At 32.2% G+C, this 72,089-nt stretch overlaps 2 protein-coding genes, 1 long non-coding RNA gene and 1 other non-coding gene across 4 annotated transcripts; 2 read left to right on the top strand and 2 right to left on the bottom strand.

Annotated features, from left to right (window-relative positions):
• Positions 1 to 16,193: 16,193 nt before the first annotated feature.
• Positions 16,194 to 16,273, top strand: TRNAL-UAG (transfer RNA leucine (anticodon UAG)). Its single transcript has one exon. It is a non-coding gene; the product is annotated as a tRNA-Leu (tRNA).
• Positions 16,274 to 35,408: 19,135 nt separating this feature from the next.
• LOC128292619 (uncharacterized) lies at positions 35,409 to 36,817 on the bottom strand. The gene is made up of 2 exons (XR_008282599.1): positions 36,682 to 36,817; positions 35,409 to 35,763 (listed from the first exon to the last, which is right to left on the bottom strand). It is a non-coding gene; the product is annotated as an uncharacterized LOC128292619 (long non-coding RNA).
• Positions 36,818 to 55,129: 18,312 nt separating this feature from the next.
• On the top strand, positions 55,130 to 61,537 carry LOC108481002 (abscisic acid 8'-hydroxylase 2-like). The gene is made up of 8 exons (XM_017784160.2): positions 55,130 to 55,539; positions 55,646 to 55,964; positions 56,060 to 56,209; positions 56,299 to 56,553; positions 56,642 to 56,731; positions 56,815 to 57,000; positions 57,477 to 57,595; positions 58,054 to 61,537. The coding sequence occupies exons 1-8, from the start codon at positions 55,253 to 55,255 to the stop codon at positions 58,148 to 58,150; spliced, it is 1,503 nt and encodes a 500-aa protein (XP_017639649.1). The 5' UTR covers positions 55,130 to 55,252; the 3' UTR covers positions 58,151 to 61,537.
• Positions 61,218 to 62,016, bottom strand: LOC108482273 (uncharacterized). The gene has a single exon (XM_017785399.2). It carries the CDS (start codon positions 62,014 to 62,016, stop codon positions 61,366 to 61,368), a length of 651 nt encoding a protein of 216 aa, XP_017640888.1. The 3' UTR covers positions 61,218 to 61,365.
• Positions 62,017 to 72,089: the final 10,073 nt, after the last annotated feature.

The raw sequence follows: 72,089 nt of genomic DNA, 5'->3' as shown, positions 1-72,089 counted from the left end.
TTTATTAAAAGAAAAAGGGGTGAAAAGAACAAAGTTTTGTCCATATTTGTTCATCATAGCTGAAAGTTAGAGAAGAGAAAGGAGAGGAGAAAGCTCTTGAGTATTCGGTCATTAAGAGGAGGAAAATTGAAGGTAAGTTCTTGGTACCTTGCTTCTATTTTGAGGTTCATGAGTTCTTCTTGATTCTACCTTAACTCTTGAAGTATATTTTGATTTTTAGTTGTGTTGTGAGCATTTGGTCATGAATTAAAATGAAGGAAATGGTTGTTGTTTCATGTTCTTTTGATGAAAATGGAAGATAAGTGAAGTTGAGCCAAACAAATGAGCATGCATGTGCCTTAGATGTTAAAGGAAAAATCAGCTAACATGTTGTGCTTTAAAATGATGAAATGGAGATTATACTTAAGTAAAATCATAGATATGTGATGATTGATTGGTGATATACATGTTCAAATAACATGCATGCAAGGTATGTGTGAAAGAGTGATTTGGTAATAAATCTGCTTGGAACAGCAGCAGTAATGTGACTTTGGAAAATCACCATAAATTGTGGGAGAAGAATTAGAAGCTGAATAAATTATGTAATTAAAGCTTATTGAGTCTAGTTTCTAATGAAATAAACAAGAACATATTTCGAATTCTGTACAATGAGAAATTTGATTCGTAATGAAGGGTGGTCAGATTAGTCAAATAGTGAAACATGGGAAACTTTGAGAAAATTCTGGTATTGATTGGCTAAACCAAAAATTCTGAAAATTTTATGGATAGAAGATATATGAGTCTATTTTCATGGAAAATTAACGGAACTTAATTTGGAGTTTCGTAGCTTCAGTTATAAATGATTTAGTGACTGTTACTCAGGAAGACAGCTTGCAGTGAAATTATGATTATGTGGTAAACAGTAACAAAAATTTGTTAATGAGTTGCTTATTGATTTCTTATAAGCTTACTATGATCTGTAGGTGTGGTTGGCCGAATATTGTAAGGGCTTAATACGTAGTTTGTATTTGAATAGTTAGATTAACGTGTTAGTAATCCAATTGTAGGCGGTTCGTGTGTGGATCTCGTCAGCATATCGTCGCAAACAGGTGTGTAACTAACACCCTCTTTCTTAGTCTAGATCGGCAAAAGTCGAAAAGCCAAAATGCCGAAAACTGGTATTTTGTAGATTTGCGAAAAGCGAATGCTCGTGAGGTAAATCGATTAATGTTTTTGGTAAGCTGCAATGTTTTGACCGCAAAGTACATGATTTCGTGCCTCGATATTTTTGGGCTTAATACGCCAAAATTGGAATGATGGGCCAATCGGCCCAATTCGGTAAGAACCCTCGAGACGTGATTCATTAGTACGTGAAAGGTAGGAATATACATGAAAAACCCTAAAATAGATAAATTATTGAAATACCTTTAAAAGTGGAAAATTTACGTTTTACCCCTAGTAGATAAATTAGAAATACCCCTGGGTTAAATTGACCTAAATGCATGTTTGATTGTTGTTATTTATGCATGCCATGTTCTTATTATCGGTGCATGGATTGGGATATTGACGAGGAATCTTGAAAGTGGCTTGTCCACGTCTTGGAGGCTTTGCCTCAATTTATTGATAATCGAAAGCAAATTTGCATCTGTGGAGTGTTAAATTTGGGTGGGTTGAGCTATTCCCACATGGAGTGTATGGCTGGTACGGGTGGAGTGTAGTGGTTGGTGGGTTGAGTAGTCTCCCAAATGGGCTTGCATATGTTTCTTGATGTTGCATGTATTTTGAAATGGGCCTATGGGCCATATCATTATCTGAATAAGGGGCTAAGGCCCGGTTTATTGTAATTTGAAAAGGGCTCGCCCAAGACCACTACACTGAATGGGCTTAGGCCCAATAGGCTTGAGTGACTTGGGCTTTGAAGGGTTTTCCTTACACCGAGTTTCCCCAAACTCACCCTTTTATTTTCATCCACGCAGAAATCCCCAACCATAGTGGGCTTGGAGTCGTGAGGGAATTGGAGTGGCCACCCGCTCGAAAGTTTGATTTTCTTCCGTGAATGGACATCCTTTTAATTACGTTTGAGGTTTTGGGCTTTTAAATGTAATAAGGCCGCTTATTTATTTTGATGGTTTTAATATGTATTACTAAGATAGGTATTACTTATTTTAACTATTGAAACCGGATAGCTTTAGGCGCGTTTTCAAAAACAACAGTTGATTTCAAAATAACACGACAACAAGCAAAGCTTCCGCAATGAAAGTATTTTCCAAAATTAATCACTTTTCCTAAAATGACTTAATCAAATCGGTTTCTAGAAATATCCATGACGTTAAGGTGTGGCAATGGCAAGATGCATGTCAGGATTGGATCCGAAGGGAGCTTGGTACTTAGCGATCCGATGGACTCACCACCTCTTTTCCGGTTTCCTACGGTGCATGACTTCCATTCACTTTAACCCTTAATGAATTAATCTTTTGAACATTAAGTACGATTTTCGGACTTAGAATGGATTTTTTTTAACGTTTTGATGTGGCATCGGATCCGCCATAACTTCGAAAGGGTTTGGGGTGCTACATTTAGTGGTATCGAGCCCGTTACAACAACTCGGTGTGGAATGGGTTTACAAAACAAAGATTTTGAAAGCGAGAATTTTATAAAGAATGCGAAAAAACGATTTTCAAAATTTAGATCTTTAGAAGGTGGCATTCAATTTCCGGCTCAAGTCTGTAAGTATTCGAATTTTTCGAATATTTTCCTAAATTATCTGTCTCTTTGAAACCCTATTAGGATACTCTAGATAGGATGATCTGAAACCATAGGAAAATCGATAAGAGATCAAAGCGTAGCTAGACTTCGATTCTGCGAAAACAAACTCTCAACTCATCGTCGATTCATAAAACATCTGTAATAAACACTGGAATATTAATTGATGCATAAAATTCGTAATCAAGATAATACGATATGAGTACAAGAGGCCGTGGACGAGCCGAGTAAGTGCTCGAGCGAGATCTTCGTCTTCGAGACATATGCCTGCGGTGGATGCACTGGTACCACCGGCAATAGAGGTAGAGTCTTATGATCGCGTGTCGAGGATGATGCCTATCACGAGCAATGCTTCGTGTTCGGAAAGGGTTGTCGAGCAAGTTCGCAACGAAATTCGGGATCTATTTCGAACGACTTGAGCTAATGAGCGGAGATCTTTAGGGCGTGTCTAGTATAGCCCGAATGTGGCGGAATATTGGTTGGAGGCCACGAAGCGGATTATGGACGACTTAGATCGCTCCGAGGAGATTGTGAGTGGGGTATCTGTACTAAGTCCCTTGGGTCACTTTCGGTTAGGGTAGACAAAGCGTATAGGAATGTACCCTTAGAAACTCAAGGCAAGGTTTTTCCTAGAGATCGATGGAGTTACCATTCGAGAGTTTGACCTTATTCAGGAATGGATTGGCTTGTTAAGCATAAGGCGACTCTGGATTGTGCTGCTAAACGAATGGTGTTAAGAACTACAAAGGATGAGGATGTTATGGTGATAGGTGAGAGAAGGGATTATTTGTCCAATGTGGTGTCGGCATTAAGAGTCGAAAAGTGGATTCGGAAAGGTTGTGAGGCCTAATTAGTATTTGTAAGTCAGTCGGAAGAGGAGGGACTGACAGTGGATAAGGTTAGGACCGTAAAGGAGTTCCAAGATGTTTTTCCGGAGGAGCTTCCAGGATTGCCTCCGAATCGAGAAGTTGAGTTTGGAATAGACTTGTTGCCTGGAATGGCGCCCGTGTCCATCGCACTGTATAGGATGGCATCGAAGGAGTTAGTGGAGTTAAAGGCTCAAATTCAAGAGTTGTTGGATAGGGACTTTATTAGGCCAAGCGTGTCTCCATGGGGAGCACCGATGCTATTCGTGAAAAAGAATGATGGTACGATTCGGATGTGCATTGATTATCTCTAGTTGAACAAACTGACGATTAAGAATAAGTATCCACTGCCAAGGATTGACGATCTATTCGACCAGCTTAGATGAGCTTCTGTATTTTCCAAGATCGACCTTCGATCTAGATATCATCAGTTAAGGGTCAAGGAGGCAGATATCCAAAAGATGACATTCAGGACTCGATATGGTCATTATGAGTTTCGGTTATGCCATTTGACCGATTGAACGCTCCTGCAGCATTTATGGATCGATGAATCGTGTGTTCCAACCATTTTGGATCGGTTCAGTAGTCGTCTTTATTGATGATATCCTGGTATATTCGAAACTAAAATGAAACATGATGAGCATCTCCAGTATAGTCTTGTAAGTATTAAAGGAGAAGGAACTCTTTTGAAGTTCAACAAGTGTGAATTTTGGTTGAGGAGGTAACCTTCTTAGGACATGTGGTCTCTGCTGAGGGATTAAGGTGGACCCTCGAAAAATTGAAGCGATTTTGGAGTGGAAGGCGCCTAGGTCAGTGTCTGAAATGCGGAGTTTTCTAGGACTGGCAGGATATTACAAAAGGTTTGTGGAAGGTTTTTTCTGTGATGGCAGCACCTCTGACAAAACTCATAAGAAAAGGAGTTGAAGAAAGTTCTGACTGAAGCACCTGTGTTGATTCAGCCGAAGTCTGGGAATGATTTTACTGTGTACAGTGAAGCATCACACGTAGGTTTGGGCTGCGTGTTAATGCAAGAGGGTAAGGTGGTTGCATATGCATCACGATAGCTTAAGCCTCATGAGGGAATCTATTTGACTCATGATTTAGAGTTGGCAGCAGTGATATTTGCACTTAAGATTTGGAGACATTACTTGTACGGAGAAAGGTGTATTATATACACTGACCATAAGAGTCTTAAGTATTTGTTGACTCGAAGGAGCTGAACCTTAGGCAAAGGAGATGGATTGAGTTGCTTAAGGATTATGACTATTCGATCGAGTATCACCCAAGCAAGGCTAATGTGGTAGTCGATGCTCTAAGTTGTAGAGTCAGATTCGATCCGAGAGCAATGTTTGCTCGTCGAGTCTATATGATGATGGAAGTCATTGGTCGAGTTGCAAGTGAGGCCAACTTGGTGGATCAGATTAAGGAAAAAGCAGTTGAACGATGAGTCTTTGGTCGCTCATTTTCAACAAGTTAAGGAAGGGGAAAACTTCTGAGTTTGGGAGCCAGAAGAGACGATGCAACAGCAATACCCTCATCTGTTTGGATTAGGTAAATTTCGAGGACGAAATTTCTTTAAGGAGGGTAGAGTTGTAACGCCCCAATTTTCGAGAATTCTGTGAATGTTGGCAAAATTTCATGCTTTGATTTTGTCATTTGTGAGTGAAATTATGAAATAGGACCTATGTGAAAATGTTTGAAAATGCTATAGGCTAAATTGACGTGGCCAAATAAATAGGAGTGCAAAACAGGAGAATTTGCATGACAAACCTCCCATTTTACATGAAGTGGCTAGCCATCATGTTGTTGTAGACAATATGAGCACTTGATATCTATGATTTATGGTACAAATTGATACAAATTGATAATGGGTTAGGTAAATGTTCAATGACAATGGATTAGGTAAATATTCCATGATAATGGGTAAGGTAAATGTTCCATGATAATGGTTTAGGTAAATGTTCCATGATGGAATTTCATGTCTTTTGTATTAAAGAATTAAATGGATGAAATATGAAGTTTTATTAAAAGAAAAAGGGGTGAAAAGAACAAAGTTTTGTCCATATTTGTTCATCATAGCTGAAAGTTAGAGAAGAGAAAGGAGAGGAGAAAGCTCTTGAGTATTCGGTCATTAGGAGGAGGAAAATTGAAGGTAAGTTCTTGGTACCTTGCTTCTATTTTGAGGTTCATGAGTTCTTCTTGATTCTACCTTAACTCTTGAAGTATATTTTGATTTTTAGTTGTGTTGTGAGCATTTGGTCATGAATTAAAATGAAGGAAATGGTTGTTGTTTCATGTTCTTTTGATGAAAAATGGAAGATAAGTGAAGTTGAGCCAAACAAATGAGCATGCATGTGCCTTAGATGTTAAAGGAAAAATCAGCTAACATGTTGTGCTTTAAAATGATGAAATGGAGATTATACTTAAGTAAAATCATAGATATGTGATGATTGATTGGTGATATACATGTTCAAATAACATGCATGCAAGGTATGTGTGAAAGAGTGATTTGGTAATAAATCTGCTTGGAACAGCAGCAGTAACGTGACTTTGGAAAATCACCATAAATTGTGGGAGAAGAATTAGAAGCTGAATAAATTATGTAATTAAAGCTTATTGAGTCTAGTTTCTAATGAAATAAACAAGAACATATTTCGAATTCTGTACAATGAGAAATTTGATTCGTAATGAAGGGTGGTCAGATTAGTCAAACAGTGAAACATGGGAAACTTTGAGAAAATTCTGGTATTGATTGGCTAAACCAAAATTCTGAAAATTTTATGGATAGAAGATATATGAGTCTATTTTCAGGAAAATTAACGGAACTTAATTTGGAGTTTCGTAGCTCCAGTTATAAATGATTTAGTGACTATTACTCAGGAAGACAGCTTGCAGTGAAATTATGATTATGTGGTAAACATTAACAAAAATTTGTTAATGAGTTGCTTATTGATTTCTTATAAGCTTACTATGATCTGTAGGTGTGGTTGGCGAATATTGTAAGGGGTTAATCGTAGTTTGTATTTGAATAGTTAGATTAACGTGTTAGTAATCCAATTGTAGGCGGTTCGTGTGTGGATCTCGTCACAGATATCGTCGCAAAGCAGTGTATAACTAACACCTCTTTCTTAGTCTAGATCGGCAAAAGTCGAAAAGCCAAAATGCCGAAAACCGGTATTTTGTAGATTTGCGAGTGTGCGAATGCTCGTGAGGTAAATCGATTAATGTTTTTGGTAAGCTGCAATGTTTGGACTGCAAAGTACATGATTTTTGTGCCCTCGATATTTTTGGGCTTAATACGCCAAAATTGGAATGATGGGCCAACGGGCCCAATTCGGTAAGAACCCTCGGTACGTGATTCATTAGTACGTGAAAGGTAGGAATATACATGAAAAACCCTAAAATAGATAAATTATTGAAATACCTTTAAAAGTGGAAAATTTACGCTTTTACCCTAGTAGATAAATTACCAAATACCCCTAGGGTTAAATTGACCTAAATGCATGTTTGATTGTTGTTATTTATCGCATGCCATGTTCTTATTATCTGGTGCATGGGATGGGATATTGACGGAGGAAGTCTTGAAAGTGGCTTGTCCACGTCTTGGAGGCTTTGCCTCAATTATTGATAACCGAGACAAAGTGCATCTGTGGAGTGTTGGGTGGGTGGGTTGAGCTATTCCCCACATGGAGTGTATGGCTGGTACGGGTGGAGTGTAGTGGTTGGTGGGTTGAGTAGTCTCCCAAATGGGCTTGCATATGTTTACTAATGTTGCATGTATTTTGAAATGGGCCTATGGGCCATATCATTATCTGAATAAGGGCTAAGGCCCGGTTTATTGTAATTTGAAAAGGGCTCGCCCTGTACCTCATACTGAATGGGCTTAGGCCCAATAGGCTTGAGCTGACTTGGGCTTTGAAGGGTTTTCCTTACACATCGAGTTTCCCCAAACTCACCCTTTTATTTTCATCCACGCAGAAATCCCCAACCATAGTGGGCTTGGAGTCGTGAGGGAATTCGGAGTGGCCACCGTTCGAAAGTTTGATTTTCTTCGGTGAGTGGACATCCTTTTAATTACGTTTGAGGTTTTGGGCTTTTAAATGTAATAAGGCCGCTTATTTATTTTTGATGGTTTTAATATGTATTACTAAGATAGGTATTACTTATTTTAAGCTGTTGAAACTGGATAGCTTTAGGCGTTTTCAAAAACAACGATTGATTTCAAAATAACACGACAACAAGCAAAGCTTCCATAATGAAAGTATTTTCCAAAATTAATCACTTTTCCTAAAATGACTTAATCAAATCGGTTTCCTAGAAATATCCATGACGTTAAGGTGTGGCAATGGCGATATGCATGTCTAGGATTGGATCCGAAGGAGCTTGGTACTTAGCGATCCGATGGACTCACCACCTCTTTTCCGGTTTCCTACCGGTGCATGACTTCCATTCACTTTAACCCTTAATGAATTAATCTTTTGAACATTAAGTACGATTTTCTGGACTTAGAATAGATTTTTTTTTTGACGTTTTTGATGTGGCATGCCGGATCCGGCCATAACTTCTGGGCCGGGTTTGGGGTGCTACAGTTGTGGCATATATATAGGTGTATTGATGTATATAAGTTCTCAAGAGTTGAATATGGAGTTGATTATGTATATGTTTCAAAATGCATGTTTTGGCACTTGTGGTATCTAATTAAATGTGTGTGTTGTGATTCATATGCTTAAGGCACATATATGGCATGTTATTTGGCATGTTTCAAGATAGCTTGGTATAGATAAATGCTTGGTAAATGGTTTGAGATATGTGTGTGGTAATTGAAATGGCTAGTTGGGTAAATGAATGACTTATAATTAAATAGGTTGGAATGGTATGTTTTGTGCCAAATGGAAGTTTTATTAAATTTTTTGAACTGAATCATTAAATAGATTGTTTTGTTATGTGCTGGAAATGTTTTGAAACAAGTGAAATGTTAAATGATGCTTGGTTAGATGAATTGGTTTGGAAGCTTTGAAATAGGTACTAAAGGCATAAATTTTACCAAAAACAGAGTCCACGCCCGACGAATAATCTTCCTCGTCGCAACATTGACCGACAGTAAGTTACACCGCCACGTCGAATGGCCTGAGGTCACTATGTGACATACTATTTTGGAGAAGTCTAACGTGGCGGAAGTGACATCACAACGTCAGCCCTGAAGTTTTAAAACTTTGCAATTTGGTCCTATTTCATGCTCTGGTAAACAAAAGAGCTTTCGTAAGCTCAATTAAGATTCAGATTTGATTGTGTATCATAGTGTAAATATGTTTGTAATGGGCCAAATCCGCTTGGACCTAATAGGCCCAAGATACAAACAATCAAAACCCAAATTAAAGTCAAACATAACCCAATACTCATTAATAAAATTAAGCCCAAAATTTTACAAATAGACCCAAAAGAATACTAAACCCTAAGCCCAGAAAGCCCAAAACCTAAACCATGCTTGCAGCAAACCCTATCCCCATCTCTCCTCGCGTCGCAAGCAGCCAACAGCATGGCTCCCACCTCCGTACGCACCAGCTACCCCCGCCACGTCAAAGCCTCCGTACACCACCACGTCGCGTTGTACCTGCAAATCAAACAAAGAACAAACAGACAACAAAAAGAATGTATTTTTATTTCTTTTTAATTCGGCTATATAAAGCCATACAAACAAATTGTTTTGTTTTTTTTTTTTACTGAGGCATAATACGAGTAAAAATCAATATCAATCAAAAAATAGAAGCATTTGCAAAAGGTGATTTCTTTTTTTTTTCTGTTTTGCTATCGAATGGTTTCATGTAAATAGAAAATAGAAAAACAACAAGGGAAAGGGAGTATTTACCTGCGCCACATCAAAAAAGGAGAAGAAACTAGGCGTTTCTTTATTGCTCCGCCGGATTTGGCCGGGTTTTTCGAGGTTTTAGCGTCGGACCCTTGCTCTACACGAGAAGAAGTTTGAAAATGGGTCATTTTTTGGAGCTCCGGCCACCGTGTATGGTGGTAAATGAGCTGTGGCCCGGTAATCGGAGCTCGATCGGATCGGGGAGAGACCGAGAGAGGGAGAGAGTGTTTTGGGGAGGAGTTTTGAGTTTTTTTTTTTTAGAAGAAGAGAAATGAAATTTTTTTTTAACAAAATTAGCTTATAAAGGCCTACCAAACGGCGTCATTTTGGGCAGGCTATAATAGCCTTAAAACGGCGTCGTTTGGCCCTCTTGACCCTAGCTTTGATCCACTCCATAGGGAGGATCCACGCATTTTGCTAAAAGGGGATATTTATTCCCCTAGTCCCTCCGCTTTTTCTACCTTATTCAATCTAGTCCTATTTCATTTCTTATTTATTTTTAATATTGACCCCACAATTTATCGTGTTTCCATTTTAGTCCTTATATGAACGGCACCGTTTAGGAAAAGGGGTAAGGATCTGCGCATTCCTGTCTAAAATGGGTAATTTGCGTGGTCAGCCTTTCCCTTTTGCACCGCTGTTTGATTAGGCCCCTGTTCATCTCCTTTTTATTTTTTAAAATTTTTCCTAGGAATTTTGTGTCAATTTCATTTTAGTCTGCATTTAAACGCCTCGTTTCGGGATTTAGTTTATTTGCATTTTTAACCATCTTTGATTTACGCGCACTGTGTTTTAGTCCTTAATTATGTTTCAATGGTTTATTTTATTTATTAACTACCCTTTTAGTTTGTATTTATCTCAATTGAATTTGTTTATTTTAGTTTATGTAGTTATTTATTTCTTTTAATTTATTTGTTACTTAGTTTTTTTTAAAACTGTTTTAACATATATTTTTTATCGATTCTACATGTTTAGTATGTTATTTTTATACTTGCATTTGTATATATTTTTATTTTTCTTATTATATAGCTATTTATTTTAAAATCCTCTTTTATATTACTTTGTTTTAAAAATTCATATAATATTCCTTTAAATGCTCTCATACATTATTATTTTTATATATATTATTTATATTACACTATTTTTTATTTATGTATATTATTTATTTAAATTAATGTATATTATTTTGTACATTACTTACTTTAATTTTCTTCTTTTGATTTTTGTTTTAAAATCTATTTATACATTACTACTTAGTATATTATTTATTTCACTTATTTTATCTTTTGATCTATTTCAAACTTTCACGTTTATTACTTATTTTAAAATTATATATATAAGTTAATTTTAAATTATTGTATGTATTATAATTTCAAATGTTTTATTTTTGACATTATTAATTTCAAACTCATTTATCATTGTTTCAAAACTTGTTGCATTTTATTTGTGTTAATTGGCTTTATATTTCTTTTAAAATTTATTCTTTGATTCATAAGTCGTTGAATGTTAACGTTAGTATTTGCATAATGTATGATGTGAACTTATTGCTATTGGGTGTATCTTAATTTGCTCTTTTCTTATTTTCATACTATTGACATTCATTTGTATAGTATTTTATCCATGTATATTGTTCCATGTTTGTAATTTTACCTTTCATTTCCAAGTATCGCGTTGTAATTGAAATTTCCAACTTATTGGTCCAAAATTGGCCATTTCATTTTTACTTCAAACAAACCAAATAAATGCATTTTGAGTCGGTTCTATAATCACTTATTTGAAAAATTCTCGAAACAAGACAATATTTCGTGTTTGAAAATTCGAGAAATCGTGCCCTAACGTGCTGGGTTTCGATTTGCCGTTTGACCAAATAACCGAATATCCTTCTAAAATTTCAATGCATGAGTTTCGGAAATCATGAGATGATCTTGGTATCGAGGGTTTGAAATGTCGTATCCTAACGTGTTGGATATGATATTTTATTTCTTCGGAACAAGAGAATCTCAATATCCACTTCGAGTTATCTAAACATTCTTTAAAGATATTGTATTTTAAAATCTTTTCAAATTTTCGACATTAAGACATTAATTAATCAATAAGGTACCAATTTTGGGCGCTGCGAGGGTGCTAATCCTTCCTAGCACGTAATCGACTACTGAACCCGTTTTCTTGAATTTTGCAGGCCAAAATCAATATTTTAATAAAATAAAATGTTTTATAGGTGATCCGATCACACATAAACGAAAAGAATTGGTGGTGACTTCATATTTCTTTTTAAAGTCGATCCCCATTTTTCAAAATAAAAAAAATGGTTTCAACAATGTTTAGTATATAATTGTATATTTGAATGATTATGTTGTTGTATAATTTACTGTAGTTGCTCTAAAAACGACTGTAACTTCCCGTAGCTCGGTCTCAGCGATCGGGTCTGGCGAAGGGTGTTACACTTTTTGTCCTACTTGTTTCGAGGGAAGATTGATTGTAATTGATATAGTATGTTAACAAGTCTTGATTACTTAAATATTGTGGAGACTTGTATAGGTATTGTAACTGAACTGAGAGAACTTGTTCAGTGAGGAACGATTCTTATGAGTGTATTAAGTGAATAATCAAGTGTGTGACTTGGTTAATGTCCTAAGTTTTTAGGGGTGAAATATTATAGGAGAGTTGTCTAGATCTTAGGTACAAAAGTGACAAGTCTAATTTGGTGAGTGTTAAAAGTTGAAATCACTTGTATGAGGTGCTAAGATAGTGGATATTCTCTCTGGGCAATGCCCCACAGACGTAGGAAAACTGAATTGCGTAAACATATCATGTATTCTTTGGTTTTATGCCTTGTTCAGTTTTTATGCTTAAAGTAGTTGGCATTGGTCGTAGCATTGCTTCTGGCACTGATTGTTTTCTGGCTGCAAATATCAATTTTGGATTCAACAATATATATTTTTTTTTACTATAAATGATTTAAGCTATGTTTAGTACTTTATTTTAATAAAATGCAATTGTTAAGAAAGTAGTATTATATTTTTGGAGGTAAACTACAGTGGTAGTCATCCAACTATTAATAAGTTTTTTTTGTCACTTAATTATGGAAATTTACAGAATGATCATCTAACTATTCGAAATTTTTTTGTTTTTGGTCACCAACTGTTATATGGCTAACGAAAAGATAATGTGAAAGCTTTTAAAATTGGCATAACAACACATTTAGACCTCAACGTTTACACATCGTGTCAATTTAGCCTTATTTAAAAAAAAGCCTTTGATGTTTACACATTACCTAAATTTATCCTATTTTTACACAAAAATAAATTCAAAACACAATATGCAAATTAAAAATAAAAACATTTTTTTAAAATCTGTTATTAATTAAACTAGATAACCCTAAAAAGGTTTATTTTTTTTATACTGCAAATGTCTAAGAACTTGATATCACTCAATGACAATTAACTCATTTTTTGTTAGCTTGAGCCAAGTACCATTGATGAAACAAATAAAAACTTTAAAAATTTTGAAGTTGTTAGAGTTGAAATGGGGTTGAATTAACTAAGTTAGTACTTTTTATTTTCAAGGAATTTAATTGGCTATTTTTCAAAATTTGGGTTCTTTTGTTTTTTATTGTTGTTCTTCATTTTTTTTCCATTTAGTCAAACATAGGGGTTACGTCACACAAGATGAAGTGGCAACACTCTAATAGTTCTTATTTACTAGCATAATTCGTCGCTTGATGTCGACTTTGGTAATCAATAATGCAAGTCCATTCATGGCTCTTTTTGAACTCTCGAGTCCCCAAGCCATTTAGCTTATCCACTCTTTGGACTTAGCTAAGCTTATTGTGTCTCCAAGTCTAGAAGTTGGTTTCAAAGGTACTTTTATTTTCCTTTTAATATTGTGTTAATTGAACAAGTGACGAGACTTTTCGTGTTTATCGGAGACACTAATAATAACGACAATTATAATAAGAGCAACTTGGTTGAACCAACATTGAATGATTCAAGTACGTATCTAATATTATTAAAGAGTGAATAGGTGAAGGCCGAGTCATCTTACCTATTAGATTTCAACTTAATGGCATAGAACTGGAGTACCAAAAGAAAAGAATGAGAATATGAAAATTATGATCTTGGGGTTCTTGGTGTTTCAAATTTTTTGTATATTTTCAATCAAAATTAGTTGCTAATTTCCTAGAACTTTTTAGGTGAAAGCCCATAAAAAAAAAGGTAAAACTACAAACAAACAAAAAAAGGATCAAATTACACGATGTGTAAACATTGAAAGTTAAAACTTTTTGAATCAAGACTAAATTAACACATATATAAATGTTGAAAATTAAAGTTGCTATTATGCTAATTTTAAAAACTATCACGTCATCTTTCCATTAGCCATTTAGTCACTAGTGATCAAAAAAGAAAAAATCATAAATTGGATGATCAAAAAAGAAAGTTAGTAATAGTTGTGTGACAACAAGTGTAGATTACACTCTTTTATTATTATCAATATTTGGTACACATGGTAAAGTACTACTTAAAATATAGTAATTTTTAAATTATCTTTATCAAATAAAACTTATTTTTATTAAATTTAACATTTTTGAAGGATATTTTTATTAACAAACATGTAATTTAATCTATTTATATTTAAATAATATTTATTTATTTTAAATAAAATAAATATATTTATCCAAAATAAATATATGATTAATTTAAAATAAGCTTAAAGTATTTGATATGTCTTTTAATTAGAATGTAGATTAAAATTTCATGTAATAGTAATTAATTTAATTTAAAATTACATAATTTTTCTTATTTTTAGTTAGAAATATTGTATGAAAATATTGAAAATAATAAGAAAAATAGATAATTTTATCTTAAAAGTATATTTTAACTTTCCAATTACATAAAAGAAATTTTACTTTTTCAATTCTTACCTTTATTTAAGAAATCACACTCTCGTGTTTGAAGAAAAATAAATAAAAAGAAATTTACATTATCCCTATCCAAAATGAGAATCACTCTCCTACCAATTAAATTATCTAAAAGATTATCACTAATTTTTTTTTTCTTTTTGAATGAAAAGTTACTTCATAAACAACGCAAGACAAAGCCAACATAGAACGTTACATGATCGGTTTGGAGATGAAAAACATGTTCCAAACCAACACAACACTTGGGCGATCTTGAAGTCTTAAAAGGTGTAGTAGCTACTTCGAGTCTTGTGGGGGGCTAGAAATATGATCCAAAAGCTTGAGCAACCACCTTAACAACACCACATAGACAAACAACAAAAGGAAGATAAAGAGAAGAGAAAAAAAGAATCTAACGCTAGAAATTGAAAACATGTCCCAAACCAACACAACACTTGGGTGATCTCAAAGTATTAAAAGGTGCTGTAGCTACTCCAAAGAGAGTTTAAATTTGAGAAATGACCTCGACTCTTATGGTGGGTTAGGAATAGGATCCAAAGGCTTGAGCAGCTAGCTTAACAGCACCAAATAGACAAACAACAAAAGGAAGAAAAGAAGAGAACCTAAAACTAGAAATGGAAAACATGTCCCAAACCAACACAACACTTACACTTGGACGATCTCAAAGTCTTAAAATGTGTTGTAGTTGCTCCGAAGAGAGTTTAAATTTGGAGAATGATCACCTCGACTTTTGTGGTGGGCTAGGAATAGGATCCAAAGGCTTGAGCAAATAAACAAACAACAAAAGAAAGAATAGAGAAGAAAATAAAAGAACCTAAAGCTAGCTAGAAATGGAAAACATGCCTTAGATCAACACAATACTTGGGCGATTTCAAAGTCTTAAAAAGTGTCGTGGGTGCTCCGAAAATAGTTTAAATTTGGAAAATGATATTGATTCTTGTGGTGGGCTAGGAATAGGATCTAAAGACTTAGAACAATCAGCTTAACAACACCAAATAAACAACAACAAAAGCAAGAAAAGAGAAGAAAAGAAAAGAAAAGAAAAAAACCTAAGCCACTTCAAAACCCATAACCCTAATCGCTCCTCAAAATTAACATGTCTCTATGGACACTTTTTGGTGGCCATTGACTTGTTCCCAAACAATTCATTCATGACAAAAAATTTTGAGGTTTTATTCCTATTTACAATCATTAAATTAAACATTTTTGTGTGATAATGTATTTTTTTTATTACTTTAGTTAGAAATTTAAAGTAATAACTTTTTGTCTATAAAAATAAATCCCAAAGATAATTTTATTTTAAAATTTTAGAAATTTTAGAAAATGGATTATAATTAAGAAATTTTTATAAGAACTGATAAATAAGATTTTCTTTGAAGTGTAATAGTTTAAAACTTTAATAGTCCCTCATCATTTATGTGTTTTCTTTATACAAGTTGTTTAATTTATAGATTTTTAAATTAATATATATTTTTAAATTAATTTATTAAATGACTGAATCAATTTTTGTACGAGAACTTTATTTATTCCTTTTAAGGTGAATTTTTTTATCAAAGAAAACATTAGTAGCCTCCTTTTTATTATATATTTATTTGTCTTATTAACCTTTTAAACATAAAATAAAAATGAATAAATAAAAAAGACAAATATATTTATTTGTCTATATAAGAAAGCCCATCTACAGCGCAAAAGTACTTCTTGACAATTCAAAACGTTGCCCATTTTATAACCAAGTTTACTATATTCTCAAAGGTAGCATACGTTTTTTATATTTTTAAATTTTGCACACATTCAACATCTCGACAGTTTGGCCGAGTGGTCTAAGGCGCCAGATTTAGGCTCTGGTCCGAAAGGGCGTGGGTTCAAATCCCACAGCTGTCATGTTTTTATTTAAATTAAACTTTGCTGACATATTTTCCTTTTTAGTTTGGTTTTTTTATGAAATAAGTTATGAAAATATTTAGATCTAAAAGTTGTAATCTTTTTTCAAACTTAGAAGAATTTATTATTCTATTTAAAATAACGATTGTTTTACAAATTGTTAAAAAATTCTCTTAAATTGAAAACATTGAATTTTTTTAAATATGTTGATTTTCAAATTCCAAAAAAGATAACTTTTATGTGGCGAATCCTGATTGGTCAAAATTGTTTTGCTTAAGGGAACTAATTTTTGGGAGTCAAACAGGAACCACATTTGACCAAAAAAAATTTAAAATATTCAAGTTATCATTTTAACTCCATTTTAGCCAATCTATTTTATTCAATTCAGTCAAATTCCTTTAATATATTTTCCCAATCTAATCCAAGTTTGTTCAATTTGAATTCTAGGATGGAGTCTTGAGTTCCATATCAATCTTAAATGTTACAATTAATTGTCACACACAAAGAAAGACCACATTTGTTTCTTTTCATATTTTCATAATTAATTAGCTTTAGATTTGTTATTATTATCCCTAAAAAATGCGATTTCCTTTTAAACTCCCAAAATTTGGTTTTGGTAGGTAAAATGAATTGAAAAAGATGAATCCGAAAGTAGAATGGAAATGATGATGGCCAGACGAATGACGAATTTCCAAAGGTAAAGAAGTGAAATACGAATTTGCGAACAAGAAAAGAAGGACGATAACATCAACTCCTTAAAACTGAAGATCACTTCCTTCCAAGGTCAGAAAGATCTTGAGGCATATTTTGGATGGGAGAAAAGATAGAGATGATAAAAAAACTCTTATTTAAAAATATTTTAGAATCCAAAATAAATAAATAATAATAATATAAAACTTAATAGATAAAATATTTGCTCATATATAATTAAAATTAAGCTTTAAAATCAAATCTAATATAATTTAAACTCGTAATTTTTAATCAGAAATTCTGCTCAAGCAATCTTTATTAAAATAGTTCTAACTTGAGCTTTTAGACTTGAAATCAAATAATTTAAAGTGTATTTCAAAGCTAAAAGATAATTTTTTGAACTCTATGAAAATATCTCAACCTAAAAATACTTAAACCCCATCTAAACTTAAAAATTAACAGCTTCAATGAATTGCATCACCTCAATAATAAAGTCAAGATCCAACTATAATCCAAGGCTTTATTCAATCATTTATTAATGGGCAGTTTCAAGAATTGGAGAAGTTGGACTTCCGGGCTTTTGACTTCAAAGAGGAAATTAAGTGGATCAACTTGAACCTTTGTAAGTAAAGTTTATTACTCATCAAGGTCGATTAAGTGTTCATACAGTGTTTGAGTTGTCCTATGATTTTATGTAATTTCAACAACAAGAACATGGATGTTTTAGTCTCACTAGCATAATCAGCTGTGAGATAAGGGGTAATGATAAGCTTTAGTTTAATTTCTCTTTAATTTGTTTAAGAATAAATGTGCAATTGAAAGCCTGCACCTAGACACTGAAATTGGAAGATTCATGCCGTCCATTAGAAAGGATAATTATTGTAAATTATTAGTTTTTTTATTTATTTAGGTGATAAATAATGAGTAAATCAATTTCATTTAGAGGTAGAGTATTCAACTTAGTAGTTTTAGTTTTGAGGCTGTAAATAGACATACATATTGCCATTGTAAAGCACGAAGTATTCAAGTGAATGAAATACAATTTTTTTTTTTTTTTTACTTAATTGAAAGGTTCAATTTGTATTTACCTGAAAGCTTGTTTATTTATCAATTTTCCTAAAAGAGTTGTGGTATTTTCAATTTTTATTTCCATTGATCAAGTTTGCTCCATTCAAGTGATACAGAGAATTGATAGAAATTGTCTAGATTCGAGTCTGCTAATTAGATTTAAAGTATCATTCTTTTCACGTGTCTTTATTATTAATTTTTAATGTTAAAATTAGGAATATAATCTAAGGATTATTATTTTGGTATAAATAAATATTCAATTTCTTTTATAGAAAACAATTATTCAATTTAGATTATATTAATTTTAAAAATATTATGGAATATAAAATATAAATTTTAAATAATTTTAAGCATTTAAAATAAATTTATTAGAATTATACATTTTCACCTAAACAGCCTTCTGCAGAAGTTTTCTAACTTAATACTTAGGCTTAAAAACTCAGTTTGAAGATTAAAGTTAATGATTTGGTATTTACATATAGGCTCAGTTTGAAAAACGGTGCTAAACAAGCCTTAAGGAAAAGCATTTACAAATCCAATTCCACCTAACCAAAATTAGCCAAATTTAACCATGGGATATTTTAAGATATAAAATAATTTTTAATATTCTATCATATCCGACTCAAGTATATGATCTATAAATATAAGACTATATCCATCCATCTAAACAAAAATATGTAAAATGTTGTGCTATTAGTCTCTCCCAATATTTAGTTTTTGAATTTGGTAAATTTTTTTAATTCAGTCCATATATATTTTATTGGTTCACATTAGTCTTAAAATTTAATAACTTTTTTAATTTGATCCTAAGACTTAGATACCATTAAAATATATATAATCTAAAGAATATACAAAATTAAAATATATATATATATATATATAAAATTAAAAATTACAAAATTAAATGCTAAATTATTCATTAAATCAAATAATAAAGGGTTTGTCGTTTCGTTGATGTTAATATGGATAAAAAGGCAATGGCCTAATTCAAACATTTAAGACAATAAAATCATTTAAAGTGAAAAGAATAGAAACAAAGGGGGGGAGTTAATGATTTATCATTGGGATCTCTATGATGGGTTACTTTCATTTATTCTATAATCTAAAATAATATGCTTGTTGTTTTCATGGCATGATTAGTTAATTAGATTGTTATTCTAGCTTATGTCATATCCCTTTCATCCAAAAATACAAATATATATATCATTTAATTTACAGTTGGAATATATCCACGTACATTTAAAACATATTGCTCTTATAAAAACCTATCATTATGTTAAAAGGTTCAAATTCAAGTGAATTTTATGGTGAACAACCCTTAATTGTTATATCAATTAAGGAAGTTCTTTATTCATTTATTTGAATAAGAATTCTTTATTTAGAATTTCAAAATTTAGTGATAAAAATTATTTATAAATTATAATTTTTTTTATAATTGAGAGTGAAAATGGGGTTGCTTGAGATTAAATTTAAGCTCTCGTGTCTACAACATAATACTCTTATCACTGAATCAATAAATTGTTGGCACAAATTATAAATTGTTATAATTTTGAATTAAAATATTATTAAGATAGTAAATATAGTGTTAAAATATGAAATTGTTATATCATATAGGTGAAAAATAAATTTTATAAAAATCCACTCATTAAATAAATCATGAATGACAGTGATAAAAGATTTATATATAATTTTTCGTTAATTTCAGGCTAATTTATTGTCATTTATTATTTTTTCATGTCCATTTTATAATTTATGTTTAGAGATTGTGATTATAATTTTCGTTAGCTAAAAATTTTATAATAATATACATTTAATATGTTTTCTAAAAGCAGTTGAATGAAATGCGTAGGAAAAATTGATTTTCTAGTACAAATTTCATATGGTTTGACTTCTCTCTTGTCTTTGGAAATAAGGTTAAGACGTCATAATTAATTTGAAATAAACTCTTTTGCTTTTATCAAATTTAAGAAGAACAATTTTTGGAGTCTATTTGGAGGTGATTACCTTTGTAAATATACTTTAATTGTAAAATTTAAAAATCACCTGCATATTTGTTCAATTTTTATATGAAAATATAAAAGAATAATAATTTAATTATTTTTCATTGAACTAGCTACTAATTCAATAAAGAATTTTAGTATAGTGAATCTTACGTGATGGTCTGATGGTTAAGGTGTTCATCACCCCAGGTATAACCTGGGTTTGAGCCGCGCTAATTGTATTAGTTGTTCGAATTTTACACTATTATTGTAATTCACCCAAAAAGAATTTTAGTATAGTATAAACATAAATATTGTATATTATATGAAAAAGAAAAAAAGGGTCAAATTCATATTCCCCAAAATAAATGGATAGAAAGTACATTGGGTAATGAGTTGCTTTCGGACAAGGCTAACGAAAGACGGGAAAATGTTGATAGGTTTTATCCTTTAGTTTGAATCAAATGGAAGGGGAAGTAATGCTCATCAATGGGGACGTTTTAACATCCCTTTACAAAGTTATCCAATCTTTATTTTTTTTTTTTCATCACTTCTTCCATTGAAAACGAGATCAAACACAAAGTTTTAGGGGCGTTTAAATGAGTAGTACATTTTTCTGCAGTTTGTATAAAAATAATGATGACGATAAGATTAGATATTATAACAATATTGTAGCGTAAGATAAAAAAAACTAAATACACTATACTAAAAGTAAATACTCATTCAAAAAGACCCTTAATTAAAGTTCAAACTACCACAACAACTCATTCGTAAGGATATGTTTTATTTAATTATTTATTAATTTGTATAAGATTATAGAAAATAAATAAATAGAAGAGAAAAGTATATATATTTGTTTGTACTAATTTGTTTTTATATTTTAATTGATGGTATATATATTTGTATTGTAATGAATGCATATTTATAGTAGCGCAACTTTAAAAAATATCGAGGCCTGAAAGACTTTTATAAAGCGTTTCAGAAACTATAAAGATTATAAACAACCAAATTAGAAAAGTGAAAATCACGTATAGAAATTCAAAAGATGAAAATGAATTACGAAAATGATGTATATAGGTAGGGTAAAGTCAGTAGACAAAATAACAAGTATCTTGCCACACGTCTCTTTTTATATATATATATATATATATATATATAAAAGTGAGGGAAAGGAGGTTGATTTTCTATTGAGCTTGAAGGTCTATTCGGAAAGTAGGAGAATTTGGGTAAGAATATACATTTAAAAAATAGGTTTAAGTAAAAATATAAGACCCATTTAGAAAATATGTTGGGTTTTGGGTAAGCTTTTTTTTGTTTGAGCTCGACTCTGCCTAAATTTGCAAAAAAAAAAAAATTACTGTTTTGTTATTATTCTTTCACTGTTTTACTATCATTTCACTATTTTATTGCTACTATTTTATTATTGTTGTTTACATGTTGTAAAACTCTTATTTTATTGTTAATTTTATTACTATTTTAGAAACATTTGCTTGTTAAGCAATCATAGTGTTATTTAAGTGTAAATTTTTTTAATTTATTTTCAATTTGTTGAGTAACATTTATGTTAATTTATTCAATGTATTATATATTTTAATTTATTTTTATATAAAAATTTTAATCTGATGGGTTGGGTCAAACTTAGGGTTTTAGTTTTTATATCTCGATCGAGTTTGAGCAAAATTTTAAACTTATTTTTAGGGTCAGCAAGGCCCTAGCCTATAAAACATCTTAAAATTTTGTTATGACCCGGCTTGACCTATGATCACATCTAATTATCAATAGTAAAATTTATATTTTAATATTTAGATATCGACAAAAATTTAATCATTACTCTTTTATATTATTGATTGATATATCTTTTAACACTATTATGTTATTAACATTTTCATCTAAAGTTATGTTTTACATAATCATCTTATGAGTGTGCCTTACTAATTTTTCAAACTATCATATGAGTGTGCCATTTATAGGTATGGCATCAATAAAATTGAACCAAGTAACAATATCGTATCATAATATTTAATAAATTGTTTAGTGATTTTAATATATCTAAAATTTATTGTACAATGTAAATGAAGTTTTAAATGTATCCTAAAATTTTAAATAAATTTTATATTTCGAATTATTTTCAAAATAGATAATTTAAATTTTTATAATGTTTATTTTATTTAATCTTGTAAAATAAATATAATATAATATATAATATTTTCGTGCTATAATCTTTTTTATGTCAGTTTCAAATCCTAAAATTTGAAATAAATAGGGTTTGGGACGAAATTGGAATAGTTATATTGAAGTTGCCAAGATGTATTAATTCGATATTACAATTAGCTATCCAATTTATATATAAATGCAATGATGAATTATTATAGTAAATTTCATATAATTATAATTTTAAAAATTGAATAATTGATGACTGTGATCTCTATAACTTCCAATGTGATGGACCCCGTCAAGATGATAGTACCAATAATTTCATCCACATAAAAGATATGCAACATCTTCAGCATTAGGGGTATTGTATTATAACTTGAAAGAGCTATGCAGGAATTGTGATGGATATATTATTTGCTAATGTTATGTGGAGGTGAAATTTTCCCACATTTTTATCAATGGACATACTTGCTGGTTGGAAAAATGTATCATTCATCATGAAAATTCAGTTCTTTTAGTTTGTCTCCAAGGGTCGTCTCCATCGAATGAGCCAAAATTATTATTTATTTGAATTCTATGACCCATTGTATTGTACCCAATTTTGAAGACTTAGAATTTAATTATTTTTCTTTAAAAAGAACTTTCAATTAAGGGTGAGTATTTGATATACTGAGAGTACAAACAACCTTAAAATTGGTATATATCTCTTTTCTTTTAAATAATTATTTTTTAATATTTTATTGTATCTTTATATTACACTTGTCAATCCCTAATTTTATTTGTAAATTTTAAAATTATCAGTTATAGTGTACTAAATAATTTGTAAATTTTAATAGTAAATTTGTAGAAATGATGTGAAACTTGCAATGGACCCATTGGTTGATCTTCCCATCCATTCCTACACTAAGATATTTATGAAATATCTACACTGATTTTAACAAGTTTTTCCCTTTCTTCTATTTATAGTTGAGGGATAGGGAAAAACTATATGTAAATATTATTATAATAATTAGGGATAAATCTTAATATTTCATATCAACTTTAGTTGAATGCATAATATAATATGTAAATTTTAATAGCACTAGCACTAGCACTAGCACTAGCACTATCAATAACAAGTCCTGCAATTGGATTAAAAAAAAAAAGGAGCAAAAATCTTGAACACAAACTTAAAGATCATAATATACGCAATCCTTAACACCAAAAAGCTAAAGATCACACCTAAACAATTAGATCACATTTGTTTATATACAATGATTGAACTTAAAATAATGTTTTTAGCTTAAATATCATAATATAACAAAAGGAGAGTGAATTGGTGTTGATACAGTGATTCAACAAGGAAAAAATATAGAGGAGAGAATAGTGGTTGCTATGGAGGCTAGTTCACCTTGATGGGGCGAATAGCTGGAGGTTATAAAGAGTGGAAGGTGATGAGAGTTGAAGGTGAGTTAACAGCATATAACCTTGGTGTTCTTGCAGAGTTGATCTTTTCTTCATCGTTCCTAGGGTATTTATAGCTAAGAGTCTTGTGTAAAATGATGTTAACGTGTTTAACTTGCCAATAAACCATCATGAAACATGTAGGGTGGATGTCTTCGATGGGACGAGGATGTCTATGATGGAATAGATCATGTCATTTGTTCTGACTAGATGGTATAAAGCAATTGAACCTGCATGGTATTTGGTGACCAACAATATCATGTTCTCAATGAAAGCTTAGGGACCCAAATTGTGGGTGGCTCATATTTGTCTGGGTGGTCGTTCCAGAAGAGAGGCTTATTGGTGACTTCTCGATTTGTTGATAGCTAGCTTACTATTTGGGTGTCATTCTAGCTTACCATATATATGTCTTGACATGGATGAAGGTATAACAATATTTCCCCTATTCAAGTCAAGAGGTGGGTTACAAAGTGGCCTTCCTCGATATGTTTTAATCTATTAGCCTTCTTTTTTTCACAGGTTGCTCCGAATAGTAACCTTATTTAATGATCAATTGTTGTATCAAAACTTTTAAAATTCTTCCATAAATGCACTCTAAGGACTGTGTTTTTGGGGAGTCATGATAATGATGATCAGCAGCTTTTTGGAATAGGTGATGAGTTGACATTAGGTGTTGCTTGTTCTTTGAAACGCTATATTTTGGGAGATAGGTCTATATATTCTCTGGGTTTTCTTCGTTGAGGTTACTTTATTTCCTTTGCTTTTTGGAATTTTTGTAGTTGTTCTTGTCAATTTTCTAGCTTTGGTTGGTTTTTTGCGATGATTTCTGCACTTTAGAAGTCTGCTTACTTTGATTCATCTTCTAATTCTTCTTTAATTGTCCCTAAAGTTATTTCTGAATTTAACTCTTATAAAAGTAAATAACTTTTTTACGAAGCAATTTAATATATAACATAATCACTTTAAATTGGATACTTAATTTTAAATTTAATTGGGTTGCTTACATTATTCTCAAACATGAAATCAAATATAGGGCGAGATTAACATGAAACCGAATAAAAAATATTCAAAAGGAGAAATAAAAATGAAAGAGTCTAACGTAGGGTGGCTATAACGAAGTGCTGGTTGGTGCAAGTTTCTCCAACGGTGCTTTAGCTTTATAGGGACATTTTAAAATTACAACGCACCATTCCCATTGTTGATTATAGCATAAGATGGATCTTAGGGAGATACTATCGGATAATTTAGGGTTGGTCCCCAACAATTATATTTTGGCCACGTCTGCATATTCTCCCATCAAAAACCATGCGATACAATCATCCCCTACTATTCTAAACACGTCCCCAATACCCACCCTCCGCGTACCATCTTGGAAGCTTCATCCGTCAAATTTCCCTCTCCTTTCCAATAGGCAATGATAAAATTTTAGTTGCCAAAAACTCAAAACACCCTGTGGTTAATAACTCTACGTTGGCATTTGAAATTTAAGGTGTATGTCTTGATAATATTCTTTTCTCTCAATTTGCAAGATATAAAAAATAAATAAATTTTATCGATTGAGTTTTAATTTAACTGGTATGAGTATTGTTGCGAATATAAGAAGATGTAGATTCGAGTACGCTGAAACGCATTATCCGCCTATTCATTGGTTGGGAAGGTGTTATAAGTAGTTCTAGACATCGTGTCAACAAAAAACAAATATAATCAGAACTTATAATGAGATTATTTAAATAAATAAATAATTTTTTATTTTGATGAATTTTTTATTTCAACATTTGATATTTATTTTTTATTTAAATTTGCATAAATTGAATCTTTACTTTTTTTAAGGATATTAGTTAATTCATATAATTAATATCTTTAATTATTTTGATCTAATCATTGACAAAATAATTGTTCTTTTAATTCGCCTTAGCTATCAAAAGTACTAAAGGTGCTAATTATTTGAACTAACTAATGGCACAACTCATTTTTTTTTTAATCCTTACAAGGTAATGGTAAAATTGCAATTTTGATTTTTCTATTGTTCTCAAATTTTTCTATTGTTCTCACTCTTGGGATTTAGCATTTATATTTTAATTTGACATTCTTTGGTACTTTATTTATAATGAAATTAGTTAATCTAAATAATTAGTATTCTTAATTATTCTAACTAAAATGATTACATGAATTTCTCTTCAAAACATCTTTATAGCACAATATATATATATATATTTCTTCATGAAGTTGGAAATGATATTTTTAGGAAAAATTTAGACCTCGATATTTTGACTAGAATAATTAAGAGTATCAACTATATCAACTAATCATATAAAAAAACTATATCAACTAATTAGTAATACTATGTAGAGGAACCGAATTATATCAAATTAAAATATAGATACTAAATTTTAAATTTAAACATTGTAGCAGAACATAACCATAATTTAATCTAAAAATTCATAAGTTGATTAAATGAAAAATTGATATATCATTTATAAAGACATTGTTTTTATTTAATTTATTTGGTAAAAGTATTTTTTTACTAGAAATGAATGGAGGATAGCAAAATAATATTTACTAAAACTAATAAAAAATTTATATATGTATATGAACTACAAGTGATAAAGAAGTATATTTGAAAGGAATTTATTAATATTTCATCATTTATATTTATAAAGTTTAATTCACATCATTATTTATACTATTATTTAATCTTTTGATTGAATTGGTGTCACGAGTTAATTGGGCACTAATCCAATTAAAAAATTATAAAAATATCCTTCCATAATTAAATCAAAGTCATATTATTTGAAGGTATTTTGGTCTTTTATTTTAACAAAAATCAATAAAATATACATGTGGTAGTATTTAAACTCATATCAATTGGATTGGTAAAATCTTACATTTACCACTCAACCAAACTTTCATTTTGATGTCTTTTATACATTTTTATTTTAATATGCACAATTTATTATCTCCATTAGTTGTATATTTATACTATTATTTAAGCTCTTGATTGAGTTGGTGTCACGAGTTAACCAAGTACCAACTCAATTAGAAAAATTACGAGAACGTCCTTCCGTAATTAAAATAATTTATATATCTTTTTATTTTAACAAGATCCGATAAAAATATGCATATAATGAGATTTGTACCCACAACCAATTGGATTGGTAAAACTTTAAATTTACCACTCAACAAAAACTTTATTTTAATGTTTTCCTATACATTTTATTTTAACTTGACAATTTATTACATCCATTAGTTGTATATATTAATAATATTTTATTATGATTAATTAGTTTCAAATCATATATTTCATTATTTATTTGAAATTATTTTAAACACACATCTATGATTTTCATTCAGCATATGCGTGTGAAAAAATTTCTAATTAAAATTTTAAGAAATTTTTTATAGAAATTTTTCTTGAAGAAGCTCGAGAATTATACTAGTAACTAAATTATATATAAAAGGAAGGCCTAGGCCCTCTATTATGCTTAAATTTGAAATTTAATCTTTATACTTTAATTTTTAATATAATTTAGTTTTTATATTTTTACTAGTTAGTCCAAATAGTTAATATCATTAACTTTTCAATTAAAATGTTGCGTAATATATACATTTGAGTGTCCTAAGAATCTTAGAGACTAACATATCTTTGGGTTTGCTTAGTGTCATGAGTTACCTTGGACACTAATTCAATAAGAGAAAGTACTAAAATCAATTTTTAAAATGATAATAAATTTTATTTTTATTATTTATATTTTATATAAAATATACAAAAAATAATTTAAACTAAAAATAGAGCAAATATAGTTCAAATTCATTAAATTATTGATTTTACCATTTCAACTAAAGTTTTATTATTTTATATAATTTTTTTATATAAAATTTGCTTTTCACTTGCATCATGGGTGTGTCATATTGTCTACCGCCAGATGTGCAAACGTCTGGACTGAAAATACTGCAACAAATAAATATATGATTGAACATTGGTGTCCGCAAGTATATAGGTCAATATGTAATATAATTTGTTTACAACGAAACACTTGGACAGTATTTCGAGGATCGTACCCAAGGGGTTGTAGGTAAAAGAAGTTTATTATTAAATTAATTATAGAAAATAAGTACTAATCTAATCAAATTTCGAATTAGTAGTGACTCCAATTTAAAGTATTTATTAAACTAATTAAATTACTAAACCTAAATTGACCTAATGGAATTTTTTATTCCTAGTGTCAATGATGCCATATTTAGCCTATGTTTGATTAAAGGGTAGAAGATTAACTTGCTTCAATAGTTATAATTAATAAGAGAACTCGGGTTTTAATGATGAATTAATTATTAACTAGACAATATTACCTCTTGGCCTCTACTACCTAACTAATCGACCAGTACACGCCTACCTCTCGGCCTCACTTTCCCGATTGGGATAAATCCACAATTTACTTGGTAACCTCGTCTCTCGATCCGTTTACCTATATTATTTCCTAGGGTCGTCAATCCTAGAGTTAAAAACACATGAATTTATACCAACTAATTTGTTTGAGAAATCCTTGTGAATCCACTAACTATGCACACGTCCACTCATTAAACTCATGAATGAATTAAAAAGTTCCATGAATGAATCATGTCAGATATAAATAAAGCATAATTTATTCTAATATTCATACAAACGTTAGTTGATCAAGTTAAAGAAAATATAAATAAAGAACAATAAGTAGGAGAAACCTCTTGAATAAATATATGTGCGATTCCTGAGCAATCTCCTCTCGCAATCGTCTTCACTTAGAATAGAAAAATTCTGACTAAATGAACATAAAAATAAAACTAAATAAAATCGAAGTAAAAAAATTTGTTTGTCTAAGTCTAGCTAAGTCTAACGTCTAATTGTCAACAACAACCTCTAATGAAGTTATAGAAGTGTTTATATAGGCACAAATTAGGGCAAACACTAGGGTAAAATATTTCTAAAATATCCCTGGTATTAATAAATTAGTATCTAATAAAATGTATTTTCAAAATCTGCTATTGTGGTCGCTGACATCATCTTTTAGTCACGCTTACATCACAACATCACAATGCCAAGATCCCTACATCGCGACGTCAACCTTTTTTTTCAGCCATTGATGCTTTGAAGTTCAGTGTCACGATGTGACCGCCTCTCGACGTGCTAACGTCAAGAGTGTGTATACTACTACAAAAGATAGGAAATTAGGTGGTTTTTGCAAGTGTACGAGTCCAATTGTAATATAGTTTATTAGTATAACAAAGTATTGAGAGTACTCCGAGGGTCGTATCTAAGGGATTGCAATTTGGGAAAAACTGCTATTAAGCCAATTACTGAAAATAATTATTAATTTACTTGAGTCACAAATTAGTAGTGTTAATTTGGAAGCAAGATGATAACAATAAACTAATTAAATATAACTAAACCTATATCTACTCCTAGGTTAATGTATTGACTTTTCATATTCCTTATTTTAACTACGCGAGTTCATTCAGCCTAAATCCAATTGCTCTACCTAATTAACTATTGATGTAGGGCTCTATTCAATCAGCTAGTCAGCAACCTAGTTGCGTCTCTCGGCATCCAACTAACCTAAGGAGTTGGTAAAAACTACTTATCACTCGATGTCACAACCTAGACTAGATTGGGGTAAGGTTTTTATGGATAGGCAATATCGATTTCAAGTTCATTCACACCTATATGACTTCCTAAAGTTGTCAAGCCTAGGTTTTATGTTATTTCTTTCCCAACCAATTGATCCACTAAGAAACTCTACATTCCAATCAATTAATTAGGTTAATATAATTGAAAAATGTGAAATATGTATAAATTATAAATTGGTTCTAATCTTTATACAAGCATTCAAGTAACAACGTTAAAGAAAGATATATAAAGAATAGAATAAAGGAAAGAGATGCTCATGGATTTCATCAATCTAAAAGTGCGGCCTCAAAGTAATCTCCGCTTACGATCATCTAACATTGGGATAGGATCTTCTGGTTACATGAACATAAAATAATCTAAGTAAAAACTAAGAACAAAAAAAAAAAAACCTACGAATATTTTATGTCTCCTTAAAATTGAGTGTTTAATCTCATTACAATGGCATTTATATAGGCTAAACTCGAAATATTAAAGTTCCTAAACTATCCTTTAAAGTATTTATAGTTCTATTAGGAAAAATACTCTTAATTTCCCTAAAAAGTACAGTTGTCATGTGCAGGGATTTTCGGGCCGCGCAGAAGCTGTGTTGCAACATAGGTTGGTGTCATGACACAACAAGGGGCGCGTTGCGATACGACATGCAGTTTTACTCCAGGACTTGTTTTTGCTTTTGTCTTCAATATTGCTATATGGGTGTCTTGGTATTGTGACATAGGTAGCAATTTTGGCCCAAATATGCATTTGTAGCTCCCAATTTGTCCTAAAAGACCATGTAACTGTATTTAAGTATCTAAAGTATAATAAAAATGATTGAAAAGCATAAATTACGACTTCAAGCATGAAAACATAAATATATACTAAGATGCTTTGATTTAACTATCAAACAAGCTAAAGTTATGTGTAAAAAGAGATGTAAATAATAGTGTAATTCGTGGCAGATCAAACTCCCCCACACTTAACTTGTTGTTTGTCCTCAGGCAACCAAAAAACCATATGGGAAAAAAGAGACAAGAAAATAAATTAATACGAAAATGACTTGATTTCTTTTTTTTAAATAAGCTAGAGTTAGTGAAGATGGATGTAAATAAAGACCTAGATCATGGCAGATCACCACTCCCACACTTAACTTTTTGCTTGTCCTCAAGATCACCACTCCCACACTTAACTTTTTGCTTGTCCTCAAGCAAACCAAGTCTAGACACATAGCATGCAAAAAGAAGACATTCCTTGGATTTTATTACTACTACGAACATGATTGTCAAATATTAAAGGCATAACAATACTTATTGCACATGCAACTTAATCTTCATAGTTCAATGCCTTGAAAACTTTTTAAAGTAAATTAAAATTAGTTTACAAAGTTACATTACTAACAACTTAGAAGTAATTCTCATTACCAAATGTTTAACAATATCACCATTAACATAAATCAAACAGATATGTAGCAGACACAATCATGTGAATAAAAAAATATTCATTAAGTATAATTGTTAACAATTCCGGTAGATTGTGCACAAAAAATGCTTAAGTCACATTGGTCTTCTAGGCTTGTAACATAGGTTGGTGGCATGTCACGACACAGCAGGCAGTTTCGCTACAAGACTTATTTTTACTTCTGTCTTTAGTGTTGCGACATCAATATCTTGGTGTCGCGACATAAGCAGCATTTTCGACTCGAATATGTATCTTTAGCTCCCAATTTGTCTTACAAGACTATGTAACTTTATTTAAGTATCTACAGTATAATAAAAACAACTAAAAAATATAAATTACGACTTCAAGCATGAAAACATAAATATATACTAATATGCTTTGATTTAACTATTAAACAAGCTAAAGTTATGTGTAAAAAGGGATGTAAATAATAGTGTAATTCGTGACAGATCAGGACGTCAGATGTTGTTGTCGCGACATGATCGTCGTTGCTTGCATACTTAAGCCCAAATTGATGCCCTACACACTCAAATAACCCATTAGTTGTGCCTGAGGCCCGAGTTAGCTTTACGGGTCGTCAAAGCACTAAATACTACATAAAAAAATACTTATTTTACAATGAAATAAATCTAAGCTAATAAAATTGAAAATGCGATATATAAACATAAAATGATTAAAGAAACTCGTTAAATACCAAAAAGACTCCAATTTACCACAATAAATTGTGGCAGATCACATATCTAATGTATATATACTATTATTTAAGCTTTTAATTTAGTAATCGAGTTAGCATAATAAATTAACGAAACACCATTTAAAAATAACTAAAACTTATTACTTTAATAAAATATCAAATCTTAATATGATTGAACAGTAGTGACTATCATCTTTGGAGTTTCAACCCAATTATTTTAACTAAATCCGTATGTAATTTTCATTTAGTGTTTCATAAATATATTTGCACATATTTTTCTATCATAAATATTCTGTTATAATATAGTTTAATATTTAATTAATTGTGAGTGTCATTTCAGCTTTTAACCACAGCAGCACAAGGGCGCACGTGTGAAGTACAAAGTGCATGGTACGGATGGGTCCACAATGGAAGTTAGGGACACGCGCGGGAATGGTGGTGGGTGCAAAGCCCAAGGGGCCAGATAGAAACGTGAAAAAAATTACTATTTCCAGATGGAAGGTGATTGCGCTAAGGAGGCGGGAATGGGTGTGGAGACAAAGGTAACATGCGAGGGAGGCACTTTGGATATAGAAATTTGGGCACGGCCGACGTGGTGTACTTACACTGGTGACACGAGCGGCGTCCCTACTTTCCCAATACTCTCCTGTGCTTTTCATTCTTGATTTTTCCTATCTCTTTTAATATATGCATAAAAATAATCTCTCTTTCATTTCAAAACTATAATAAAATCCTTTTGCCGTCTGTCTGCCCATGCAATTTAAAATTTATTTCTTAAATGTTCTCTAATTTATAAAGATTTAAATTATTTTTAATGCTTTGAATATGAAAATGAAATATAACTGATGAATATAAAACTAGATTATGCTCTTCCCTATACTTTAAAAAATTAAATATAACTTGATTGATATCGGTATTATTATAACTGCAGGAGAACATGAATTTAAATACTCTAAAATGTATTATTTCCTATTTAAAAGTTATAAAAAGACTATAAGTGATTCTAAACATTGTATAAAAAAAATATAAATATGATAAGAACATATAAGAAAACTTATATATAAAACAAATTAAATGTACCAAAATCACATAATACAAATTATTATTAGAGTTGGCAAACGGATGGGCTCGGGCAAGTTTATTTCAGACTTGAATTTTTTCGAACTAGGTTGGACTGATGATTCAAATAATTTTAAATTTTATAAGTTATAAATATTGAATGTAATAATTCATTTTACTTTTATATGATGGCAATGCAATTCAAATTTACTTTATAAAAATATAAATTATATATAATAATATTTTTATAACATAATTAAAGGTAAATTTTATTATTTTATGATATTATATAAATTAACGAAATTATTTTTTATTGTTTATTATTATATTATACTAACAATTGAATAACTTATTAATAGAATTTGATGTATTTTAAGGTAATAATTAGCATTCATGTATCCAAAATGTATAAGTTTATACAAATAATAAATTAAAGACAGTAATTTATTAATAGAATTTTAAAAAAATAGATAATTTTTTATTTTTAATAAGATAATATTAAGGTTGTTTGAAATTGACTAGATCAATTGGTCGGACTGGTTAGATAGGGAACTGATTAGAGTACCAGTTAGGAAAAGGGCATTGAATCGATTGACTTAAAAATTGATACGGATAAATTAAATCAGGTAAAAAAGATTGATTTTACTAAAACTTTAATAATTTATTTAATCGAACCAAATTAATTTATTAGAACAACAAACCGATAAACTGACCAATCAACCACTTATCCAGATTACAAAAATCTTGAATTATATCATCAAATTTATTAATTATTAAATTAATAATTTTCAGTGCATGAAATAAATATAAACCTTGCATAGATTTCCATTAAATTATGAAATCAGTTTAATATCTTTACCTAGTTTTAATAATCAAATTACTTTAGTTTTGAATAATTAACTAGATTTATTTTATAATATAAAATGATATAATAATATATAAAATAGTATTATGAATTAGAACTTTATATTATTTATATAAATAATTTTAGTCCAAAGTTTACCCTATAAAAAATAATTTTTTATTTATATTATATGATAATAGACTAATTCAAGGATTAATTTCACAGTTAAAATAAATATGTTATAATTAATTATTTTTAATATAAAATTATATTTATCCTTTAAAAATTTTAAAATAAAAAGAATTTAATTAGATTTCAAATACAAGATAAATAAAAGTTATAAATTCCCTTGAATACAGGATAATGTTTAAATTATATAAGATAAAGCAAAAATGATAAAATTAAAAAATTGATGAATTCACATGATTGTTTCCGGCCTCATTTAGGTTTATACTTATCCCACTACCCCTTCTGATCTTCATTGCTCATAGTTTCACCATGTCACCAGTCGATTTCAATTTTGAGATTGTTTTCATTTTCTCGCCATCATCCCAACGCCTTTTTGGAAACACACAACACCACTTGCACGCCTTATGATTTTCTTTAAATCTTATAATTTCATATTTCAGCTTTGGTCCGATTTATAAAATGGGATAATTTTATCTTATTAATAAAATAAGACATTCATATATTTTACACTATATTTTATGCACAAAATTCTATTAATATCATTTAGTATTTTTTATTATTTGATTATTAATTAATATGTTTTAATTTTAAAATTATATTGTGTAATTTTATGTGGAGAAACTAATTTTACTTATATTTTATTATATCATATCATATAAATATCTAAAATTAATAAATTTACAATTTAAGTTTCCTTAAAATTTAGAAATTAGAGTTGAAAATTAAAATTTTATACATGTGGGTGATACTGTAGCACCCCAAACCCGGCCCAGAAGTTATGGCCGGATCCGGCATGCCACATCAAAAACATAAAAAAAAAATTCATTCTAAGTCCAGAAAATCGTACTTGATGTTCAAAAGATTAATTCATTAAGGGTTAAAGTGAATGGAAGCTGTGCACCAGGTAGGAAACCGGAAAAGAGGAGGTGAGTCCATCGGACTGCTTAAGTACCAAACTCCCTTCGGATCCAATCCTAGACATGCAAACCACCATTGCCATACCTTAACGTCATGTATATTTCTAGGAAACCGATTTGATTAAGTCATTTTTATGAAAAGTGATTAACTTTGGAAAATATCTTCATTGCGGAAGCTTTGCTTGTTTTTGTGTTATTTTGAAAACAATTACTGTTTTTGAAAACGCGCCTTAAAGCTATCCAATTTCAACAGTCAAATACAAATATTACCTATCTTAATAAAACATATAAAAACTATCAAAAATAAATAAGCGGCCTTATTACATTTAAAAGCCCAAAACCTCAAACGTAATTAAAAGGATATCCAGTTCACGGAAGAAAATCAAACTTTGAGCGGGTGGCACTCTCAATTCCCTCACGACTCCAAGCCCACTATGGTTGGGGATTTCTGCGTGGATGAAAATAAAAGGGTGAGTTTGGGAAACTCGTGTGTAAGGAAAACCCATTCAAAGTCCAAGTCAGCTCAAGCCCATTGGGCCTAAGCCCATTCAGTATGATGGTCTTGGGCGAGCCCTTTTGATTACAATAACCGGCCTTAGCCCTTATTCAGATAACAGTATGGCCCATAGGCCCATTTCAAAATACATGCAACATCAATAACATATGCAAGCCCATTTGGGGAGACTACTCAACCCACCAACCACTACACTCCACCCGTACCAGCCATACACTCCATGTGGGAATAGCTCAACCCACCCACCCAACACTCCACATTCTTGAGCCTTGCACGCTCGATTATCGATAGAATTGAGGCAAAGCCTCCAAGATCGTGGACAAGCCACTTTCGTACTTCCTCCGTCAATATCCCAATCCCATGCATCAGATAATAACAACATGGCATGCGTAAATAACAACGATCAAACATGCATTTAGGTCAATTTAACCCTAGGGGTATTTCGGTAATTTATCTACTAGGGGTAAAACTGTAAATTTTCCACTTTTAAAGGTATTTCAGTAATTTATCTATTTTAGAGTTTTTCATGCATATTCCTACTTTTCACGTACTAACAGAATCACGTACCGAGGGTTCTTACCGAATTGGGCCCGTTGGCCCATCATTCCAATTTTGGCCCATTAAGCCCAAAAATATCGAGGGCATAGAAATCATGCACTTTGCAGTCCAAACATTGCAGCTTACCAAAAACATTAATCGATTTACCTCACGAGCATTCGCACACTCGCAAATCTACAAAATACCAGTTTTCGGCATTTCGGCTTTTGCCGATCTAGACTAAGAAAGAGGGTGTTAGTTACACACCTGTTTCCGATGATATGTTGACGAGATCCACACACGAACTGCCTACAATTGGATTACTAACACGTTAATCTAACTATTCAAATACGAACTACGTATTAACCCCTTACAATATTCGGCCAACCACACCTACAGATCATAGTAAGCTTATAAGAAATCAATAAGCAACTCATTAACAAATTTTTGTCAATGTTTACCACATAATCATAATTTCACTGCAAGCTGTCTTCCTGAGCAACAGTCACTAAATCATTTATAACTGGAGTTACGAAACTCCAAATCAAGTGCCGTTAATTTTCCCTTAAAATAGACTCATATATCTTCTATCCATAAAATTTTCAGAATTTTTGGTTTAGCCAATCAATACCAGATTTTTCTCAAAGTTTCCCATGTTTCACTATTTGACTAATCTGACCACTCTTCATTACGAATCAAATTTCTCATTGTACAGAATTCAAAATATGTTCTTGTTTATTTCATTAGAAACTAGACTCAATAAGCTTTAATTACATAATTTATTCAGCTTCGAATTCATCTCCCACAATTTATGGTGATTTTCCAAAGTCACGTTACTGCTGCTGTCCCAAGCAGATTTATTACCAAATCACTCTTTCATACACCTATCTTGCATGCATGTTATTTAAACATGTATATCACCAATCAATCATCACATATCTATGATTTTTACTTAAGCATAATCTCCATTTCATCATTTCAAAGCACAACATTTTAGCCGATTTTTCCCTTTAGCATCTAAGGCACATGCATGCTCATTTGTTTGGCTCAACTTCACATATCTTCCATTTTTCATCAAAAGAACATGAAACAACAACCATTTCCTTCATTTTAATTCATGACCAAATGCTCACAACACAACTAAAATCAAAATATACTTCAAGAGTTAAGGTAGAATCAAGAAGAACTCATGAACCTCAAAATAGAAGCAAGGTACCAAGAACTTACCTTCAATTTTCCTCCTCCTAATGACCGAATACTCAAGAGCTTTCTCCCCTCCTTTCTCTTCTCTAACTTTCAGCTATGATGAACAAAGATGGACAAAACTTTGTTCTTTTCACCCTTTTCTTTTAATAAAACTTCATATTTCATCCATTTAATTCTTTAATACAAAAGACATGATATTCTTATCATGAAACATTTACCTAACCCATTATCATGAAACATTTACCTAACCCATTATCATGGAACATTTACCTAACCTATTATCATGGAACATTTACCTAACCTATTATCATGAAACATTTACCTAACCTATTATCAATTTGTATCAATTTGTACCATAAATTATGGATATCAAGTGTACATTTTGTCTACAACAACATGATGGTTAGCCACTTCATGTAAAATGGGAGGTTTGTCATGCAAATCCTCCTATTTTGCACTCCTATTTATTTGGCCATTTCAATTTAGCCTATAGCATTTTCAAACATTTTCACGTAGGTCCTATTTCATAATTTCACCCTTTTTCTTATGGAACAAAAATTAACTAAAATTACCGGGTTCTATCTTAAGCTTGGGCCATCTAGAGGCCCACTAACATAATTAAACCTATGCCAACATTCACGAGATTCCGAAAATTGGGGCGTTACAACTCTACCCTCCTTAAAGAAATTTCGTCCTCGAAATTTACCTAATCCAAACAGATGAGGACATTGTTGTTGCATCGTCTCTTCTGGCTCCCAAACTCAGAAGTTTCCCATTCCTTAACTTGTTGAAAACGAGCGACCAAAGACTCATCGTTCAACTATTTTTCCTTAATCTGATCCACCCAGGTTGGCCTCACTTGCAACTCAGCCAACAGACTTCCATCATTATGAGACTCGAGACGAGCAAACATTGCTCTCGGATCGATCTGACTCTACGACTTAGAGCATCGGCTACCACATTAGCCTTGCTTGGGTGATACTCGATCGAACAGTCATAATCCTTAAGCAACTCAATCCATCTCCTTTGCCTAAGGTTCAGCTCCTTCTGAGTCAACAAATACTTAAGACTCTTATGGTCAGTCTATATAATACACTTTTCTTCATATAAGTAATGTCTCCAGATTTTCAATGCGAAGATCACTACTGCTAGCTCTAAATCATGAGTCGGATAGTTCCCCTCATGAGGCTTAAGCTGTCGTAATGCATATGCAACCACCTTACCCTCTTGCATTAACACGCAGCCCAAACCCACGTGTGATGCGTCCTTGTACCTGATAAAATCATTCCCAGACTCATTTGAATTAACACAAGTGCTTCAGTCAGAACTTTCTTCAACTTCTCAAAAGCTTCCTGCTGTTTCTTAGTCTATACAAACGATACTCCTTTCCTTATGTGTTTTGTCAGAGGTGCTGCTATCACAGAAAAACCTTCCACAAACCTTCTGTAGTATCCTGCCAGTCCTAGAAAACTCCGTATTTCTGACACTGACCTAGGCGGCTTCCACTCCAAAATCGCTTCAATTTTTCGAGGGTCCACCTTAATCCCCTCAGCAGAGACCACATGTCCTAAGAAGGTTACCTCCCTCAACCAAAATTCACACTTGCTGAACTTCGTAAAGAGTTCCTTCTCCCTTAATACTTACAGCACTATACGGAGATGTTCATCATGTTTCGTTTCATTTTCAGAATATACCAGGATATCGTCAATAAAGACGACTACGAACTGATCCAAAAATGGTTGGAACACACGATTCATCAGATCCATAAATGCTGCAGGAGCGTTCGTTAGTCCAAATGGCATAACCAGAAACTCGTAATGACCATACCGAGTCCTGAATGGCATCTTTTAGATATCTGCCTCCTTAACCCTTAACCGATGATATCCAGATCGAAGGTCGATCTTGGAAAATACCGAAGCTCCTCTAAGTTGGTCAAATAAATCATCAATCCTTGGCAGTGGATACTTATTTTTAATCGTCAGTTTGTTCAACTGGCGATAATCAATGCACATCCGCATTGTACCATCCTTCTTCTTCACGAATAGCACCGGTGCTCCCCATGGAGACACGCTTGGCCTAATGAAGCCCCTATCCCACAACTCTTGAATTTGAGCATTTAACTCTACTAACTCCTTCGGTGCCATCCTATACGGTGCGATAGACACAGGTGCCATTCCAGGCAACAAGTCTATTTTAAACTCAACTTCTCGATTCGGAGGCAATCTTGGAAGCTTATCCGGAAAAACATCTTGGAACTCCTTTACGGTCCTAACCTTATCCACTGTCAGTCCCTCCTCTTCCGACTGACTTACAAATACCAATTAAGCCTCACAACTTTTCTGAATCCACTTTTCGGCTTTTAATGCCGATACCACATTGGACAAATAATCCCTTCTCTCACCTATCACCATAACCTCCTCATTCTTTGTAGTTCTTAACACCATTTGTTTAGCAGCACAATCCAGAGTCGCTTTATACTTAACAAGCCAGTCCATTCCCAAAATGAGATCAAACTCTCTGAACGGTAACTCCATCAGATCTCCAGGGAAAATCTTACCTTGAGTTTTTAAGGGTACATCCCTATACAGTTTGTCTACCCTAACCGAGTGACCCAAGGGACTTAGTACAGATACCCCACTCACAATCTCCTCAGAGTAGTCCAAGTCGTCCATAATCCGTTCTGTGGCCTCCAACCAATATTCCGCCACATTCGGGGCTATACCGAACATCGTCCTTAAAGATCTCCGTTCCGTTAGTCTGAAGTCATTCGAAATAGATCCACAATTTCGTTGTTCGAACTTGCTCAAGCAACCCTTTCCGAACACGAAGCATTGCCTGTGATAGGAATTATCCTCGCACCGCATGATCATGAGACTCTACCTTTGTTGCGGTGGTATCTGGTGCATCTGCCGTCGGCATATGTCTCAAGACGAAGATATCGCTCGAGCCCTTCCTCGCCACGTCCACGGCCTTTTCCACGAGTAGCTCTTGTACTCATATCGTATTATCTTGATTACGAATTTTATACATCAATTAATATTCCGGTGTTTATTACGGATGTTTTATGAATCGATGATGAGTTCGAGTTTGTTTTGCGAATCGAAGTCTAGCTACGATTTCAATCTCTTATCAGATTTTCTTATGGTTTCAGTATCATCCTATCTAGAGTATCCTAGCAGGATTTCAGTACAGATAGATAAGTCAGAAAAATATTCAGAAGAGTTCAGAGTAATACTTACAGGCTTGAGCCGGAGATTCGGAATGCCACCTTCTAAAGATCTAAATTTTGAAAACTGTATTTTTCGTAATCTTTATAAAATTTTTGTTTTCGAAGATCTAAATTTTGTAAACCCATTCCACAGCCAAGTTGTTGCAACCTAGGCTCTGATACCACTAAATGTAGCACCCCAAACCCGGCCCAGAAGTTATGGCCGGATCCGGCATGCCACATCAAAAACATAAAAAAAAAATTCATTCTAAGTCCAGAAAATCGTACTTGATGTTCAAAAGATTAATTCATTAAGGGTTAAAGTGAATGGAAGCTGTGCACCAGGTAGGAAACCGGAAAAGAGGAGGTGAGTCCATCGGACTGCTTAAGTACCAAACTCCCTTCGGATCCAATCCTAGACATGCAAACCACCATTGCCATACCTTAACGTCATGTATATTTCTAGGAAACCGATTTGATTAAGTCATTTTTATGAAAAGTGATTAACTTTGGAAAATATCTTCATTGCGGAAGCTTTGCTTGTTTTGTGTTATTTTGAAAACAATTCTTTGTTTTTGAAAAGCGCCTTAAAGCTATCCAATTTCAACAATCAAATATAAATATTACCTATCTTAATAAAACATATAAAACTATCAAAAATAAATAAGCGGCCTTATTACATTTAAAAGCCCAAAACCTCAAACGTAATTAAAAGGATGTCCAGTTCACGAAGAAAATCAAACTTTCGAGCGGGTGGCCACTCAGAATTCCCTCACGACTCAAGCCCACTATGGTTGGGGATTTCTGCGTGGATGAAAATAAAAGGGGTGAGTTTGGGGAAACTCGGTGTGTAAGGAAAACCCATTCAAAGTCCAAGTCAGCTCAAGCCCATTGGGCCTAAGCCCATTCAGTAATGATGGTCTTGGGCGAGCCCTTTTGATTACAATAAAGCGGGCCTTAGCCCTTATTCAGATAACATATGGCCCATAGGCCCATTTCAAAATACATGCAACATCAATAACATATGCAAGCCCATTTGGGAGACTACTCAACCCACCAACCACTACACTCCACCCGTACCAGCCATACACTCCATGTGGGAATAGCTCAACCCACCCATTTAACACTCCACGATTCTTGACCTTGCTTTGCTCGATTAACAATAAATTGAGGCAAAGCCTCCAAGATGCGTGGACAAGCCACTTTCATACTTCCTCCGTCAATATCCCAATCCCATGCATCAGATAATAACAACATGGCATGCGTAAATAACAACGATCAAACATGCATTTAGGTCAATTTAACCCTAGGGGTATTTGGTAATTTATCTACTAGGGGTAAAACTGTAAATTTTCCACTTTTAAAGGTATTTCAGTAATTTATCTATTTTAGAGTTTTTCATGCATATTCCTACTTTTCACGTACTAACAGAATCACGTACCGAGGGTTCTTACCGAATTGGGCAGTTGGCCCATCATTCAATTTTGGCCCATTAAGCCCAAAAATATCGAGGGCATAGAAATCATGCACTTTGCAGTCCAAACATTGCAGCTTACCAAAAACATTAATCGATTTACCTCACGAGCATTCGCACACTCGCAAATCTACAAAACACCAGTTTTCGGCATTTCGGTTGTTGCCGATCTAGACTAAGAAAGAGGGTGTTAGTTACACACCTGTTTCCGACGATATGCTGACGAGATCCACACACGAACTGCCTACAATTGGATTACTAACACGTTAATCTAACTATTCAAATACGAACTACGTATTAACCCCTTACAATATTCGGCCAACCACACCTACAGATCATAGTAAGCTTATAAGAAATCAATAAGCAACTCATTAACAAATTTTTGTCAATGTTTACCACATAATCATAATTTCACTGCAAGCTGTCTTCCTGAGCAACAGTCACTAAATCATTTATAACTGGAGCTACGAAACTCCAAATCAAGTGCCGTTAATTTTCCCTTAAAATAGACTCATATATCTTCTATCCATAAAATTTTCAGAATTTTTGGTTTAGCCAATCAATACCAGATTTTTCTCAAAGTTTCCCATGTTTCACTGTTTGACTAATCTGACCACTCTTCATTACGAATCAAATTTCTCATTGTACAGAATTCAAAATATGTTCTTGTTTATTTCATTAGAAACTAGACTCAATAAGCTTTAATTACATAATTTATTCAGCTTCGAATTCATCTCCCACTATTTATGGTGATTTTCCAAAGTCACGTTACTGCTGCTGTCCCAAGCAGATTTATTACCAAATCACTCTTTCATACACCTATCTTGCATGCATGTTATTTAAACATGTATATCACCAATCAATCATCATATATCTATGATTTTTATTTAAGCATAATCTCCATTTCATCATTTCAAAGCACAACATTTTAGCCGATTTTTCCCTTTAGCATCTAAGGCACATGCATGCTCATTTGTTTGGCTCAACTTCACATATCTTCCATTTTTCATCAAAAGAACATGAAACAACAACCATTTCCTTCATTTTAATTCATGACCAAATGCTCACAACACAACTAAAAATCAAAATATACTTCAAGAGTTAAGGTAGAATCAAGAAGAACTCATGAACCTCAAAATAGAAGCAAGGTACCAAGAACTTACCTTCAATTTTCCTCCTCCTAATGACCGAATACTCAAGAGCTTTCTCCCTCCTTTCTCTTCTCTAACTTTCAGCTATGATGAACAAAGATGGACAAAACTTTGTTCTTTTCACCCCTTTTCTTTTAATAAAACTTCATATTTCATCCATTTAATTCTTTAATACAAAAGACATGATATTCTTATCATGAAACATTTACCTAACCCATTATCATGAAACATTTACCTAACCCATTATCATGGAACATTTACCTAACCTATTATCATGGAACATTTACCTAACCTATTATCATGAAACATTTACCTAACCTATTATCAATTTGTATCAATTTGTACCATAAATTATGGATATCAAGTGTACATTTTGTCTACAACAACATGATGGTTAGCCACTTCATGTAAAATGGGAGGTTTGTCATGCAAATCCTCCTATTTTGCACTCCTATTTATTTGGCCATTTCAATTTAGCCTATAGCATTTTCAAATATTTTCACGTAGGTCCTATTTCATAATTTCACCCCTTTTTTCTTATGGAACAAAAATTAACTAAAATTACCGGGTTCTATCTTAAGCTTGGGCCATCTAGAGGCCCACTAACATAATTAAACCTATGCCAACATTCACAGGATTCCCGAAAATTGGGGCGTTACAGATACAAAGTTTCAAAACTTAATTGGAAAAAAATCAAATCATTGATTTTCTGAAGATCAGAATTATGTTCTTTTTACAATTTTTATGGGTTAACTTTGGATCGAAATTTTTACGTTTTCATCACTTTTTAGAATTAATTAATGATGTTAGAGTTGTAACTCAAATTCTTATTAAAATAAAATATAGTTCTCGGCCTTCACCATCGTGGATCTCCAATAAGCAAGATACTGGACTGGGGTTGACCCTTATGGTACAGTAGAGGTTGCACAAAAAGAATCCGTATAGAAGTTTACTTCTTCTATTTGATATTAATTTGAATAAGTTGTTTCAATCTTACTATATTACTTCTATTAGATGTTGATTAGAATAAGGTTTTCTAAACCTATAAATAGACGCAATCTATACTCCTTATAATCATTTGAATTCGACATAATAAATTTTATTTTTCTCTACCCGTGATTTTTTCTCGAAAGGATTTTTACGTAAAATTTGTGTGCTCTATTTTTCTTTCTTTCTTTTGCGATACATTGCCATTATTGACATTCTATTTTAACAAATGAAAACATATTCTTAATTAAATTCAAATTTATAAAATAATTTTTTTTAAAATTATCTCATTATAGGATATGATCATATTTGCTTTTTTTTTTATACAATACCTATAACTATTCATAACCCCTCTCCAACTCATAAATAGGAGGATAACTCAAACCTACATCTTTCTGTATTAACAACAATACTCATGCCAATTAAATTATATAACTCAATCGATAAATTCATAAAATATTTTTAAAAGTCATATCTATATAAATCATATCAAAATTAATTTATAATTTATATTATAAATTTAATATACACAACTGATCGAGGCATCAGAATATAAACTAGTTAAATATAAATTATGTATTAAATGATTTCTTTTTAGGAAAAAAGAAAGCATCCCTCAAGTAGTATCAAACTTTTTGTCATATCAAACAAAAGATGGTAAAGTTGTATATAGAAAACAAAAAAAAGGGTGATGTTAGGGAGAGATCCACTCAAAGATGGCATTCACCCAATGATTGATATATTTGAACAGCAATTCCACTGCTACACGTACAGGTTTGAGAAAAAAGGTGTGGGTTTTAGGCGCATGGAGCGCTACTGCAAAAAGAAAATTTTGGTATCATCCTCTTCATGCAACTTTCCCAAAGCAGCAAGCTAAGGTTAACCATCCATTTGTTGCCATTTCGACACTTACATAATAACCCCTTTTCCTTTCTTTTATTAAACACCGCCTATTTGTTTAAGTTATATTAATTTTTTTTTTCTTTCGTGGCCAAAGTTGGGTAAAACAGGTCTCTTAATTTGATTTTGCCAAAAATAGCAAAAATTAAAGAGAGAAATGAAGAGGGGGTGGGGCCCACAAACTCCTTTTTAAGCTGCCTGACAAAGTACGGATACTACACGTAGTGAGCTAGGATGCGACACGTGTGAGGCCCAAGTCCCGTCTGCTTCCGCCCCGGCACCCTCGGCGTTAGCTATGGGCCAAGCTCTGACGACGCCCGCTGACGGAGTTTCAGGTTGTTCTTATTTTTTTTGTGGATTTCAATAACTCCACGTGGCTTCTTCATCGAGTATTATCACATTTATATTGTTATAATTTCTTTTAAACTAATAAACAATTCTCGATTAAGTGTTAACTCTATTAGTATGAATTTATTACTAATGAAAAATGAGGTGGGTTTAAGTGCAGTGAAACTTATTATCTCTATATTTACGGGTTGAAGAGGATTATGGGTAATTATAGACATTGTATCAAAAATAATATATATAATTAAAATTTATAATGAAATTGTTTAAAAAAAAAAGAAGCCACAATTTAATTGGCTAAGCATCAATTGAGTTGGAGCCCAAAATAATAGTTTAAGAATGTTTCTCCAAAGTGCTTTTAGGGAAAAAAATACTCTAAAGAAGAAGTTAAAATTTTCAATTTCTAGAAAAAAAGTACATTTGAGCTAATTTTTAGCTTCAGAGAAGTATTTTTCCTCTAAAAAAGTAACTTGTTTAGATATAATAATCTATCAATATAATACAAAAACATATAATGATCTATCAATTCTGCTCGTAGAGTTTTTAATTTTATGATCAAGGTTTTCGACAAGGCTATGACACTATTAAAAAAGAGTGAGGCCTCAAGTCATAAGAGTTGTTCAAGTCTCACAAATTCACATTTGTAATATATGGGTCTCTCTCCCACCATACGTGAATTTTGTCTAGTTCTTTCTAAATTAATTCAACTTTTGCTTAGGAGCAAAGTCACAATAAATTTTCTAGTGTTGAATTTAAGTTGTATATTTTTTTGAAAACTAAAATGAAATTTCACCATTTCAGTAGTTATATACTTATAATTTTTAAAAGATTAAATAAAAATTTATCATTTTGAAAAGGTTATATACTAAATTAAAATCTTGTCAAATTTAAAAGGCTAAAAATAAAATTTTACATTTTTAAGGGGCGGGCCTTAACCAACACCCACGATGCCGCCCCTGCTTTTGCTTTATTCTTTGTCCAATATATATTGTATTGATTAAATTCTACATTATAATTGATCTAGCATATATTTGTATCTATAATTTTAGTTCTTATACTTATAATTGTATTGTTTTTATATTAGTCAAACTTGCATTGATAAGCATAAGAAAAACTCTTCAAGTGAGGTTAAAGTTTAATTGGTAAGCCTAAATATCGACCAAAAGTAGAGTCAAATATACCTAGTTTAAAGTTTAATTAATACTATAGGATAATCAAGGTAGTTAATTTTTTTTCTTTATTCTTCTGCTTTATTCTTTGTTTTCTCTTTTCTTCATCTCTTTAATATAGGTTTTCTATATTTTCATTTGTTAAAACTAAAGGAGAAGAAGAAAAGGAAAATAAAAATTAAATTGTTCAAAAAATAAAAATATAGGGACTAGTTCTAACAAATGAAAAACATAAAAAAAAACTAGGTTAAAAGAGATGGAGAAAGGAGGAAAACAAAGGAAGAAGGAGAAGAAGATAATGGAAAATAAAGAAAAAAAGTTAAAAAAATATAAAAGAAAAAAATTTTAAATTGCTCAAAATGAAGAAATATTGGGACCAATTATATAATTTAACTTAAAATTTTTGTTTGAAATGATGATTTTGTTAGAAAAACGGGTTTGGAAAACACAGCGGAAAGTAAATTTCGGGAAAAACCAGAATTTTAAACTTTTTTTTCCCAAAACAAGATCTTGGTTGTGATATCTAAAATAATAAACATTTAATTAAAATTGTACATTTTTTATTTGTCTAGGATGAACGTTTCGACCGAGTATCTTCTTGGTTATCCTCAAGCTCATATCTGCCAAGTGTGGGTTCGCTTCAAGTTATAAAATTTTTCACAAAACCAATGGGGTTTCAATTTCTCTAAACTTTTGGGTCAAGTTATAAATAAAAAAAAATATATCAATAAATTTTTAGAATAATCTCTTCTACAACTTTCTCTTGAATTCAAGTGTGTGTAAATAATGACCCAAGGCTCTTTTATATAAGGAGAGTTTAGAGAGTTCAACTATTATTAAACTTAATCATTTTAATATTAAATTAATATAAATATTAGATTAAATTTAATATTAACTCTTATTAAAATAATAGAATGTTTATCTACAAGATAAACATTAAATTTAACTTAATATTAATATATTCACTTTAATATTGAAATAATAAAATACTATTAAAATAAGTATTAAATTAAATTTAATATTAAACTATTAAAATAATATTATTTTTGGAATAATTAATCTGAAATCAAATTCTCTAGTAGAGTCCTAGTAAGAGTGTAACTCTTCCACTGCTCAACCACCGATGACCAACCATCACCGGCCATCGGGATGTCGCTGTCGTAGCCACCGACATCCTGTGTTTAGTGATGCAGGTGCGACACCTTTATGGCACCTCGAGCTGGTTCAATTGCTATCGATTTAGTCCAGGTCAATAATGACCCGATCGGTCCAGTCTAGCACCGGTTGGATCGTTGACCCGATTTCACATATTGGGCCTAGTTCAACCAATTTTTGGGTCTTGGTTTGTTTTGGACTCCCTAGCCCAATTTACGATATCAGGTCCAATTTTCAAGTTCAATTACCCATTGGACCAATTGTTTGACTTGAAAATTAATTTTAAAAAATCTCATATTAATTTTAATTAATTTGATTAATTTAATTTTGCTTGATCAAACTTAATCTTTCCAAAAATCACTTAGATTTTCCTAATTAATTTTTTAATAAAATTTTTAATCAAATTCTTTTGTTGAACAATTCTAATGACCACTTAATTTAATTCCACATCAAATAAATCGACTCAATCAAATTATTCCCAAAGGCGTAAAATTTTCTTCTGATTCAAATGCAGTTCGATCGAACTTTTGTAAAGCTAGTGGAGGGACCAGTCGAACATATATAACTGGGCTCTAGTGAATGCAATTATGTCTAAAAGCATCGTTATAACACCCCTAACCTGTATCCGTCGCCGGAACAGGGTTACAAAGCATTACCAAAATTTTCAGGACATTTGCATATATTTCAAGTTAATTACTATTCATGTATCGAAATAATTCAAAACGTCCCTTAATTGGACCCTCGAGGTCCAATACAAGCATTTGAAACGAGTCGGGACTTAATCAGAACCTCTAAGAATTTTTCGCAACATTTTAAAAATTTTCCAAGGTTGTAGGGCTCACACGCCCATGCGGTCTAGGGACACGCTCGTGTGGTCAGGCTGTGTACTACACACACCCGTGTCCCTAACCCGTGTAACTCTCTGACTTTTAAGGCATGAAGAAATTGAAGTCACACGGCCAAGTCACAAGCCCGTGTGCTAGGCCGTGTGGCAATTTAATTTTCAAAATTTAGGTGCAGTTTTCACACGGCTAAGACACGCCAGTGTTCTAGGTCGTGTAGCACACACGGTTGAGACACACGCCCGTATCTCTTCCCATACGCTCAAATCTGAGCATTTAGTTTCTTAAAAATTAAGGTGCAGGGGACATATGGCCTAACTACATGCCCATGTACCCGACCGTGTGTCACACACGGTCTAGACACACACCCGTGTAGACAAAATAAAACCATTCCTAGCTTCATTTCTCACCCAAAATCACCATTTACCAAAACATACCAAGTACAATCCAACCATTCCAAGCATTCAAATCAAGCAAATTCCATCATTCATCATGGCATATCATTTCATGCATACGTGTTTACAATCTTACCTTAGTTCAATCTATGTATTAAACATGATTTGATCAACCATTTAACATATATGTAGCTACCATAGTTTGACATTATAAGTATATTTAAACAAACCATTATTAGCCATTCCAATGGCTAGATTACAAGCATCATTTACATTACATGCTAATATGGTTAATATATCCTATACATGCCATTACAACCATAATTGATTTACCATACTGTACCGACATGGGCCGATGGATAATGTGAGTGATCTCCGTCGAGCTTCCGATCTACTATAAAACAAGGAAATAAAACTAAATAAGGATATAATGCTTAGTAAGTTCGTATAACATGGTACCTAACTTACCATTCATTCTATTTTGAGGTAACTATGTAAGGCATATTCAATCAATTTGACCTCAAACCCTACACACATCCTCATTGCCCTTATTAGTCATATAATCCATAATAACATCAAAACATATATGGGCTAAACAACAATCAATATTCCAAGCACATATGCTTTCCTCAACATGTATTCATTCAACATGCATAAATTATCTCATTATTACAAGTATAATTTCATACTAACTCATTTCAAGTTCAGACCATTTCATATCAGAACTTTCCTCATATTAATCAGAATATCAAGGTCACTATTAGTACACTCAAGGTGTATAAGTCTATAATCAAGGATATACATACTCATCAAATAAATTCCACGTACAATATTGTCATTTCATATTTTCATAAATCAATTATCATGTATCGTCATTTTCATGTATTCCAGGCCGATATGTGTAATAACTCATTTCTTATTCATATCTTCTTATGTCAAGAACTTTTACTCGTTGAATTTATCTAAAATATTGATGGATACACAGGTAGTACATTCACGGTGTACAAATCAGGATTCTTCAATTCATATTCAATGGTACCTATAAGGTACTATATCAGAGAGTACACTCTCGAGCCACACATGTATACAACAGGATTTCCAGTCCAAGCTAAATCCTTTTTATGACATATGATCTAAGGAGCTTGATCTGGATTACCCGTCCGGGCTAAATCCAATCTATAACATGTGCTCGAGAGGACTCATATCAGAATTACACGTCCGGGCTAAATCCTTTTTTATGATAAAGTCAATAGGATTACTCGTCCTAGCTAAATCCCGTCAGCAACAAATGCAGGACCTTATTCATTTTGAGAAATCACATATCCATCGAATTTCCATTTTATTCAACCGGGATTTAAAAATTTTTCAAGCATTATCGGGCATGTGATTATTTCATATATCCACAACATTCATATAATTCAAATAAACACATTCCACATTCATTTCAAGCATATAAGTAACATTCTCATCATTTATCCTTTAACCTCTATCGGGCATTATCATTTAATTCAAACATTTTCATTTATCGGGCTTAATCGAATATGTAATCATTTTCACATATTTATAACATTTATACAATTTACATAAACACAATCAATGCAAGCATGTAAATAAACACAATTTAGTTACACGAACTTACCTCGACGGTTGTTCGTGTACGAATAATCTACTAATCCAACTTTTCCTTTTTTCCTCATTCTAACTCCAAATTTGGTCTATCCAGATCTATACGAGTAAATTTGACATAAATTTATCATATTTTATATTCAAGTGGAATCACTTTTTATCCTAGGTAAAATTACCATTTTGCCCCTAACTTTTCCATAAATTCTCATTGCGTCCCTAGGCTCGGAAAATGAAACTTGTGCAATTTACTCCCTATTCCAAGCCTAACCAAAATCCCATTACAAAATTTACAGCACATGCATTCAAAAAAATTCAAAATTTTTCATAAATTTTAAAATTTTGCATTTTAGTCCCTAAATCATGTTTTCATCAAAAATCACTTTGTAAAAGTTGTTTATCTATCAACAACCTTTCATTTTCTACCATAAATTTCAATTTTTAAGCATATAAATCCATGACCCATTTTCCATGCTTTGACAACTTTTCAAATTAATCCCCCAAATAGATAGATTTTACTATCCCGATTTCAAAAATATCAAAATTACTAAAAACAAGGCTTGAATACTTACCCAATTTAGCCACGAAAGTTTCTTCTCTCTCTCCTAGAGTTTCCATGAATTATTTGGTGAAGAAGATGAGAAAAATAAGATGATAATTTTTTTATCATCTTTTTAATTAATTAATTTAATTGAATTCCAATTTAGTCCCTACACTTTTTAAAATTTTTCAAGGGTGAATCATACCAAAAAATCTACATGCTTTTATTAATGGCCTAATTACCATATAAGGACCTTAAGTTTTGAATTTCATAGCTATTTGATCTTTCTAGCTACTAGAATCCAACTTTTGGATTTTATACGATTTGGTCCTTCTTGTAATTAAACACTTAATAGATAATATTTTCTTATCAAAATTTTCACATGACATGTCTATCATAATACAGGCCATATAATAAAATAAAAATAAATTTTATTTTTTGGCTTGGATTTGTGATCCCGAGACCATTGTTTCGATTTCACTAAAATTGGGTTGTTACAATCGTTCCGATAATTCGCAATTACTTAATTATGGAGTCAGTCCATAAGAAGTACTATAATTGAAAACTCCTTATTGTATACTCTTTACGAAAGCAATTCATCCAACTACTTTGTCCAATGACCTCGTCATTTGTGTGTTACCTTCATATGATATCATTGATTCCTTTAAGTTAAATTTGTTCACTCAATACAATCTTATTTTCCCTTACTATCACCATTGTGTCTTCTTAATGATTAATATGATCATTATCAACAAATGACTGTGATAAATTGCTTGTTTGAGAACAAGCAACCTGTAGCCACGTTCCATATTTATCAATCTACACAATGCCAATGAGAGGATATCATTAACTCTTTAATTGAGTTATGAATTTCATTGTTGCTAGTAAAGTCATACCATACACAAGTCATATACCTAACATACCGGCAATGGGCTCGATCATCTTTAGAGCATAAGCCTCCACTTATATCAAAGCACATGAGTTGCATACGCATGGTCAGTGACTAACCCAGGGTTTAGGTAAATCACACTATGAACGTCACAGATGAATTAATTCACAAACGGATTCAGAATTAATTCATCTTGAGTCTAGTCCAATGTATCATTCTACCAATGAATACATCTATGTCTCTGCTCGTTGAGTTAACTGCTCTAATAGCCAAGACTAGCCATCTCCCTAATTGGAATTGTAGACAACATAATAATCCCTCTCAGTATTTGAATCAAATGTTCATTTTGATTCTTTTATAGGATTACGGACTCATTTAGATTATCTACTGAAGTAAGTTATTTTTCTCGCAATGTAAACGTTCTTTACAATGTCCCTTATCTTCAGTTTAAATTTTAGACAATTAATAAGCTAATATTTGCTTGTCACAATTTTGCTATGCATGCAAAATATAAAAGATATAAATACAAAAGACATAATAGTGAAATGTGAAATTAACTTATTTATTTATTCATTATTCAAATAAATAGAAAATAATTACATGGTTACTACAATATGGGCACATTTCCCAACAAATTTAATGTGTCACGTTAGCTTACCGTTATACTATTAACGATAATTAACGGCTCAATGACTAAAATGTTACAACACGTTAATGTGACTAAAATGTAACATTTCAAACATAAGTATCTAAAATATAATATGAAGTAAACAAAAGTAACTATTTTGATAATTTACCTTTATATAAAATACTTACTAATAAACATCAAAAATAAAATTCATCATTCAACAGTTTCAAAATATTAAAAGAAAAAAAGTAAAATTATTCACAATAAAATCATACTCATGCTAAATATATAACATGGAATTTCCATAAAAAACATACACTTGAAGCTTTGTTTCTTTTATTATTTATTAAATTTTAAATTTTAAATTTTCAAGTATAAAGTTAAGAAGTTTAACAATGAAAGTTAATGTTTTTATTATTTATTACTAGAAATGGTAAAAATTAATAATTTTATATAATTTTAATATTATTCATGTACTAAACGGTGCATAATGTTTCAATTAGTACGATCAAAATTGGATTGAACAAGATGGTACAAGTGGCACATACCAAAATTTTCACTTGTGTGAAACAATGATTGGTTATTCTAGTTTTCTATTGGAATGGAACGTATCGACCAATAGGTCAAAACCGGTGCAAAACCTACTACATCGAAGATAATTTTCTTGTCCAATGTTAGTTAGAAGACCATGGCTTTATTCACAATTTGTTATTGAATTATACTCGTTGTCTTTTTTATACTTATTTTTTTTCTACATTGGTACCTTAACTACCATTTTCATCTCATTTTACCCCAAAACTTACTTGCATCCAATAAGAATATTATTCTTATTGGAAACCATTTATTATTCTTATTGGAAACCATTTATTATTAGGGTAAATTGGGACAAAATTGATAATTCAGGTGTCAATGTGGAAAAAAAAATTAGATACCAAAGTGAGAAGACAAATATAGTTAAAGAGTTTGTAGATATTCAATTTTGGCTACTAAAATTTTATCTTTTCCTCGAGATAAATAATATTATATTTCAATAAATTATGCTACCAAGCATGGATCAACTATATCGTCATTTCACTTAATATTTCTTTCGGAGCAACAACTCTTGTTTAGAATAGTTTTTGTTCAAAACAATTGTTATTCAAGAATGGTTATGTCCGGAATAGGGCTTTAGTTAGAACAACTTTCATCCAGTGTAGTTATTACTTGAGAACAACTCCTGTTGAGAACAACTCTTGTTTGGAATAATGATGTTTCAGAAATAACCATCTTTAGAACAACCATTATTTGAAACAACTTGTATTTAGAACAATTGTGTTTTTTCGAAAGAGTCATTATTCAGAACAAGCTTTACCAAGAAAAACATCATCACATAACAACCCTTGTTTGGAGCCACCTCTACATTGAAAACAACTATGTTAAGAATAATTCATGCTTGGAACAAGTCAAAGTAATCATTATTAAGAAATAACTCTAATCCAAGAAACAAATATTATTTTGCGTTTCAAGAGATGTTCCATGAAAGATGTTTCACATGGTACCGCTTCACCAAAATAGAAGAAGTGGAAGTAACCTCAGAATATGACAGGGTTCTTGGATTATCTTTACTCTTAAGATGCTCCAGAGAGCTTCGCTTGGTGGATTAGATATGGAAGTAGTTAAGAGTTTTCCTCTTAACCTTTTCTTATAACGATGAATGCTTCTCCTTTCTTCCAAAAACATATTGAACTCTTGTTCACTACTTATTATCAGCATCACTAACAAGATCCTTTTATAAAAAAAAAAAAAAAGAAGAACCATTAATGCCTTTGTAACTGAAAAATACTAGTTGTTATTTTCATGAATTGCTAGCTTTGTAACTCCTATTCTTGAAACACTATAAATATGAGCTTTCCACAACTAGTGAAAGAACTTTTGACACTTAGGAATCTTAACTCTCAAAGCTCTCTTTAAAATTCTCTTAACTTATTTCTTTGTTTAGCCTTATTGTTAATCAGATCTTATTTTCTCCACCTTATCAGCCACCACCTATAGTTGTGCTTAGTGTTATCGAATATAGTCCAATCTTCACATCCTATTTATTTGTTTGCAACGCTTCCTCTCTCCTTAGACGAAGATAAATTTTACAATAAATTTTATGCATAAAGATAGGTGCAGATTATTACATGATTTTTAAGTTGAAAAGAATGTAAAAGGTGATTATTTGAAAAAGGCTTGTAGGAAACTTTTTTGTTTTTATTTTTAGCTGTTAATTATTTGTTAGGTTTCATAGAAAAATTTGGGTTCTTCTATTGAGAATGCTATTAGTATAATCATTAATGAAGTTTATAAAAATCACAAATTCTTGAGTTTTGGGAGTTCGAGTTTTTGGTTTATCAAAATCACAATTTTACATATAATTTTATCAAGATGTAATTATATCTGTTTAAATATAATAATTATATTTAATTATATGTATTTGAGGATCAAATTGATAGAATTTGTAAATGTGGATGGTTAAATTTATTGAATTATTTAAAATTAAGATCAAATTGATAGAATGTATAAGTATTGAGGACTAAATGAATTATTATACTAGTTAGAAAATGCCATATACTACTTCAGTTAACCATTTAACGAAGAGTGATTAAAATATAAATGATCTAAAATATAAATGACCAAAATAGAAATTATCTAAAACATTTTATTTTAAACTTAATAACTAAATTGAAATTTTTATGGTTGGTAGCCAAAATAGAAACACGCTAAGTGACTAATTCTATACTTTACCTTGAATCTCAAAATAAAACATCTATTCTTCATTGTTTTGATTTGTATAAAGTAATAATTAAAGTTTTTATTAAATAGGTAACACGGATTTAATCCATATAATTTTAATCTCTACCTCTAATATTGTAAAAAAAAAAAAACTTTCCTTTCCCGTCCACATAAAAAATTATAAATTCATAGTAACAAATTTAACCTAACTAAAAAATAATAGAAACTCAAAGAATAAACAGAAGTGGAGGGCCATATGATTAATGACCAGAAAAATACAGTATAAGGTAGGAAAGATCTACCTAGGAAAAAAAAAATAAAGAACCAAAATAAAAATGAAAGACCTTCAAGCAAGGTGTTCCCAAAAACATGGTGACGCCTGTCATCAAACAAGCCCCCCCCCCAAAAAAAAAAAACCCCTTCCCCTTTCAATGCTATATATATCCCTCCATTCATCCCATTCTTCAAAGTAATTTACCCCTCTGTTCCCCATTTCTCTCTTTGAATCCCCCTTACACTTGAATTGTCACCATGCAACTCCTTTTCCCCTCATTGCCACTACCACCCCACACTTTTCTACCAACTTTCACAGCTTTCTATGGTTGTCACCTTCCCTTTCTCATTACACCAATTGTTTTGTTTTATTTGATGGTGGTTTTGGTGGTGGTGATGCTGCTGTTGTTGTTGTCAGTTCATCAATGGCGGCACCCCAAGGACAAACCCCTGCCACCTGGTTCCATGGGTTGGCCTTATATTGGTGAAACTCTCAAGCTTTACAAAGAGAATCCCAATTCTTTCTTTGCCAACCGCCAAAAAAGGTATACAAGTTGTACCTAAAAAGGTCAAAGCTAATGATGTAATATTACAAATTGTAACTAAATTTGGGTTGTTGCCTTTTTTTTTTTTTTTTTTTTGATTGTTTAGGTATGGAGATATATTCAAAAGCCACATATTAGGATGCCCCTGTGTGATGATTTCAAGCCCTGATGCAGCTAAGATTGTGTTGGTCACAAAGGCTCATCTTTTCAAACCAACTTATCCACCAAGCAAGGAGAAGATGATAGGGCCTGAGGCCATATTCTTCCATCAAGGTCCTTACCATTCAAGGCTGAAGAAGCTGGTTCAGGCCTCTTTTTTACCCTCTGCAATTCGAGGTTCAGTTTCTGAGATTGAGCAGATTGTTCTTAAATTCCTACCAGCTTGGGAAAACACCACTCTTAACACCTTGCAAGAAATGAAGAGAGTATGTGTCAGTTTTTGTTAACCATTTTTACCCTTCACTGCACATACATCAATAACCTTAAACAAGGGTTCTTTCTTTTGTGTTTTGTTCTTTAGTATGCTTTTGATGTGGCAATGATTTCTGCCTTTGGCCATAAACAAGACAAGGAAATCAACGGAATCAAGCAGCTCTATCAATGCCTTGAAAAGGGTTACAATTCCATGCCTTTAGATCTTCCAGGAACTCCTTTCAATAAAGCAATGAAGGTACTTACATATACGCATACATATATAGACACACTTAGACCATTTTGTTTGAGTGAATAATAAGTTCATATTGTTTCACTTTTGAAAAGGCTAGGAAGCTGTTGAATGAGACCCTGAGAAGATTGATAAAAGAAAGAAGAGAAAATGAGAAACAAGGTGGTGGAGGAGGGTTGCTGGGTGTTCTATTGGGTGACCAAAACCAAAAGGTTGATCAACTCAGTGATTCCCAGATTGCAGATAATGTAATTGGTGTAATCTTTGCTGCTCATGATACCACTGCAAGTGTCCTAACATGGCTGTTAAAATACTTGCATGACAATGGAAATTTACTAGAAGCTGTCACTGTAAGTAAACTATTTTTTATGATCATCATCTTTGAATGAAAATCAATCAAATCTTTTTCATTCTCATTTATAAATCATATGTTTGCAGAGAGAACAAGAAGGTGTTCGACGAGAAATAATCGAAGCAAATCGCAGGCTTATGTGGGATGATACAAGGCACATGCCATTGACTACCAGGGTACATTAAATCATACCAACTTTATTCTTCATATGTTAGCAATTACAGTGGCATATAAACATATTAATTAAAGTGTGTTGCAGGTGATTCAAGAGACATTAAGAACAGCAAGTATTCTGTCATTCACCTTCAGGGAAGCAGTGGAAGATGTTGAGTTTGAAGGCTATTACATCCCCAAAGGTTGGAAGGTTCTTCCTCTCTTTAGAACCATTCATCATTGCGCGGATTTCTTCCCTAAACCCGAGAAATTTGACCCTTCGAGATTCGAGGTGAGCCTTTATAATCGATTCGAATTATAGGACATGGAATAAGCTAAATCTTTTATTGTTTTAGATTAGATTCGACCCCATTTTACACATCTAAGCAGATTTACTTTATTTCTTTTTGTCATTGGGAATATTTGAATCATATATATGTTTTGTTTTGGTACCATTGGCATTTTTTAATAGTATAAATGGAGTCCCCGACCAAGTGGTGGGTCAGGCACTATCCAGTTTTAGCAGAAATATAAGGTTATCAATGGTTCATCTCATGCTGCTGTCTTTTTCATTTGTTTACTGTGAATCTTCCCTCTAATCTAAACCATCAATCAAATCTTGCAAAGTATCACACCACGTGACTTGATTTTGTAGCTAGTAACACTGCAGTTTTAGTCTCGTTGACGTGCCTCTGCGCCTACGGGTTCACAGGCTAAGGGATACATCAAGAAGTTCGATATTTGATCTTATCGTTTGCGTTATTGCAGGTACCGCCGAAACCCAACACGTTTATGCCCTTTGGGAATGGAGTACACTCTTGTCCAGGCAGTGAACTGGCCAAGCTTGAGATGTTGGTGCTCCTCCACCATCTCACCACAAAATACAGGTAAACTTGTATTTTAGTTTCCCAATTGCAGAACATAATGATTATTTAGTTTTTGAAAACGTAAGAAGAACATAAAGCCACGTTGATTGGTACAAAACAAGATTATGTTTTTAAAGTGGTTTTGTCTGCTCATTGTTGACTAACTGGTGTATGAAAAACAAAAAGTGGTCCTCTTGGAGTATTGTTCCTTGGGCTGTGGAAGTGGTCCTAATTTGTACCAATACTATTAAACTTCAAATTTTCCGGTTTATCTTTAAAGATGGTAGATTTCTAAGCCAATGTTTAATTTAGTTTCTTTTAGTCATATTAAAAAAAAAAACTTGAAATATGTGAGTCAGTATTTTCAGTGAAAGGCAAGTTTGAAGTTGAAGAAATGTAGTCATAAATTTTGCAGTTTAAATATCAGTTTTGACCTGCCATTTTCATTGGGATTTTTGGGGTTGAATGTTTGGCTGCAGGTGGCAAGTTGTGGGAGATGAGGATGGAATCCAGTATGGTCCCTTTCCAGTGCCCAAAAAGGGCTTACCTGTAAGGGTCACCCCAAGAAATATATAGGCACCATGAGCACAACAATACACCATTTCTGGATTTGGACTCAAATGAAGATTTAACTTTTTTGGGGGGCTAAAAAGCCTATTGAGTTTTTCTTTTTTCTCATTTTGGTTGTTTAATTTGTCTATGGGAATCTTTTGTAATTGTTCAAAAGCTTTCTTGAGGAAGGGTTTTTTTTTTTTTTTGGTCCTTGGTTTGTTCAAGGTAAAGTAAATCTGCTGTATAAAAAAAAAGTAAAAAATAAAAGGAAATGTATTTGCTTCAATGTGTTTGAAAGCAATTTCTTTTTATGAAAAGCATTAAATTAGATAATTAAATTTAAAATTAATTAATTTAGGTTAATAAACTCAAATTAACTAATTGAAATAAATTTGCAAAAAAGTTCACACCCAATGAAATTCAAACGTGGAATATCAAATTTCATTCGTTTTTAAGGATCAAATTCAAACATGTAAGGGTCGGTGTTCCACATGCTCCAATTCTGCCTTATCAGCTTGGAAGATATTTTCATCACAAACTGCATTGAACTAATGAACTTTAGCAAGTTACTTGCTTCATCTCCAACATCACAAGTTCCTCATATTGATTTCCATTCAACTATGAATCATTAGTGAAAACACTACACCAAATTTTGTCCCAAGCAAAAGGCACTTGGTTGATACCCTCAGTACCATTGAGACTGATATTGTTATACCACGATATTATCAGAACCAACTGTCAAGTCCTATTAATCTTTAACTCAGTACAATGGTACAATGTGAGATTGCCTTGCAAGCAGTTCTCGGTTGAACTGAATTAAGTATAAAGAGTGTTTTGGAACATAAGGTGAAGTGCTCATAGCTTAAACCTACCTCCAAACCCAATCCATTACCAAATATATGTCGTGTGTTTTGCTGATTAGTGTTCCATCCTTACAAGGTGTTTGACATGGTAGCCTTCTCTCAATAGCTGGTTTAAGCATTCATTTTGGTTTTCATCTCATATACAGGAAGAATGATAAAAGCAGCTTAAAGAGGGCCAGGATAGAGTCCACCACAATCAACGCAGATAGCAACAAATATGAGGCGTAGCTGACAACCCACTAGCTAAGCATAGCTTGAGGACATGTCCCTCCAATGTAATACCAATAGAGCAATTGCAGATTGGTACTCATTTCAAATCAAACCCCACAAATAACGGAACCAGTTTTAATCCATCTGCGGATTTGGCTGCTATGCAAGCAGAGCATTAAACTCGAACAACATTTGAACCACCATTAATGGTTAAGATATAAAGACAGAGGAAGAAGAATACCCTAAAAATTGCTCGTTCAGTCAAGCCCTTCCAATGTTCTAGCAGATCTTACTCATCATGTGGAGTTCAAAATGCATGTACATACCATACAGAAAAATATGACATCTATGTATAAGAACGTATAAAAATCACATAAATATCTCAACAATCATGGATTTTGCTCTTTCACTTCAATCAGAATGGTACCGCAGAAACTGGATTTTCATATGTAAAATGTGGTGAACGCATGCAAGCTTTGACAGACGTAAGAATCCAAAAGGGTAAGAAAGTGAGTCGTGGCTTCACCATTTGTGGAAGAAAGAAGCTCTGAGCACCTTTAAAGCAAAAATTATTGCAACAATCTTGTGTTTGGCTGTGCATATGGAGAAATATATGGTGCAAAACAAGGATAAGCTAATGTATTTCACATCTTAATGAGTTGGCCTGCATGCTAGAATAAGGTGGCTTGTACAATCTCTGAGTTTTTTTCCCTCTCCAGATGTCGAGTCCCATAGTGTTGGTCCAAAGGCCTCATCAATCATGGGAATGTTGCTCACCAGTCATTAATATAGAGGGGTCTAAGCAAGTAGGCTCACACTGCAATTATATGCTGGGTTCTGTTTAACAAGAGGCAAACACATCTCACATGAATGCAAAATGGCTTTGTTTGGTTAATAAGGACAGATTTTTTTTTTCACCCTTTTCTTTACCCTATATGAATCAATGTGTGTATTTCTATGGAAGATAAAGATGAGAGTTCTTTTGACTTCAAACATGATCTGAGAACAACATTCTTATAAGGAAATAAGTGTAAACCAACAGCCAGCTAGTCAACAATCATGGAAAGGAGGCATCAATGTCTATCGTCAAACATTAACGGATAAAATTTGTTTAGAATTCCATTATGGTTAGAATGAACCTTTTTCCCCATTGTAATAAACTGGAAAGTAAGAAAGGGATCTAAATTGATGATATGTGGGAATGAGTGTAAGCCTAGCACTTACATAGAGTGACATCCTAGATGTAGGGCACTAAAACTACACATTTCTAGAAACTGTAGTGCAACATTCAGGAAACTACATTTCTATACAGACATACAGCCATTTATCATAACTCATTATAAATAATTTTCTGGACCTTTACTGCCATAACTCATTAGCAGCGCCTTTACCTCACAAGAATGTCATCACTGTTATTTTGATCTTTTCTAGTGTTTCCAGTTGCCACTTATCCACGCCTACATCTTTATTTTGGTTGTGTCCAATGCTCAAAATTGTGGTAGCTCAGGGAAGAAAGATCCTATCAGCCAATACTTCAGCGCTTTACAAATTAAAGCACTTTTCAGACTTGTTAACTATATATTCCATGTTCTTGTAATTTTAAAGCTGCAAAAGTTAGCTCATCCAGTTCCATGAATAATGAACAAAAGTTTTAGATATCCTTCAATGATAATTCTCTAGTCTTAAATATGAACAACTCCATCAAATATGGGCATGGCTCCAATCTCTACATCAAAAGGATCTAGCCAAAGCCCAAATCCTTGTTTATGGATACACCTATGTGTTGATGGCTTTCCTTCTTAAGCACCAATCTAGACATCACTATATTTGTTTAAAACTTGGCAAAAGATATAAAATGAAGTCATGAGGCCCTATGCGGTTTGTCTAGAATGAATACAAATCATAGAGCTCGCAGCCTTGGGAAAAGACACGAGCATTTGTCAGTATAGTCCATATGTATATTTCAATAAACAAAGAGATCTTCAACCTATATGAAAATCAACGAGGCAGAGTAAAAATTTCAGTAAAAGCACTGCCTAGCACTTCCCCAATGCCAAAGCGTAAATGGTCTAAACAATTTCATTACATTGCATAATTTAACAATTGCATACATGTTTGCAACTAGTACACAAAAGGTAAGAATTTGTACCTAACTTTACTTGCATACTACAAACTCTCCCCGAATGTCTCTACCATTAAAACCTCCTCCAATTTTGCTTTCTGATCATAATACATCGAAAAAACTGCTACAACAAATATCAAGCTAAGAGGTGCTCTAAGTGCAATACAATAACTTGCAAACAAAAGCATCGTAGATGCATATATTCGATGCCGAATCCATCTATATGGCCCAAATCGTACAACGGCAGTTGGCACCACAACCTTCTCTGAATACTTTGCAAGATACACTGTTGAACTATATTGAATCAACAGGGTTGCCACAATCAATATCCAAACTCCAACATTGCTCCAGTCGCCCGGGATACGATGCAGATCCAGTGCTTCAAATGCAGCAAACCAATGGCCAACCATAACCCCAACACAGTATAAAAGGCAATACCATTTCGGTGGGTTGACATCCCACTTAGGATCATGTGGACGAGCATAATAATCTCCATAGAGTCGTTTTCTTACACAAACATTGAAGAAATAGAAATAAAGGTATACAAAGAAGAAGACAAAGGGCCAACCTTCGAGATAGCCATTGAAATAAGCAGGGGGCACAAGAGTTAGCCAAGTGAACACTGAAAGTAACAACAGCAAGTTGCTTAATGCCTGCTTCACCAATCGAATGCTTGTGAAAACAATAAAAACCATAAACAGCAAGAGCTATAGCTACAAACTACGGCCAGAACATCCAACTCCAGCTAAAATACATCCAAAAGAAAGGGTTGAAAACCAAATTCACAGTCCATTTAGTAGCTGCAATTGCAATGGAGAGTATACCAGCCCATTTGACAATATTTAAAGGCGTCAAATCACAAAGGGTTGTTTTAAGTGAATCAAAGGAAAGGTTTTCGAAGGGTTTAAGCAAAGGGTTATGAGAATCTGAGCTAGTAGTAGTGGAAAACGAGCATTTGAGAGGATATAAAAAGTGGGTTGTTGTTTGCTCAAGTCGCGATGGTGAAAGACGGAAACCTGAAGGGTTTTGAACGTGTTTAAGGCTCTGCTGAGAATTAAAGCCCTTGCTTCGAAAATGTTGGTTGAAATACCTGCAAGAAACTATTTGGTTGCCTTCCAATTCAAAGGCAAAAGGGACTGTACTAGAGTGAAGCAGCACTGATGCAGTTTCCTTGGATGGTTTTCAACAAGATTTAAAAGGATATGGAGAAGCCAATTTTCTTTCAAGCTTCTGCACAGCAGCCATTGACAAGTCACAGAATAGAAGCTACGTTTTGCTTTCGAGGAAAAACCAAGGCCTTCCTAAATTATTAACTTGTATTTACTTTGTTATATAAATTTATTAAAATATATAGAGGTTAGTTTCATTAAACTATTAAATCATTTACTTATGGCTTATGGCTGAAATATTATTTTCATTCTTAGAGTCTATATGTATCAGATGTTTTATCTTTATATAAATAATTTATTTCTTCCATAATATTTATCTATGGTACTTAAAATTAACTGTTATGTTATTATTTCTTAACACTCAAATATTTAACTCATACTTAAACAGGACACAGTAAAATAAAATAACAGATATATGATTTTTAAGATAAATAACCACAGAATTAACTAAATTATAAATTAAAGATAAAACTTACAATGAATACTATGATATTATTTTTCTAAGTATCGTTACACTGGGGCCTCTAATACTAATTACAGGAAATAAGGGATGCGAAAGAAGGAAGCTTATAATTGATAAATTATAATATTTTAACAAACTGATTTAAACAATTGATAAATTATCATAACATTTACTAATATTTGAGTATTTAAAAGGTATAATAGCTTGAGTTTAATCTCAAGTGAATTACAACTTAAAATTATGATGTTTATTTAAATTCTGTAAACTATGACAGAGATTTTAAACAAGGGATTGAAGAGGAAGATAGGAAGAAGAGCAGGGAAACTCCAGAGGGTGGAAGGAACAATGAAAGATAACTTCATCAATAGGGTTAATGCTTTTTTTATACTGTTAGTTGAAGATGAGTGAATGGTAGAAAGTTGTTAACATATTGATGTAGATTTGTTAACACTAACTACCATAAAAAGACAGCACAGCAATATCTTTTTAACAATTCCTCAACTAAAATACAAATCATCTTAAACTACCATTTTGTTCTGTTTTTTAATACTATGAAACAATTGCATATGATCAGATAGAGAAGATAATAGCAAAAATTAGCCTTCTCATGTGACATTGTTCCCCTGCCAAGAAAAAAACAGAAAATTAGATGTTTTGGGATTTATTTTTTGTCTCATATAATTTAGTCCTATTTTAATTTGTTAGAATTGTATTTTATTAAACTACTTTTATTAATTTATTGTATATAAATTGTTGAATTATTAATTTACACTAATTTATTACATAAAAATTTTGGAATTACTTATCTCCATATCAACAATTTAATGAGAAAATTTAATAACTTTGTGTAATTAGATTAGCTTTTTCAATTTTTGTAAAATAAAACAACAACCCTTAATCCAAAATATCAAATGTTTAAAAAGCATAGGAAGAGATTTCGAAAGGTGAGTTTATTCATTCCACCAAAAAAATGAAATTAATTATACTAATAAATCATGATGTTACCAGTCTTTTAGCATTAAAATAAATAATATGGAAATCAAAAATTGCCCTCGTAATCTTATTTATTTATGGCACAAAGTAGAGAATGTGTCAAAAAGTCTTTCTTTTCTTTTTTTTCTTTTATTGACCACAATGAGTAAACTTTAAATAATTTGGTCATTTCATTTCCAAAATAAAATTTAGAAAAAAATAGTGAAATTCGGTGATAAGGTCGGAAACCAACCTTTAGAATAGAAAAGTGATTGGGGGATTTTTTTTTTTTTGAATTACAAGAGGAGGGCAAAGTTTTAACAGTAACATGACTAACACAACTTGAATCTAGACCACACCCAGAATAGTGAACACCCTGATCATTAGGCAACACATAAGATTCCTTCTATACCTCAATTATGATATGGAATAATCAACTTCAACGGCTAATTAACGATCTATTAATTACAATTTTGTAAATGTTAGTTATTGTAGCAAAACGATGTGTTTTGGTTAAGTCTTTAATGAAAACAATAGGTATAATGGGGGTTATATTAGCGCTTAAATGAGTTGTTTAATATAGACAATTATAAGTGATACGGTGCATATTGGCTTATGTTTTGTCCTCTTTGTTGTCGTTATTCACCTTTTTAATGGCCAATTCGTTGGAGGGGAGACAGTTAAGGAAATACACAACAGTTTATTCTTCTTCAACTTTCTCTCTTACTCAGCTCTTTTCTCAATTCTTATCTTTTTGTTCTTCTTTTTGAAACTTTCATTCTCTCAAACTTTCAATCCTCATCAAAGGTATCAGAACTTGACGATCCTTATAGCCAACGATGGAGTAATGACCCGTTTATAGAAAGAGTTAGGGTTGCAGCAACATGAGCTATCCTAGCTTGATAGAAAGTTCGATGCCAAGTTGGACACCAAATTGGACTCTCGCTTTATGGAGTTCCTTGATGAAATCAAAGGAGAAATTCGAGGAGAAATCAGATCTGAGATGCACTTGTTTTTTTAGCAATATATTGGTCCGCCTTCAACTAATGTCTAGGAAAGGGGTATGGGAATTCTAGGAACACTCCCACTTGGATTTCCACCCAAGGGAGGCTTCGTTGTGTCACCAGTTGTAGATTTGAGATACTCGAGCATTCACTTTCGAGCTAGTTCAGGGGATATCATGGGACAAGCATTCCAACTGACGTGCTTTCGATGTGATGGAACAGCCTTCCGAGGTTGGTGGTCTAAGCTCGAGCAGTTCTTTGAGGATGAAAATGTGGAGGATCTAACTAGGGTCAGAATGGTGATGCTAAATTTGGAAGGGAGACCCTTGATTGACATAATTTCTTTGCCCAACGACATGGTGGTCTTCAACAACTTACTTGGGAGGTGTATGTTCGGGCCTTACAAGAGAGGTTTGGATCTAACAAATATTTGGATCCCATGACTGAGTTGGTGGCCCTTAAAAAAAAGGTACAGTATATCAGTACCATGATCATTTTGTAGGCCTTTTGAACCAATTGCATTTACCATAGAATTATACCCTAAACATTTTTGTGTATAATCCTAAACCAGATATTGGTCAGGATTTGAGACTATTTAAGCTTACCACTCTCTTAAAAGGTTTTACTATTGCTCGACAAGTAGAGGATATTGTAGGTACTATTTCCAAGAAAAGTACTTTTATAGGAGGAAATTTTCACTACCCCAAACCCTTATTCCTTGTAACATCCCCTACCCATATCCATTGCCGAAATAGGCACGAGGCATTACCGGAGTTTACTGAATATTTTTAGATAATTCTAAGTCATTTATTATTTATATTTTGAAAAAATCATAACGTCTCTCTATTGGGCCCTCGAAACCCCAAACATACATTAAAAACCAACCAGAATTAAATCAGGATCATAAAAAAATTTCGTAAAATCTTAAATTTTATTTTCATCAAGTACTTACCATTTCAATACTTCTTATAATTAAACATGTTACCATTCAATCAATAGCTTGACACTTGTCTAAGCGTCAAACAACATCATTGTTAGTATACTTGCATATATTTCATATAAATTCAACATTTATATACTTATTTTCTCGACATGTTACACTTGAGTTTAATAATTGTCTTTACTTACATAATTTCCTTGTATTAACATATCAAAGATAATCATATATGTACATGTCATGAAACATATCATTCTCTTACCGTTTCTTCATAAGTATATAGCAATCATTTCATTATATCAATATTTCATGCACCATCATTTCCATATATTTTATGTATATTTATTCCGGTAAAGTTTATATCAAACTTAACATAAATTATATTCCATGTACTTATTCTTATTTTGTTTATCTATCTTTATAATTATTTCATACAACTATTTTGTACATATATTTCCATATGACCAGTTCTTGTAAACATTTCACACAACTATTTCATATAACCATTCGTCATTTGATACATATTACTTGAATATCAATTGTTCAATAGATGTCATCGCGTCTCCCATCCACGGTCTTATTTATCTTTGACATGATGCCATAGTGTCTTTCAACTATGGTCTTACTCATTTTCTGTCATGTTCCATGGTATTTTTCAACCATGGTCTTACACATTTCATGTCACGCTGCCATGGTATCTTTCAACCATGGTCTTATTCATTTCCCGTCATGTTGCCATGTTATCTTTCAACCATGGTCTTACACATTTCATGTCACGCTGCCATGGTATCTTTCAACCATGGTCTTATTTATTTCCCGTCATGTTGCCATGGTATCTTTCAACCATGGTCTTATTCATTTCCCGTCATGTTGCCATGGTATCTTTCAACCATGGTCTTATTCATTTCATATCAGGTTGCCATGATATCTTTCAACCATGGTCTTACACATTTCATATCAGGTTGCCATGGTATCTTTCAACCATGGTCTTACACATTTCATATCAGGTTGCCATGGTATCTTTTAACCATGGTCTTACACATTTCATATCAGGTTGCCATGGTATCTTTCAACCATGGTCTTACACATTTCATATCAAGTTGTCATGGTATCTTTCAACCATGGTCTTACACATTTCATATCGAGAGCACACTCCATGAACCTCATCCTTACAGATGGGATTACCGGTCCAGGCTAAATCCTCAGTAATATAAACTCATAGAGTATTGTCGGGATTACCGGTCGAGGCTAAATCCGCAACGACAATTACTCTAATGAGCTTGATCGAATTACATCGAGCTAAATTCAGACCCTAATTTGGATTACTGTCCGAGCTAAATCTATTTACACGTATTCTTCGGGAAGGCTATATCAGGATAGGATTACCCGTCCGGGCTAGATCCTTTTTACCGTCAATTCCTTTTCAGAGATCCATCGAAATTTCCTTTTATTCAACCGGGATTTCTTCCCATTTTTATCAAATTTATCAATGTTCCATCAATTTTCATACAATGAACATTCAAATTATTTTCACATCAATAACATACATTTCAAGCATTTAAGAATATAATTCAAGTTACACGAACTTACCTCATTGCTTGTTTGTGTTTATAATTTCATTAATCCGATATCTTTTCTTTTCTACGATCAAGTCTCATATTTGAGTCGTCCGGATCTTTAAAAATAAATTTGATCATCATTTTCATTCATTTCATATTCTAATGCATTTAATTAATGCTCTAGGCAAAATTACCATTTTGCCCCTAAACTTTTAATTAATGACGATTTCATCCTTAGGGTTAGGGAAAATAAATTCTTGCAATTTAATCCTTATTTCCAGCTATTATTCTCATATGTATTGATAACAGTTCATGAATTCTATAAAATATCAGAATTTTCCATAATTTCAACACTTTTCAATTTAATCCCTAAAACATGTTTTCCTCCAATCTTGAACTAAATTAATAATTTAATTAAATTTTTTAATTTAAATAATAAAATAATTTATTTCATGCAATTTGGTCATTTCTGACATTTTCACAAAATTGCCCATAAAGTTTTACTTTTATTCAATTTAGTCCCTGAGCCTAAAATATACAAATTAGCCATGCTAGATGAATATTCATACATATTTTTCCTCCTCCTCCTCTCCATTCCACATCCTTAATGTAGATAACACACTTGTAAGTAACATTATCCATAATTTTTATTATTTATTTTTATGAATATTCAAGCTATCTATCTGCGTCATAGTCACTAAATTATTTATATCTGGAGTTATAGAACTCAAAATTTAGATATGCTAATTTTCCCTGAAACTAGACTCATATATCTTCTAAAAAAAAAAAATTCAGAATTTTTGGTTTATCCAATAAGTACATTTTATTCTTTAAAGTTACCCCTATTCTGCTATCTGACAGTTCTGACCCTTCTTCACTAAAAATTAATTATCTCCTCGTACAGAATTCGAATGATGTTCCCGTTTATTTATATTGAAAATATACTCATTCGGGATTATAAAAATATAAATTTAATCCCATAATTATTTCTATAAATTTTTTATGATTTTATAAAGTTAGAACAGGGAACCCGAAATCATTCTGACCTTGTCTCACAAAATTCATCATATCTCATGATTTATAATTCCATTGCTTACATCATTTCTTCTATAAGAAACTAGACTTAATAATATTTAATTTCATATTTTATTCATCCTATAATTAGATTTTTACAATTTTTATGATTTTTCAAAGTTAGACTACTGCTGTTGTCCAAAACTGTTTTAGTATAAAATATTAATTACCATGTTATAACACCCTTATTTTCTTTTTCTACACCATTTCTCATCACTTTCTCTTATTTTCTCTTCACTAAAATATCAAGAACATAGGACCTTATGTAAGAAAACTCTACTATAACATTATTTCCATGCTTTGTCAATAATAACAAACTTAAAAACATATTGAAATCTTGATATACTTACCTTGTTCTATTGATACTAATCTTTAACTTGATTTTCTCTCTCCTCCAGCTTCTATTTCTTGAATCCAGCTTGATATTCTAACTCCCCATGGTCTCCTTAACATTTTTCTCTCTTAGTAGCTATAAAAATTCTTTTGATTTCTAGGTGAAAATGGTGAATTTTTGGTGGAATGACCAAATTGTAAAGAAAACAAAATTTCTTTCTTTTCCTTCTCTTCTAACGTTGGTTGCATGGGAAAGGAAATGTGACGTTAATTCTTCATCTTTCCTTCTTTTTATACTAAATAAATAATAATATAATAATAATAAACATCTCATAAAAATATTAATAAAATAATATTTATCTAATTAATTAATTTAAAATATCATCAACATAATCATTACATTCTAGAATTCTCTCTCTTACTAATTGAACATTTTGCCCTTCATGATCTTTTAGAATTCCATCCTTGAGTCATCACTTAATTTGGTAAAATTGCGATTTAGTCCCTCATAATTTTTCACCTATTTAATTTGGTCCTAATTCATCAATTTTTCTTGGTTTCTAGATCATTCTACCCTTAAAATATTTGCACCATTAGTCCTTCAAATTTTTTATATTTACACTTCAACCCCTTAAATTTTGAGTATTTACTCTTGTGTAACAAGACTTTTCTCATCTTTGCAATTTAGTCCTTTCTTGAATTAATATATCATAATATACTTCCCAATATTGACATAACTCAAAAGTCACTTTATTTCCTTATTTTACTATGTCACGGATAATATTTTACTGTAAAAATTTTCGGGATATTACATTCCTGCTGTTAAAGGGCACTATCAAACTAGTCCTCACATTGTTCTGGGAGGTCATTCTCCTACCATTACCAGTACCAAAACTCCTATGAAGGCTCTTTCTCAGGTTGAGATAGAAGATAGAAGAAAGAAAGGATTATGTTTTTTGTGCATATCAAAGTACACATCATGACATAAATGTGCCAAGTTTCAACTCTTCCAGCTAGTGATTGAGGTATAGGTTGAGCCAGACATTGAACTTAAGAGCTCTACTTCTGATGAGTTTTAAGACTGTCCTAAAAAGTTAGATTCTGCTAAGGGTGAAGTTGATTCAGTAGCTCCAGTTTTATCACTACATGTTTTCAATGGATTGGAGGGTTACAATACAATGCGTTTATTAGCTAAAATTGGTAATTATGAAGCCATTATTCTAGTTGACTCAGGTAGCACTTACAATTTTGTGGACTGCAAATTGATGAAGAAGTTACATCTACCAATGGACCCATTCTATAGGCTCAAAGTGATGGTTGCTAATAGAGTGTAGTTAACCACTCAGGGAGTGTGTCGTTTCGTGTGGTGGAAGGCTCAAGGGTGCCAATTTTCTACTAATTTTATGGTGCTTCCAGTCAAAATATGTGACCTGCTTCTTGGTACTCAATGGCTCCTTTCACTGGGGTTAATTGTTTGGAATTTCTCTTTTCTTACCATGCAGTTTGAGCATTTGGGTAAATTATGTACTATTCAAGGTCTTCTTCCTAAGGGTCTATATGTTTCCACCAGTGTACAATTGTCTAAGTGTTTCAATTTGTTAGGGCAGGGTCTCAGTCTTATGTTGTTTACCACTTCTACCCAAACCACCTTGACATTACCTGCTCAACTATTGCATAGAGATATTAAATTGCTCTTGACTAAATTTGAGGATGTGTTTCAACTTCCTACTGGACTTCCTCTTGTCAGATTGCAGGACCATAGGATGCCCCTCTAAGATGAGGCTTAGGTGGTCAAGTTTTGGCCATATAGATTCCCTACTATTCAAAAGAATGAAATTGAAAGACTCATCAAGGAAATTCTAGATGTTGGAATTGTAAGGGACAACAACAATCCATTTCATCACCAATTGTCATGGTGAAAAAGAAGGATGGCAATTGGAGATTATGTGTGGACTATAGGCAGCTTGCCCAACTGACTATCAAAAACAAATTCCCTATTCCTGTGATCGAGAAGCTGTTGGATGAGTTGGGGAAAGTAGTCTACTTCCCCAAGCTAGATTTAGTATTTGGTTACCATCATATTAGAATGTGGGAAAATGATATCCATAAAATAACATTTAAAACTCATGAGGGGTACTATAAATTTTTGGTCATGCCTTTTGACTTGACCAATGCACCTTCTAGTTTTCAATCTCTAATGAATAGCATTTTTAAACAGTTGCTCAGGAAGTCAGTGCTAGTTTTCTTTGATGACATCTTAGTATATTCTACTAACTGGTCAGAACAATTGAGACACTTGAAGGAAGTTTTCACCATTCTCAGAATAATTGCAGCCTATTTTTGCAACATATTGCTTTCTTCAGTAAAGGGCTTGGGATCAAACATCAGACCTTGTCCTTTTATGACAAAGAAATGCTAGTAGTGTTGTTGGCTGCCAAAAAGTGGCACCCTTATTTAGTTGGCAGACACTTCCTTATCAAGATTGACCATTATAGTCTATGGTTTCTATCTAACAAACAGGCCATCACACATTATCAGTAGAAATAGGTTGCAAAAATGCTCAATTATGTTTACACTATCACCTACAAAAAAATAAGGCTAGAACACAGTAACTGATGCATTATCTCATAGAGATCACTCATAGGAAAGGCAACTATTGCAGTGTGTTGGGAGCATTTCTTGGTCTAAGGTATGGGGACAAATCCTTAATTCCTATTTCATTAATCCTACCTTGCAGCAAATTTGTTTTGATCTTCAAAAGGACCCTCAGTTTCATTCGAAGTACTCATGAGATGGCAAAGTTTTAAGAAAAAAAGGGAAAGTGGTAGTTGGTTAGGATTTAGAACTGAGAAAGAAACTTTTTAACTTGTTCCACAGTGAAGCTGGGGGGATACTCTGGGGTACATGCAACTAGGCATATAATCTCGGGCCTTTTGTATTGGGAATAGCTATCTCAATATATGAAGAAATAGGTTAAATAATGTGCTATCTATCAAAAGTACAAATATGACAACTCAGCTTATCCAGACTTGTTACAACCTCTCCTAGTTCCTGATCGTGCCTAGGCAGCTATGAGTTTAGATTTTGTGAAAGGGCTTCTATTATCAAAAGGGAATAACACCATCCTTGTTGTGGTTGACAAACTCACTAAGTATAGTCACTTTTTAGCCTTATCACATCCATTTATTACACTTACTGTAGTTCAGTAGTATTTAGAGCACATCTACAAGTTGCATAGCATTTCAAGGTATATCATC

Source organism: Gossypium arboreum, chromosome 1, assembly GCF_025698485.1.
Source record: "Gossypium arboreum isolate Shixiya-1 chromosome 1, ASM2569848v2, whole genome shotgun sequence".
Lineage (NCBI taxonomy): Eukaryota > Viridiplantae > Streptophyta > Magnoliopsida > Malvales > Malvaceae > Gossypium > Gossypium arboreum.
This window is presented reverse-complemented; position numbering and strand designations above follow the sequence as displayed.

What these genes read in the sequence shown, in the direction of transcription:
- LOC108481002 (XM_017784160.2), top strand. Translation starts at nt 55,253, where the DNA reads ATGCAACTCCTTTTCCCCTCATTGCCACTACCACCCCACACTTTTCTA. An exon ending in CTTTCAATAAAGCAATGAAG is followed by an intron (nt 56,210 to 56,298) that starts GTACTTACATAT and finishes ACTTTTGAAAAG; the next exon opens with GCTAGGAAGCTGTTGAATGA. An exon ending in ACATGCCATTGACTACCAGG is followed by an intron (nt 56,732 to 56,814) that starts GTACATTAAATC and finishes AGTGTGTTGCAG; the next exon opens with GTGATTCAAGAGACATTAAG.
- LOC108482273 (XM_017785399.2), bottom strand. Translation starts at nt 62,016, where the DNA reads ATGGTTTTTATTGTTTTCACAAGCATTCGATTGGTGAAGCAGGCATTA.